Consider the following 72,089-nt stretch of genomic DNA (forward strand, 5'->3'; position numbering starts at 1 on the left):
CATGATTGGAGAAGGTTGAGGTGGGAAGTGCGGACTTGGGCGCTGGAGCTCAAGTGCGCAGGAATGGATAAGCAAAGGAGGAAGAAGGCGTAGATGGAAAGGGTGGATCCTTATCCCCTTATATGGGCGGCCGAAACTATGAGCCCCCACCAGCCTAATAAAACTCGCTTATCTCCCAAGCGCCGCGTTAATGGTGCGGTTGGGTTACCCACGCCCGTATTGATGAGAATCCCGAAATAAGGGGACACGATCTCTGCTTTGACAAGACGTGCCAAGGAAACCTCCTCTCTAAACATGCTGAGGTGGGACAGTAAAATGATTCGAATAGAGGTTTGGCTGTGGCATGACGTCACACTATGGAGTACGTCAGCAGATTAGATTTGTGCAGATATTATTCTCTCTACGGTGGTATGTGGAACTAATTTTGCAGAGCCGGACACTATCCTTGTGTTCAACATCTTCTATGAGTTATTCGGAGGAGGAACCCGCCTTGCAATGCCGAAGACAAATTTGCGCGCCGGACTCGTCTTCGTTGAAGCCTGGTTCAGGGGCTACTGAGGGAGTCCTGGATTAGGGGGTGTCCGGATGGACGGACTATGACCTTTGGCCGGACTCCCGGACTATGAAGATACAAGATTGAAGACTTCGTCCCGTGTCCGGATAGGAATTTCCTTGGCGTGGAAGGCAAGCTTGGCGATGCGATATGTAGATCTCCTCCCATTGTAACCGACTCTGTGTAACCCTAGCCCTCTCCGGTGTCTATATAAACCGGAGAGTTTTAGTCCGTAGGACGAACAACAATCATACCATAGGCTAGCTTCTAGGGTTTAGCCTCTCTGATCTCATGGTAGATCAACTCTTGTACTACCCATATCATCAATATTAATCAAGCAGGAGTAGGGTTTTACCTCCATCGAGAGGGCCCGAACCTGGGTAAAAACATCGTGTCCCTTGTCTCTTGTTACCATCCGCCTAGACGCACAGTTCGGGACCCCCTACCCGAGATCCGCCGGTTTTGACACCAACAGTGGGTAGTGGGGCCCATGGGAAGCTTCTCCACCGACCTTCAGCTCTATAAATACTCTAAAATCCCCCAAACCCTAGGGGAGTCAACGAAACACAATTCCAGCCGCCACAGGTTCTAGAACCACGAGATCCAATCTAGAGGCCTTTTCCAGCACTCTGTCGGAGGGGGCAATGGTCACGGAGGGGTTCTTCTTCATCACCCTTACCCCTCCGATGATGCGTGAGTAGTTTACTACAGACCTACGGGTCCATAAGCATGTAGTAGCTAGATGGCTTCTTCACTCTTTTTGATCTTTTCAATACAATGTTCTCCTCGATCTTCTTGGAGATCTATTCGATGTAATGACTTTTTGTGGTGTGTTTGTTGGGATCCAATGCATTGTGAGTTTATGATCAGATCTATCCATGAATATTATTTGAGTCTTTGCTGAATTCTTTTATGCATGATCTTTATAGCGTCACATTTCATCTCTGAAACTTTGGTTTGGTTTGGCCAACTAGATTTTTCTTGCAATGGGAAGAGGTGCTTTGTGATGGGTTCTATCTTGCGGTGCTCAATCTCAGTGACAGAAAGAGACATGACACGCATGTATTGTTGCTATTAAGGATAAAAAGATGGGGTCTATTACTACATGAATATATCTTGTCTACATCATGTCATCCTTCTTATTGCATTACTATGTTTCTTCGTGAACTTAATACACTAGATGCATGCTGGATAGCAGTCGATTTGTGGAGTAATACTAGTAGATGCAGGCAGGAGTCAGTCTACTAATCTTAGACGTGATGCCTATGTACATGATCATTGCCTTGGATATCGTCATAATTATTTGCTTTTCTGCCAATTGCCCAATGATAATCCCCAAGTGCAAGGAATCATCATAGCAATTTCCAAAGGTGGAAGTGATAAGTATGGAGTGTCTAACCCACTAGGAGCTAAAGGTAAGATCAATATTCTCTCAAGTCCTATCTACCACTGATACTACTGTACGTACACCGAACGTTTGCTTCCAACTAGATACGAGAAATAAAACTACGTTGTGGGTACAAAGATGATAACTTTGCATGATATCAGAGAGCTAAAATATAAAAGTAGTTGTTGTTATCATAAAGTTAGAGTATATTACTAAATAATATAAATAGCGAGTGTGGAATAATGATGGATTGGTGTGCGGAATTATCCTAGGCAATTGTTAACAAGACCGGTAGTCGTCATTGCAATTTCATATGAGGGAGAGGCATAAGCTAACATACTTTCTCTTCTTGGATCATATGCACTTACGATTGGAACTCTAGCAAGCATCCGCAACTACTAAAGATCATTAAGGTAAAACCCAACCATAGCATTAAAGCATCAAGTCCCCTTTATCCCATACGCCACAACCCCCTTACTCGGGTTTATGCTTCTGTCACTCAAGCAACCCACTATAAGTGAATCATGAACGTATTGCAACACCCTACAACGGGAATCCCTCACGCTTGCGCAACACAGAGGGCACAATAGGACAACACCAAAATAAAACATACAACTCGTACCAATCTAGATCATCAATCAACCCAAACACAAAAGATATCTACTCAAAACATCATAGGATGGCAACACATCATTGGATCATAATATGTAGCATAAAGCACCATGTTCAAGTAGGGATTACAGTGGGTGCGGGAGAGTGGACCGTGTAAAAGAGATGAGGATGGTGATGATGATGGTGATGTTGATGAAGACGATCACCGCGGCGATGATTCCCCTCCCGATGGCACTCCGGCGCCACCGAGAGAGAGGAGGAGAGGTTCTCCCCCTTATGCTTCCTCCTCCATGGCCTCCCCCTAGATGGGGAGAGGTTCTCCCTCTGGTCCTTGGCCTTCATGGCGATGATGGCCCCTCCGGGATCCTCCTCCATGGCCTCCGGTGATGATGGCCCCCTCCGGTAGGGTGCCAGAGAGGGCCTAGATTGATTTCTCGTGGCTACAGAGGCTTGCGGCGGCGGAACTCCCGATCTAGGTTTATTTCTGGAAGTTTATGTATTTATAGGAATTTTTGGCATAGGTTTCACGTCAGGGGGGTCTTCGGGTTGTCCACGAGGCAGGGGGGTGCACCCACCCCCCTGGGGCGTGCCCCCCAACCTCGTGGGCAGCCTGGGACCCTTCTGGCCCAACTCTTGCACTCCTGAGGCTTCTTTTGGTCCATAAAAAATCATCCAAAATTGGCACGTCAATTGGACTCCGTTTGGTATTCCTTTTCTGTAAAACTCAAAAACAAGGAGAAAACAGAAACTGGCACTGGGCTCTAGGTTGTTAGGTTAGTCCCAAAAAACATATAAAATAGCATATAAATGCATATAAAACATCCTAGATGGATAATATAATAGCATGAATACTTCATAAATTATAGATACGTTGGAGACGTATCAGCATCCCCAAGCTTAATTCCTGCTTGTCCTCGAGTAGGTAAATGATAAAAGAAATAATTTATGAAGTGTGAATGCTAGCAGGTGCACAAGTTTGATCAATGATAATTTCAATCACCTTTGCTAGCAATCATTATATGTCATAATAGCAGCTCATCTCATAAAACTTCTCACAATCAAGTAACAAGCTATTCAAATGTTAAAGCATAGACCATAAACTTTCTCGAGAACTAGCAAACTATGTCCTCAGTCATCAAACAATTGCAATTCATCTTATTTTCAGGAAGGGTCTATGTCAGAGCTTTGATGTAGAAAATCCCACATACTCAACTATCATATAGTCTTCCATGATTGCTACCACTCAAAGCATATTTTTAGAACAAATAGCAATCTAGTAGATGCATCCATCAAACCCAGAGAAAGATAGGGGCTTAATGTTTCGCCTCCCAGCTTACTTATCATATAGATAATTGTCAACAATAATAATTCATGATCAAATATATTTGAATGGACAGATATGCTTAGCTCTTTCCCCAACACACGATGCTTGCCAACTAAAGAGTAGGTAGGAATGAGAAGGAATACTACTGACTCTTGCATAAAAGTAAAAAATAATCCCTTCGCAGAGGGAAGCAGGGATTTGCAGAGGTGCCAGAGCTCGATTTTGAAATAGAGATGAAAATAATTTTGAGAGGTATGCTTGCATTATCAACATAACAACCAAGAGTTCCCAATATCTTCCATACTACATACATTATAGGCGGTTCCCAAACAGAATGGTAAACTTTTTTTCTCCCCCTCCACCAACAATCATCAATCCATGGCTTGCCCGAAACAACGGGTGCCTCCAACTAACATCAATCCTGGGGGAGTTTTGTTTGTAATTATTTTTGATTTGATTTTGATCTTTTGATCATGGGACTGGGCATCCTAGTTACCAGTCATTTTTCTCGTGAATGATGAGTGGAGTCCACTCATCGTGAGAATAACCCACCTAGCATGGAAGATACTAACAACCCCTAGTCACTACATGAGCGATTCGGGCATACAAAACAGATTACTATTTGAAGGTTTAGAGTTTGGCACATGCAAATTTACTTGGAACGGCAGGTAAATGCCGCATATAGGTAGGTATGGTGGACACTCATGGAAGAAACTTGGTTCAAGGGATTTGGATGCACAGGCAGTATTCCTGCTTAGTACATATATTTTGGCTAGCAAAGGATTCTAAAAAGCAAGCACCACATGTTGGAGGATCTATAACAATATAACTTCTATACAAATACACCCAAGCATAACTCATTACGTTGTCTTCCTTGTCCAACTTCAACTAATTTGCTTAGGTTTGAAAATAATTAATGGGGTTCACAATCATAGAAGATGTCTAAGATGGTATATTTATATGTGAAATTTTTCTTCCTTCAATATTCTTTCATGAATTGTTCAAGTGACCAATACAATGCTTGCTAACCTTCAATAAATTTACTACCTATACTTATTATGTGTGAAGTCATTACTCACCATGTGATAAGCATGTGGAACAAATATAAATTCAGATTTATGGCATTAAATTCATTCAACCATTTACTCATAGGATACACGTGAAACACGTGAGTAAATGACAAACTACTCTGAAAGATATAAGTGAAGAATACTGAGTAGTCAAATAATTAAATAGCCATGGGAGGATTCCCTTTTTTTATTCAAGATTTCAGATCCAATGATTTTATTCAAACAGCGAGTGAAATTGAAAATACGCTCCAAGCAAAACACATATCATGTGACGAATAAAAATATAGCTCCGAGTAAGGTATACCGATAGTTTTGAAGAAGAAAGAGGGGATGCCTTCCGGGGCATCCCCAAGCTTAGGCGCCTGAGTATTACTTGAATATTACCTTGGGGTGCCTCAAGCATCCCCAAGCTTAGGGTTTTTCCACTCCTTATTCTCCTCATATCGATATCTCACCCAAAGCTTGAAAACTTCAATCACACAAAGCTTAACGGAACTTCGTGAGATAGGTTAGTATGATAAATAGTAAACCATTCACTTTGGTACTGTCAAAGACAAGGTTAATAATTGTTCTCACACAATGCCTACTGTACCATACCATTTCTACAATTTATATTGAGAAATATAAACCATAAAAACTAGAAAACAAGCAAACTATGCAATGAAAACAGAATCTGTCAGAAACAGAACAGTCTGTAATGATCTGAACAGGAACCATACTTCTTCTACTCCAAAAATTATGAGATAAATTGGTGGACGTGAGTAATTTGTCTATTAATCTTCTTCAAAAATAATCAACTCAAAATCACTCTTTTGTAAAAAAAATGGCAGCTAATCTCGTGAGCGCAAAGTTTCTGTTTTTTTACAGCAAGATCACATTAACTTTCACCCAAGTCTTCCCAAAGGTCTTACTTGGAACTTTATTGAAACAAAAGCTATAAAACATGATTACTACAGTAGCTTAATCACGTAAACACACAAAAACAGTAAGGGTAAATATTGGGTTGCTCCCAACAAGCGCTTTTCTTTAATGCCTTTTAGCTAGGCATGATGATTTCAATGATGCTCACATAAAAGATAAGAATTGAGACATAAAGAGAGCATCATGAAGAATATGACTAGCACATTTGAATCTAACCAACTTCCTATGCCTAGGGATTTTGTGAGCACACAATTTAAGGGAACAAGAATCAACTAGCATAGGAAGGCAAGACAAGTATAACTTCGAAACTTTAAGCACATAGAGAGGAAACTTGATATTATTGCAACTCCTACAAGCATATATTCCTCCCTCATAATATTTTTCAGTAGCTTCATGAATGAGTTTAAAAATACAACCATTACATAAAAGCATTCTTTTCATGATCTACAAGCATAGAAATTTTTCTACTCTCCACATAAGCAAAATTCTTCTCATTCGGGATAGTGGGATCACTAATTCCTAAAGTTGACACTCTTCCAAACCCACTTTAGATGATAGTATTATTCATACTCCAAAATATATAAGTGAGGATCATGGATCATTCTACAATTAATATAGACTAATCAATATCCAAGCTCAAAATATATAAGTGAAGCACATGAAGCGTTCTATAAAACCATACTCAAATGATTTAAGTGAAGCACAAAGAGCAATTCCATAAGATCATACTTAAAAGATTTAAGTGAAGCACATGAAGTATTCTATAAATCAATGAAGGGTTATCTCGTACTAGCATGGTTCTTAAAGAAAAAATAAAAACACAAAGGACACAAATCATGTGAACAAAACAAAAACCGAGGTATACCGATATTTGTTGAAGAAAGAGGGGATGCCTTCCGGGGCATCCCCAAGCTTAGATGCTTGAGTATCCTTTGAAATATTTACTTGGGGTGCCTTGGGCATCCCCAAGCTTGAACTCTTTCCTCTCTTTATTCTTCTCACATCGGTAACTCCTTGTTCTTTGAACACTTCATCCACAAAAACTTAACAAAAACTTTGTGAGATCCGTTAGTGTAATAAAGCAAACTACCACTTTAAGGTACTGTAATGAACTCATTCTTTATTTATATTGGTGTTAAACCTACTGTATTCCAACTTATATATGGTTCATACCCCCCATACTAGCCATAGATTCATCAAAATAAGCAAACAACACGCGATAAACAGAATCTGTCAAAAACAGGACAGTCTGTAGTAATCTGGAAGTTTAGAAAACTTCTGTAACTCAAACAATTATGAAATAAATATGAAAATTTGAAAATTTTGTACAGAAGTAATGTTAAAAAATATTCAGACCCATTTTACTTTCCAGTAAAAAAATGTAAAATCACGCGCTACAACCAAAGTTTCTGTTTTTGTTCTGCACATAGTAAACAAGCAATCTAATCATCCTAAAACCAAAGCTTGGCACATTATTTTTATAATACAATGGATATATACAAGGGGATAATTATTTACAGAGAAACTTCCATGAAAAATTCTACATTGTTTCCGTGAGCATGAACACAAGTGCTCAAGGTTGACCCTCACTTCTTCAATGCATAACTTTCCAATCACTTCTCTTTTTGAAAAACTTTTTTAGGCAAATGAGGCAAGTGCATCTTTTTGTATTTTCATTTTAATTTTTTTGTATGTTTCACCCACAACTAAACAGAAACAAAAAGGAAAACAAAATCTACTTAGTGAAGAAAGCAAACAAGCACACACGAGAATATCAACCCCACGCTATTGCTCCCCGGCAATGGCGCCAGAAAAGAGCTTGATAATCCCCAAGTGCAAGGAATCATCATAGCAATTTACAAAGGTGGAAGTGATAAGTATGGAGTGTCGAACCCACTAGGAGCTAAAGGTAAGATCAATATTCTCTCAAGTCCTATCTGCCACTGATACGACTCTACATACACCGAATGTTTGCTTCCAACTAGATACGAGAAATAAAACTACGTTGTGGGTATGAAGAGGATAACTTTGCATGATATCGGAGAGCTAAAATATAAAAGTAGTTGCTGTTATCATAAAGTTAGAATATATTACTAAATAATATAAATAGCGAGTGTGGAATAATGATGGCTCGGTGTGCAGAATTATCCTAGTCAATTGTTAACAAGACCGGTAGTCGTCATTGCAATTTCATATGAGGGAGAGGCATAAGCTAACATACTTTCTCTTCTTGGATCATATGCACTTATGATTGGAACTCTAGCAAGCATCCGCAACTACTAAAGATCATTAAGGTAAAACCCAACCATAGCATTAAAGCATCAAGTCCCCTTTATCCCATACGCCACAACCCCCTTGCTCGGGTTTATGCTTCTGTCACTCAAGCAACCCACTATAAGCGAATCATGAACGTATTGCAACACCCTACACCGGGAATCCCTCACACTTGCGCAACACGGAGGGCACAATAGGACAGCACCAAAATAAAGCATACAACTCGTACCAATCTAGATCATGAATCAACCCAAAGACAAAAGATATCTACTCAAAACGTCATAGGATGGCAACACATCATTGGATCATAATATGTAGCATAAAGCACCATGTTCAAGTAGGGATTACAATGGGGTGCGGGAGAGTGGACCGTGTAAAAGAGATGAGGATGGTGATGATGATGGTGATGTTGACGAAGACGATCACCGCGGCGATTATTCCCCTCCCGATGGCACTCCGGCGCCATCGAGAGAGAGGAGGAGAGGTTCTCCCCCTTATGCTTCCTCCTCCATGGCCTCCCCCCTAGATGGGGAGAGGTTCTCCCTCTGGTCCTTGGCCTTCATGGCAATGATGGCCCCTCCGGGATCCTCCTCCATGGCCTACGGTGATGATGGGCCCCTCCGGCAGGGTGCCAGAGAGGGCCTAGATTGATTTCTCGTGGCTACAGAGGCTTGCGGCGGTGGAACTCCCAATCTAGGTTTATTTTTGGAAGTTTCTATATTTATAGGAATTTTTGGCGTAGGTTTCATGTCAGGGGGGTCTCCGAGATGTCCACGAGGCAGGGGGGCGTGCCCCCCACCCTCGTGGGCAGCCCGGGACCCTTTTGGCCCAACTCTTGCACTCCCGAGGCTTCTTGGTCCATAAAAATTCATCAAAAATTGGCACATCAATTGGACTCCGTTTGGTATTCCTTTTATGTAAAACTCAAAAACAAGGAGAAAACAAAAACTGGCACTGGGCTCTAAGTTAATAGGTTAGTCCCAAAAATCATATAAAATAGCATCTAAATGCATATAAAACGTCGTAGATGGATAATATAATAGCATGAATACTTCATAAATTATAGATACGTTGGAGACGTATCACCCAACAGTAATTTGTTTACCCACCATATGTTGTTTTTTCAAGAGAAGCCTCTAGTGAAATCTACGGGCCCTGGGTCTATTTCCTATCATATTATTTCCAGATCTATTTATCCAAAAAAACAAAAATACCTTGCTGCACCTTTTCTTTCTTTATTTTATTTTGTGTTTTCACTAGATCTATTTATCCAATCTCATACAATTTAATCTATCTTAATACCGGGGAGGGATTGACAACCCCTCTTATGCGTTAGGTTGCAAGTTTTTATTGTTTGTGTACAGGCGTTGTTTACATAGTGTTGGTTGGTTCTCCTACTGGATTGATAACCTTGGTTTTATAACTGAGGGAAATACTTGCCGTTGTTGTGCTACATCATCCCCTCCTCTTCGGGGAATTACCAACGCAGATACAAGTAATCATGAGCCTACTTGAAATCTGCCCTTTTTTCTTTGTTACGTTCCGATGGTTTTCAATAGAAAGATTTTTATGCTATTTTTCAAAAATATTATCATTCAACACTGCGATATGATTTATTGTAGCATAAATTTGTTTTTACATGAACATAACCCATGTAAGCTTGTCATGGTCGTCTATAGTTTTAGCGAGTCCAGTGGTTTTTCAAGATAAACAATGAAATTTTTGTATTGATGTAAAACTATGTTGTGCCTAGCCCTGTCGGTTCGGCATAGCACAGATGATAGATCTCTCAGGTCAACCAACTGGTAACACACACAGACCACACTTTGACATGTAGCTAAAGTGGTCTTGGTTTTTGTTTACCTTATCTTCTAAATTTATGTTTGGAGCTAGTCGCCAGAAGCGAAGCAGCGATCTTCCGGGCCGGAAAGGTTCTATTTTTCTGACGCGTAAGCAACAACAACAAAAACTATTCATGGAAACAAGGAACATTGGAAGCAACTATGTATGAGAGAGCATACACATGACTCAATAACTACTTTATGAAGGCGGGACATTGGTTGAAGAAGGCTAGTGGCAAATAGTGCAACTAACCACTGAAGCATGTCTCCTTCATGCACATGTGGTCTCTGTGGTGCTCCTGGGAGGCACTCATTGTTAGAGTGTACCATGTCGAGATGCATCTGGGCACTCGTCGACGAGGAACTTGTGGATCATTTGATTGCAACTATTGAACCAAATGCGAAGCAACGACTCTTCAGTATGCTAAACTCCTTATCTCATGAGCATTCGTCAAGCTAGCCGTAACCCTTTGGGAAGCATGGTGGGCTCGATGCCAGGCGATTCATGAGGGAATATTTCAAAGGCCACAAGCTACACTAGCATTATTCAAGAGGTTCATCTCAGATATGTACATCCTTAAGGAAAAGAGCACTAGAGCAACCACAGTCAGTACAACCGCTGCAAGAGTAACTCAGCCAAAAGCACCCCCTCGGGGTTTTGCAAAAATTCATGTGGACGCGGCTATAGAAAGAAAGCAGAGGGGAGGAACGACGACCGTGGTCTGTCTCGATGAACAAGGTGAGTATATTGGCAGCTCGGCCATTAGTGCAGAACCGGGCTATAGCACCGGTTCGTAAGGCTCTTTAGTGCCAGTTCTGTAACCGGCACTAAAGGGTGGGGACTAAAGGTCCCCCCTTTAGTCCTAGTTCAACACGAATCGCCACTACAGGGCCACCACGTGGCATGAGCCCGTGTCAGGGGCTGGGAGACCTTTAGTACCAGTTGGTAACACCAACCGGTACTAAAAGGTTTAGGGGGTTTTGGGTTTATGATTTCTTTTTCCTTTAGTTTTGTGTTTTCCTTTTAATTTTTTTTCATTTGCTAGTATTTCACAATACTACATATTGTACATGTTATGCATATATATAAATAGAATTTCTCGTAGAACCAATCATATATATATATATATATATAATATTATATATATATATATCATCGAATGTCTCGTACCACCATTCACACATACACATGTATATATATATATATATATATATATATATATACAATTTGGTATATACAATTTCTCCTACATGGAGCCATTACTGCGGTAGCAGGTAATGGAATTCTTCTTTGGGATCTATGACCTGGTCGAGCAAAAATCCTGCTATTTCTTCTTGAATTGCTCATACGCGATCGGTTAGTAGGAGCTGATCCCGTACCTCCTTGAACTTTAAAGAAGGAGATCAATATGTATGTATTAGTTGTGTGTATATATATATTAGATATCGATAATGATGTAAAAATGTGAATAGTGTTCTGGCAAACGTGCCCATAACTTTCTATCAGATCTGCTCCTTTCGGACGCCATCATGCAAATGTTCTCGCAACATAGTATGCACATAAATCATTCCCCGACAACTGCTTCATGGCCTTTACAAGAATAGAATTCAACCAGATAATAATTAATCAAGCATGATAACTAATGGTATTGAAACTAGAATTGAAGATATGGTAGCTAGCTAGTACTACTTAATTAATTATACCTTGGGTCGATACCAATACAACTTTTGTTTCCTTTGGCCTGGAACCGTTTTGATGAACTTCTCCCAAGCCCTGCCCGTCGGCAAAGAAAATGAATAAAGGAGTTATTAATTAGTTGATATCAGAAAATGATAAACTAAAGAGGCTGACATATAGTTCGATAATGATTGAAATTACCTGTTGACTATCCCCTTCACGATTTCGTACCGAGTAACTGGTTTAAGTAGCGAGTCTAGTACTTCAACTGTTCCATCTTCAACTTGAATGATTAACAAGATCCAGTGGAAACTGCATGCGCACACGTTTGCATGTATAAATTAAGAGGGCATGTGCATAACACTCATCAACTACCCTAAAACCTATACACTTATTAATTAACATCTAGCTAGTAAGCAAAAACAGAATTTGTAGTACAAGACAGTGTGACTCCCCCGAAGTTGTAAGGAAGTAATATATCTCGATTGGTATTTAGGCGCTTCAAAACTCTAGCAAGCTTTTCTCTGTTTCTTTCCGATAGAATTCCTTTGAACATGTCTCTTGATTAATGGTATTTGGGTCAATGAACCCAATGCCATAGCGTCCAGCTTTTTTCATTTCATAGATCTTCTTTCTGCATAATACCATAGAAAAGAATATAGTTAGGATAATTACAGGTAATGACCAACAAGCACTACAGCTAGCTTGAGACTTAAATTACACAAAGAAATCACTTATAGACAATAGCAATTGACGATAGATTTGTCGAGTGCGTATTGATTGAATGACTGAAACAGTTCTATAAACTCAACATACAGAGCATTCTCATGGAAGTAATGCTCTGCCTTGACTTTCACCATGAGGGACTCTCGATTGGTAGTCTTGGCAATTTTCATGTACCATTCATGCAATTCATACATTCTCGTTGAGAGCTTCTTGACCTCCTCAGGCTTGACCAAAGTTTTTCCGCGGGCATATTTTCATTTTAGTTCCTTCTCTGTAAAAGTTTCCATGGGCTCATGCTTTAGGAGTCGTTCTACAGTGCATCCGAACTTTGTAGCCTGCCTTCTATGATCGTCGGTTATTACCAGATGATCGGCCGTGCCAGTACTCATGTGTGTTGGTACAATGAGCGGGGGGATCGATTGCACCATCTGTTCTCCTAGCTGGGGAACAATTTTCCTGCTTTTTTTGGCAGCTGCTTGGCTGGAGCTCGAGCTCGACTCCTTCTTTTGTTGTGCTTGATATGCCTTCCTAATATGGCACTCATAGTCTGAGTCAATAGGCTTGGGAGTTGGTGGTTGAGCCATACGAATAAAGTGGTCAATGGCATGCTCAGGCACTTTCTCCTTTGGTGGCGGTGGCGATTTCGGTCCAAAATGGGCATCCAATTAGGCCCTGAATTTGGCGTTGTTTTCCTCTTCAGTCATGTCGTAAGGCCTCTTCAAAAGAGGCGCAAGGCTTGGACCAAATTGGTATCTCTTGCCTCCTATACTTGTACCGCTAGCCGCCATAACTGCGGTGGCTCTCTTCTGTTGTTGCTTAGGCGGCGGAGACGGCTTACACGATGCCTGACTTGGAGGAGGACTGGACTGACGTGATGCTGGACTTGGAGGAGGAGGAGTGGGCTCACGCGGTGCCAGACTTGGAGGAGGAGGAGTGGCCTCATGCGTTGGTGGACTTGGAGGAGCAGGAGTCTGCAGAGGCGGTGGCTGACTTGGAGGAGCTAGAGTCAACTGCTGACGTAGTGGCGGATATGGAGGAGAAGCCGGCTGACGTGGTGTCGGTGGCCTTGGAAAGACGATGTGATCCTTTCTCCATAGAATGATATGATGTAATGCATCTCCTAGTGTGCGCTCGTCGTCACCTCCAGGAATGTCAAGCTGTAGCCCTCAATATTCTGCCACCACTTCATCAACCGTGACACGAGCATAGGCAGCTGGAATCAGATTGCAATGGAAGGTTGCTTCAGGGGGATTTGTATAAGCAATGTCGTCCGCCACCTTGATGGACATGTTCTTCATTTTGAAGTGTAGCTCACAATTAGTGTTATCAATGATGTCATCCATAGGATATCTATCCAGCAGTAGTGCCTCATCACCCAGTACAGAACCCACGCTGCTTCTCGTCATGGATGGGACGGTGCTATCCAATGCTAGATCTGCTAGCTGTTGCCGCCGCAGATATCCCCTTTCCTGGCTAAGTGAGTCAGTCTGCTACTGCTGCCGCTGGAATTGGAGTGCCAACTCTACGTGCGCTGATTCTAGGCCTTTAAGGCGTTCTGCCTCCTGCTTCCTCTGCTCCTCCTCCAGATTCCTCTTCTTCTCCTCCTCCATCTTCTTTCTCGCACGACTTCTGTAGTCAGTGTTCCAGTCCGCAAACCCCTCATACCACGGAACAAAGCCTTTGCCTTTGTGTTCTTCCCGGGTGTTCAGGATTTCCCAGGGTGCTCGTAAGCTCATCGCTCTCTCTGTTGGGCGTGAACACCACTGTTCGAGCCTCTTCTATTGCAACAAGTATTTTGAGGTGGCTCCTTTAAGGCTTGCCTTCTTCAAAACCTGGTCTGTCTTTGGGTCCAACGCCCCCCATGCGCATAGAACCAAGTCCTGCACCTGGGAGGCCAGCTCATTGTAACTGGACTGACCCCTGCATCCACCATATCTTGCTCAACCTTATCCCACTTAGGTCGGGCCACCGCGTAGCCACCTGGCCTCAGCTTATGGTAATGCTCCTTTTTGGCGGCATTGATCGTGTTTATTCTCGACCGTTCCTTAGCTAATTCTGATTCCTTGAATTTCATGAAAGTTGGCCAGTGATCTCTTTGCTTCTCCAGTGTTCCCGTGAATTCTGGAGTCTTCTTTCCTCTTTCGACGTACTTGGCCCATATAGTTTTCTTGTGGTTGTTGAATGCAACCGCCATCTTTCTAAGAGCAGCGTCCTTGACTTTCTGCACATCTGCATCTGTGAAATGATCTGGTAGGGTGAAATGTGACATGAGAGATTCCCAAAGCAGTTTTTTGCTCTTTCGTCAACAAAAGTAAGATCTGGACGTTGCTTTGCTGCCTTTTTCCATTCTTGAATGGAAATCGGGGTTTGGTCCTTTACAAGAACTCTGCACTGACGAACAAACTTGCCCACATTCTTCTTAGGCTCGCTAGGTTCGTCATTAGGTTTGATGGCATCGATGTTGTACTTTACGCCTTCCTTCAACTTTTTGGCCCGGCCTCGCATAGTCCTGCTCCCTGCAGACGATTTGCTCGATCCGGAGGGCTGAAAGAAGAAAGATCGATTCGTTAATATATATATGCAAAATCATTTAAAACACATGATGATCACCAGATGTCTGCTTCTATAAACATACCTCGCCGGTATTTGCTATTTCAAGATCATCATCATAGTTCTGGACTTCATCAATTCAGTCGTCTTGATCGAATATCATATCACCCTCCCCGGTATTGTTCAGATATTGGGAGCCGTCATCTTCTTCATTCTGATCACCTGACCGGCTCAGGGAGCGTATGAGCTCGAACATAGCCTCTTCTCCTTCTCTGCCGGTATTGTCCGCCATAGCTTTTATTTAACTAATCCAGAAGAAATATAAAACAATTTAGTACGCATCTCAAATAATAGTAGATAATTGATATGCATCTCAAATAATAGTAGATACTATGTATGCATCTCGAAAGATAAAACTAAACTAAATCATAGTAGATAATTAATATGCATCATCGAATATAATCTTGAATACATCGTCTTGAATATTATCGAATAACATATATAATCTCTAATACATCATCTCAAATATTATCGAATACATCACTAGCTAGCTAATATAGATCGAATACTATCGAATTATCTAGTTCACTCGCGGTTCCTGAGGCGCGGGCGCTGGACACCCAAAAAGAAGGAACTATCACAGGATCATAGCTCGGGTGAGATACCCGAAGAACCTGCCAGGTATTGGAGAACCTGACGTCCATAACAGCCATGTAGCGATGGACATGCTCGCCCTCCTCCCTGACACAGCGATGTACCACCTCCGGCTGGGCCGGCTCCCTCCGCACTGGAAGTGGCCCACACGAACACCACCAAAGGAGCTCCGAGTCAACGACGGGACCTGGGGCTGGGTTCCTCACCAAGCGGCGCGCCCCTGAAGGTAGCACCTCCCAGTGCCAGCCCGGCGGCGCCCAGTCCTGGACATGGCTCCTCTGAAGCAGGACGTCGTCGCGAACGGGTCGACGACGAGGATGCGGGCCGGGCATCGTTGACATCGAGAACAAATACTATATGCAAATGTAACATTTTTCAAATGATTGAATTGTGATTTCTTATATACAAATTTAAAAATGATATCGTTGCATATGTCAAAATTCATCTATAACTAAAAGTATAAAAAACTAATTCATCTAACATTTGACATTAATCTAACATTTCTATCTAATTCATTTAACATTTGACATTAATATATCTAATTCGATCATCTAACAATTTGACATTAATCTAATTCATCTAGCTAAAACTTTGACATTAATTCAATTCATGTAGCTAAAACTTTGAAATTAATCTAACATTTATATAGCTAAAAGTATAAAAAGCTAAAAAACAGAAAACAAAAAATAATTAAGAAAAATGTGTGTGTGTGTGTGTGTGTGTGTGTACTATGTGTGCGGGCGCGGGCGAGCTCGATCGTATGATCGAGGGCGCGACCATGGCGCAGGGGGCTCACAACGGGCGATCGGGGCGGTGACGGGGGGCGGTGACGGGGCGGCGGCGAGACGGCGACGACGGGCACGGCGACGGCGACGGGTCGGGGCGGCGACGGGGACGGGGGCAGTGACGGGGATGGCGACGACGCGCGATGGGGGCGGTGACGGGGACAACGACGGCGATGGCGCGCGACGAGGGGCGGCGGCAATGTCGAAAGCAGAGAGGAAGAGGGAGAAGAAACTGAAATTTTCGTAAGTGCTATTTATAGGAGGGACCTTTAGTACTGGTTGGAGCTACCAACAGGTACTAAAGGTCAAATCTGGCCAGTCCAAGCGGCGGGAAGCGACCCCCTTTAGTACGGGGTCGTGGCTGCAACCGGTACTAAAGACCCCACCTTTAGTACCGGTTGGAGCCACGACCCGGTACTAAAGGGGGTGCGCTGGCCCAGGTGCGGTGTGCAAGTTTAGTCCCACCTCGCTAGCCGAGGGGCGACCGCACTGGTTTATAAGCCCCAGTGCGGTAGCTCTCTCGAGCTCCTCTCTAAGCAGGCCCTTGTGGTCTAAACAATATGTGATGCCCTGTTGGGCCTACTAGGCTAGCGGGCCTGCATCCTGGCCCAACTACAGGTTGGGTTTCTAGTCGTATGCAGGCCGCTGTGCCCGAGTAGGCGGTTTTTGTCTTTTCTGCTTTATTTATTTCTGAGTTGTTTTTTGCTGTATTTAGAATTCCTTTGTGAATAATTTTTCTTTAGGTACAAAAAATTACAAACTTTCTGTTAGTGCCAGCAGTTTACAAATTTGAATAGTTTAAATTTGAATTATTTGAAATTTGTGTGAATCACTAGTTTGGGAATAACTTTACTTGAAAAATAGATATTTCAGTGATTCTTTTTTCTTATGTTTAATATTAGTGTGTTTTATCATTATATTCAATTTGGTAATACTTAGGTTATTAAAAAAATGAAATGCCTTTGTAACAGATGAGTTTTCGTCCGAAACCCTGATACTTTGAAAGAGATTGTCCATTTTGTACACGAAGTGGATCCAGTTTTTGCCGTAACCCTCTCTACTTGCTTGCACATGCTATGTGGGTGAAATGATGATACCATGCCAACTTTCAACCTTTTTAGAGTTCATTTGTAGCGCTTTTCAATTTCAGAGTCATTTAGCTCAAAAAAATCAGTAAATGCATGAAAAATAGCAAATGATGTCAGAAAGGGTTGAAAGTTGATGACATGGCTTTGAATGGTGCATACTGAATGCACAAAAAGTCTGGAGTTGTAGTAAGTTAAAAAAATGAATTGCCTTTATAACAGATGAGTTTTCGTTTGAAACCCTGATACTTCGAAAGAGATTGTCCATTTTGTACACGAAGTGCATCCAGTTTTTGCCGTAACCCTCTCAAATTTTTTGCACATGCTACATGGGTGAAATGATGTCAGAAATTTCAGGGTCGTTTAGCTCAAAAAAGTCAGTAAATGAGCTGAAAATTAGCAAATGATGTCAGAAAGGTACACATTTGTCCGAAGCACAAAAGTACACGTTTCAAATGCAAAACACATAAGCACCCTAAATATTACAAAGATTCCCTACTGTCTTTGGGTGTGAAACTTTTTCTTTGCATGTGTCCCTTTGCGCCGTAACCATGGACAATCTTCATCATTTAACTAGATGCTCGGGTCAATATTCACTATGAAGGGAGCAATTTCATGAAACTTTTCATAATCTTCTGACATGTCTGTCTTGTCATCCACTCCCACGATGTTTCTTTTCTCTGAAAGAACTATTTGGTGCTTTGGCTCATCGTATGATGTATTCGCTTCCTTATCTTTTCTTTTTCTCGGCTTGGTAGACATGTCCTTCACATAGAAAACCCGCGCCACATCATTGGCTAGGACGAATGGTTCGTCTGCGTATGCAAGATTATTGAGATCCACTGTTGTCATTCCGTACTACGGGTCTTACTTTACGCCGCCTCCTATCAAATTGACCAATTTGCACCGAAACAAAGGGACCTTCAAATCACGTCCATAGTCAAGTTCCCATATCTCCTCTATGTAACAATAATATGTGTCCTTTCCCCTACTGGTTGCTGCATCAAAGCGGACACCACTGTTTTGGTTGGTACTAATTTTATTTTTTATTTTTTTGAGCAAAAACAATGGGGAAGGCCCACACTGTAACTCTCATTTTCATTTATAACATGGAACAATTACATATGGATGTACATGGTGGAGAAAAAGTGGTAAAAAATATCTACAAATAGTCTAGCCAACTTTGCATGCCCTCCTTCAAACCAGGTTTAGCTTTCTTTATGATCATGCTGAAGTGTTCCTTAAAAGTGGCTATACAATGTGCCATATTCTTGACCTTGTGATCAAAGATGATGCCATTTCTGTGCTTCCATGAACTCCAACATCCAGCAATCAGACTCTCTTTAAAACAACCATATGTATTTTGCTTACTCCCCTCCAGTAGCATTTGCATGAGGTTATAATCAGTGTCCCATTGGTAACCAATGCTCATCCAGAAATTTCGGCTGAAATTACAGCTAAAAAAGAGGTGCATTAGATGTTCATTAGGTTCATCATCACATAACACACACTTACTTGTCTCAATGTAGAAATTCTTCTTGTTAAGTAGGTCTCTAGTATTTAATCTGTCTTGTAACAGGAGCCAGAAAAAGAATTTCTGTTTGGGCAGTGAACATGACTTCCATATCCATTGATAAGGTTTAGGAGCATCAGGAGGATTTCCCATGATTTCAAGATATATTCTTTTATTAGAGTACTTAGTACTACCCCAATAAAATTTCCATGAGTCCGGTATTTGCTGGTTATCTCTGCTATTGATCAGATCTCTGAGATTGTTACTCTGTTGCACTGCAATAGAAGACATAGGCAAAGAAATAATTCATAGAAGTCATTGTCCTCCATATTGCTGGCAGATGCAAGAGTGATGTCAACATTTTTTTGCATAGGAATATAGCTGAGGCATTGACTGGGAAAGTGTATGAGAACACCATTTATCTGACCATAGCTTAATTGTATTACCACTACCAGCATAGCAGATGGTCATATCTTTGAAGTCTTGCAAAATAGAGCAACAATCTCTCCACCAAAAAGATCCCACCTTGGTAGCGAAAGTAGGTATCTCATCATTGCCATAGTAATTGTTCCAGATAAGGTTAACCCAGGGAGTATCATGCTTATTAAAAAAATTGAAAAGGAACTTTGTAAGCAGAGTTTTGTTTTGTATTCTCAGATCAAGCACTCCCAGACCCCCTACTTTTTTTGGCAGACAAACATTATCCCATTTGACAAGGCAATTTCCTTTTTTATTAATGTCTTTGCCATACCAAAGAAAATTTCTACCAGAGTTTTCAAAATGATCCAGCATGGTGAAAGGTACTCTGATGCAGCACATAGCAAAAATTGGAAGAGCAGCAACAATGGATTTGAGATGAACCAGTCTCCCAGAATATGACATCATGGAAGCAATGCCAGATAGCCTGTGATCAAGCCTTGATACCATTGGCATCAAATCCGATACTTTAGGCCTTGTTGATCCCATTGGCAGATCAAGATATGTGAAGGGCATGGCTTCCTTTTTACAGTTAAAGGCATTTGCCAGATCCTGTGCTTTATCCTCAGAGATATTGATTGGCACCATAGAGGATTTACTGTAGTTTACTACAATCCCAGTGAATTTGGAGAAATTATCAAGGATCTCAATGAAATTCCTAATTTGATTCTCATCAGCAGGCAGGATAACTAGGGTATCATCAACATACTGTATGATGGGGTAGCATTCAGTATAACTGGTCTCAATAGGTAAAGATAGTGTACTATTTCTCCATGCTTCATTAACCATGATTAGCAATAATTCTCCAACCATAACATACAGCAAGGGGGAAAATGGATCTCCTTGCCTAACACCACATTTGCATTGAATGCACTTACCTGGAACACCATTAAGGATGACATAGGTAGTGGCAGTAGATAAGATAGATGAAACCCATCTAATCCATTTGCTTCTGAAACCCAGATGCTTCATCATGAATAATATGGCCTTGTAGTTGACCTTATCAAATGCCTTAACAAAGCCAATCTTGAATATAATGATTTCTTTCTTGGATTTGTGGCACATATGTATGTATTCAAAACTCCATGCAAGGCAGTCTTGAATATTCCTGGTCTTAATAAAGCCATATTGATTCTTTCTAACTCTAGATATAATAATCTATTGTTCTCTATTAGCAAGAAGTTTAGTAAGTATTTTGATAGGCATACTTACAAGGGATATGGGCCTATAATCATCAGGAGTTTCAGGGCTATCATTCTTAGGTATCAGAGTTATGTAGGCAGTGTTAACAGGTCCTAGGGAAACAATTTCATTGTGGAAATCATTAATGAACTTGTAGAAGTAATGCTTGATGATATGCCAACATTTCTTCATAAATAGTCCATTGAAACCATCAGGCCCAGGAGATTTGTCATTGGGCATTTTATTGATGATATCATCAATTTCTTCATTGGAGAAAGGCATGTCAAGATCATAGAGGTCATCATGCATAGCAAGATGGGATATATCAAAGTTTTGTGTGCAGTTTACTTCAGTACCAATCCTATCCTTGAAAGATGCCCAAAGAATAGCAGCTTTATGGTCATGATCAAATACTTGTTGTCCATCAATTGTCATAAGATATGTGATGTAGTTGTGCCTAAATGCATAAGTAGCAATGGCATGAAAAAACTTGGTATTTTCATCCCCAAGGTTTGCCCATCTGATGTTTGCCCTAATTCTCCAATATATTATCTTTGCCTCCAGTAACTTATTTGTATGATTGATGAGTAGAATCCTAAAATTCCTTTCCATCCTAGATAATGGCCTTTGTTCCTCAAGACCATCAATTAACTTCACATAGAAACAACAATTATCAATGATTTTGTTCAGTTGGGAGTATTGCTTTCTCCATGTTTTCAGACCTCTTCTAATGGCTTTGAATTTGGAGTTTAAATTTTTAGCAGAATCAGAAAAATGAGTGGAATTATACCAGTGTTTATCCACAGTTTCACTGAATCCACTAAACTCAGTCCAATATTCTTCAAATCTGAATATATGACTTTTTGGGATGTTGCTGTCAATTTGAATTTTGATAAGAACATGGTCAGATGAAATTTTTGCCAATGGAATAGCCATGGTAGATGGATGAGCAGAAGTCTAGTGAGAGCTAGTAAATATCCAATCTAGTTTTTCCAATAGTGGAGGGTCTTGTTTATTGCTCCATGTGAATGATCTTCCTTTGAGTGGGATTTCAACCAGATCCAAATTGACAATGATATTGTTAAAAGTCATCATACTGGCAGGATCACCACCTGGTTTGTTCCTATTATCAGGGCTTCTTATAAAATTAAAGTCACCAAGTATCATCCATAATTTAGACTGGTTCATATTCAGACTCATAAGCCAGTCAGTGAATTCCAATTTGCCTTCAGAGCTGTTAGGCCCATAAACATTAGTGAGATACCAGCAACTATTATCCAAATTAGAAGTAAACTCAATGGTGATCTGAAAGTAGTTTTGAGATATTACTCTACCTTTCATTATGTTACCATTCCAAATAGTAATCAAACCTCCAGAGCTACCATTGGATGGTGAATAACAAAATTGGTTGAACCTCTTGGGACAAAAGTTCTTGATGTATGCATTGTCAAATATTTCTCTGTTGGTTTCTTGGAAAGTCATAATGCAGCATGCACTTTCATCTATTTTCCTTCTAATATCATTTCATCTAGTTGTTGAATTAATACCTCTCACATTCCAGTTTAAGATATTCCAACTTTTATTCATAGCAAATATATAGATGGATGCATTGAGGCATATTATGAAAAGCATAATATGTACTGCCGGTGGGTCTGATATTGCTATTGCTGCAACAAGTGTCATAATCATAACAACAACCACTAAATATCAAGAGATGGTAAATTTCCAGAAAGAATATAACCCAACTGACCAAGCTCACATAACAGCATAAGATTATGCAGGTTGTCCAACATAATAGAGGTACCACATAGTATAATTATTACATACCAAACTGAAAGCTGATGCACACGGGCATCCAAATGACATAGTAGAGCAAGCAAAATGCAAGGAAATCATAACTAGATGGCAGTTAGGGGAGCCACCTAGGCCCTCAAGATAGCAGCAGAAACTAATCATCAGGGCTGTCATGGTGTAGTGCGTGGTAACTGGGACAGTAAGTACATGTCATCTTCAATAGAGGCGTCATGCATGGCACGTGTCTGCAACCAACCGACGAAAGTCCTTGTTTGTTCATGTGTAATCTAGTCTTCAGACTGCTCCGGGTATTTGGAGCTTAGAATATTCTTGTGTTCCATATAAGGAGCCACCAAGGCGGAATTTTGTAGAACTGTGTAGTGTGCTTCAGTGAGAGAATGCCCGTCCATACATATTATTTGATCCGGTCCTAGTGTGCCATTTACACCTAGTCTGCCCTTATGCCGTGATTCACGAACACCAATCGGCTTAAGGTTAGGAATAAAGTCAACACAAAACTCAATGACCTCCTCATTTTCATGGCCCTTGGAGATGCTTCCTTCTGGCCTAGCACGGTTATGAACATATTTCTTTAAGACTCCCATGAACCTCTCAAAGGGGAACATATTATGTAGAAATGCAAGACCTAGAACGACAATCTCTTCGCATAGGTGAACTAGTATGTGCGTCATGATATTGAAGAAGGATGGTGGGAACACCAACTCGAAACTGACAAGACATTGCACCAAATCATTCTCCAACCTTGGTATGACTTTTGGATTGATTACCTTCTAAGAGATTGCATTGAGGAGTGCACACAGCTTCACAATGGCTAATCGAACGTTTTTGGTAGAAGCCCCCTCAATGCAACCGGAAGCAGCTGCGTCATAATCACATGGCGGTCATGAGACTTTAGGTTCTGAAACTTTTTCTCTACCATATTTATTATTCCATTTATATTCGACGAGAAGCTAGACGGTACCTTCATACTGAGCAGGCATTCAAAGAAGATTTCCTTCTCTTCTTTGGTAAGAGTGTAGCTGGCATGACCCTGATGTATGTCATCCTTTCCGTGCATACATTGCTGGTCCTGACGTGCCTCTGGTGTATCTTTTGTCTTCCCATACACGCCCAAGAAGCCAAGCAGGGTCACACAAAGATTCTTCATCACGTGCATCATGTCGATTGCAGAGCGGACCTCTAGGCCTTTCCAATAGAGAAGGTCCCATAAATAGATTTCTTCTCCCACATGGGTCTGCGTCCATCAGTGTCTTTCGGAACAGATTGTCCGCCAGGACCCTTTCCGAAGATTACCTTCAAATTCTTGAACATATCATGTACATCATCACCGGTACAGTGGCGAGGCTTCGTCCGGTGATCTGCCTCACCTTTGAAATGCTTGCCTTTCTTTCTTACGGGATGCCTGCTCGGAAGAAATCAACGATGTCCCAGGTACACATTCTTGTTACAATTATCCAAATATATACCGGCGGTATCATCCAAACAATGCGTGCATGCTTGGTATCCCTTGTTTGTTTGTCCTGAAAGGTTATCGAGAGTAGGCCAATCATTGATGGTAACAAACAGCAACACATGTAGGTCAAATTCTTCCTATTTGTGCTCATCCCATGCACATACACCTTTTCCATTCCACAGTTGTAAGAGTTCTTCAACTAATGGCCTTAGGTACACATCAATGTCATTGCTGGGTTGCTTAGGGTTTTGGATAAGCACTGGCATCATAATGAACTTTCGCTTCATGCACAATCAAGGATTAATGCCATCTGCTCTTAGATCAAACCATACGTTCCTTGCGTCACCTGCAAAGTCCTCCCAGTACTTTCTCTCGATTTTTCTGCGACCCGTCAGTGGGTACTCGCAACTTCCCGTCTTTCTTACGGTTTTCTCTGTGCATCACATCGACTTGCATGCTCTTTGTTTTGGAACAAATGTTTCAACCGTGGTATTATAGGAGCATACCACATCACCTTGGCAGGAATCTTCTTCCTAGGGCGCTCGCCCTCGACATCACCAGGGTCATCGCGGCTGATCTTATAGCGCATTGCACCGCATACCGGGCACGTGTTAAAATCCTCGTACTCACCGCGGTAGAGGATGCAGTCAGTAGGGCATGCATGTATCTTCTGCACCTCTAATCCTAGAGGGAAGAAAACCTTCTTTGCTTCGTACATACTCTCAGGCAATTCGTTGTCCTTTGGAAGCATCTTCTTTAACATTATCAGCAACTTTCCAAATTCCTTGTCGGATACACCATTCTTTGCCTTCCATTGCAGCAATTCCAGTGTGGTTCACAGCTTTTTCCTGTCAGCTTTGCAATTCGGGTACAACAATTTCTTGTGATCCTCTAACATGCGCTGCAACTTCTTCTTCTCCTTTTCACTTGCGCAGTTTCTCTTTGCATCGGCAATGGCCCAACCTAGATCATCAGAGGGCTCATCTGATGCCTCTTCTTCAGCTTCTTCCCGCATTGCCGGCTCAGCTTCTTCCCCCATTGTTGTACCATCATATTCAAGGAACCCATGGCCAGGATAGTTGTCGTCGTCCTCTTCTTCTTCATTGTCTTCCATCATAACCCCTCTTTCTCTGTGCTTGGTCCAAACATTATAGTGGGGCATGAAACCAGACTCAAACAGGTGGATGTGAATGGTTCTTGACTTAGAGTAATTCTGATCATTCTTACAGCCAGCACATGGACAAGTCATAAAACCATCCGCCCGCTTGTTTTCCTCAGCCGCAAGCAGAAAAGTATGCACACCACTAATGAACTGGGGAGAGCATCGGTCATCGTACATCCATTACCGGCTCATCTTCATTACACAACACTGAAAAGACCAAATTAATACAAGTTCATACATAAAGTTCATACACCACTTATTCTCATAAAACAACATACAAATAACTCTCTAGATAAAGCATTTAAATGCAACAACAAATGCAATCAAGATCACAACTAAGGTAATATTTGATCCAACAACATAATGATACAAAGCCTCACCATCGATGGCATATTTTCTAATCTTTCTAATCTTCAAGCGCATTTTCTCCATCTTGATCTTGTGATCATCGACGACATCAGCAACATGCAACTCCAATTCCATCTTCTCCCCCTTAATTCTTTTCAATTTTTCTTTCAAATACTCATTTTCTTTTTCAACTAAATTTAACCTCTCGACAATAGGGTCGGTTGGAATTTCCGGTTCACATACCTCCTAGATAAAAATATCTATGTCAACTTGATGGGCATAATTTGTCATAAACACGAAATGCAACAAATAGTTATAAAATAGAATATACCACATCCGAATCATAACCCGGACGAGGGCCGACGGGGACGGATATCAAAACCATGGCACTATGTATAACAAACAACATACGGGTAAGATAATTATACAAGTAGCTATATATCTAAATCACACAAACATGATTTTTTTTATATAATGAAGATAAGAACAAGAGGCTCACCACAACGTGGAGCCGGTGATGGGACGGTGCGGGCGATCGACGGTGGTTAGGACGGAGACGGGAAGGCACTAAGTAAACCACACCTACATATGCAAACTAAGAGTTATTTTGACCTCAAATTGCATATAAATCAAATACTACCACATATAATTCCTCCCAAAATAAAACCCACAAATCATTATACTTATAGAGCATTACAAGAGCTAATCTAGCAATGAGAGATGAAAGGACAAAGTTGCTAACCTTTGTGATCACTTGAATGGATGGGGCGCCTTCAAATCTTCACAATTTTTGGCAAAAATGGAGTGTGAGCTCGAGAGGAAGAGGAAGAAAACAGAGGATAGGAAAGGGGAAGAACAAAGCACTCAGGCTGGACGAAGGGGTTTATATAGGAAGACCTTTAGTACTGGTTTGTTAGACGAACCGGGACTAAAGGTGCACTTCTAGTTCCGGTTCATGGCATGAACTGGTACTAGAGGTGCTGGTGGGGCCGCAGCCTGACACCAGCCTGCCACTACCTCTTTAGTACCGGTTCATGGCACGAACCGGTACTAATGCGAGCCTCCCGCCTAGCCGTTGGAACCGGGACTAATGAGCTTCACATTAGGCCCTTTTTCTACTAGTGGGCGCTGGTCATCTCAGGCGTGCATGACGTTGCAACTCTCGAGGCAATCGCTTGTCGTGAGGCTCTCTCACTAGCTGAAGATCTCCTACTTCAAAACTTCGTTATTGCATGTGACTCAAAACATGCGGTTCAAGATATCAACAAAGGAATCAATGAAAGGTATGGATCGGTGATTAAAGAGATCAATCTTCGGGCGGAGAACTTCATTTGTAAGTTTCATTTTGAAGGCCGTGTGGCAAACAGTGATGCTCATAATCTAGCTAGATTTTCGCTTTCTCTAGGCCAGGGGCGTCATATGTGGCTAGGTCATCCTCACGACCCAAATTATATCCCACAATATATGGTTTTTGATCAAGAAAGTCGGCCTTTACACCTAAAAAACAAAGTCTCAAAAAATTAAGAGAGGGTCCAAATGGAAACCAGAGTGGAAAGGTTCGAACAGTGAACAAATGAGAGAGTTAGGACTTGGAAGTATGACGATTCAAGGGCTTTTGGAGCTTCATATTAGTATGTGGAAAGAAAATGCTTCACCTCACAAAGGTGGACTCAAAGGGATCTCACTAAAAGCTATAAAAGTGTCCTTAATTTTGCAAAACTTGTTCCTTGGAAATTGAGGTGTCAATGACCATCTTTCAAGCAGAGCACATTTTGGGACATACAATTGATTATCACTCCGAGAAAAAACTGGTCCCTTAAATCCATATGTCATGGATAATAAAAACCCATAGTGGAGGCTAGATGTACTTACATGCGTCAGTGCCTCAATGACATGAAATTTGTGGCGCCGGGCAACGGTACGGTGGAGGTGAGGATTGGTTGGGATGAGGTGTCGAGGAATAAAAGCACTAGATGTCATGTGAAAGCAAGGTGCGTTCAAAATGATGCAAATAAATAACAATACAATTAAACAACTCTTTTGCTTTCATGAAAACCAATTTTTACTAATCTTTATATGTGTTACGCTAAGTAAACATAGTTTTAGGGGGCTAGATCATTGATGTGTTTAAGGGAAATCAGAATATTTAGTTGTATCCAAACACCCTCGTGAGTCTCACATAGCATTGCACTTCAAAATCTCTACAGTGGTTTAAAGGGTTTTATAGAGTTTACCTCTAGAAGCTTTTAGAACATCTCTGGCCCATTCTTAAATATTTCTCAACTCCAAATAAACTCAAATTATTGGGAGCTAGAACTATCTAGCCCATCCCCTAACTCCAATAACCCCTTTTAAGAAAATTAGGAGCTCCTAAATCTTTAAACCCCTATGATTCTTTTTGGCATGCAAGAGGGAGTTTTCTTTCAAAACCCCACCTCCCCGCCGCCAAAGTTATCGCCGACCCCGAAGAGCTATGTTAATGATACATCATCTATTGAAGCATCATTTTTGCGCATAAAAGGCCTAGACGACAGTCTCTACATCGTGGCCATGTTTTTTCATCACCCGTTGAAGATGTCTAGTGCGGTAGAGCTGATTTGAGAGCTTCTCTAGCAGATCCTATAAATCACGGTACCGCAAATTTCGTTTCAAGAGATACTGTAAAATGATTCCACGGTACCGTGGAAGGCACGACAGAGCAGGCCCTTCTTACAATACTGCATAATTTAAGGGGGGTGCTACGCGTCTGCAGGCTGATCTTTTTAAAAGATCGGTCAACTTGCAGGCCGTTAGATCTGGCGCATCAGCGTTCTCCATCATTGCAACATAGGTCTTGTTGTAGAATTTTTTGTAAAAGAGGTTATGTTTTAGATTTTTTTACAACAAAGTCTTTGTTGTACATTTTTTTTGCAACAAAGTCCTTGTTGTGGATTTTTTTCGTCTTCACTTTTTTGTAACATAGTTGATATTGCGGGAGAAACTTCTGCAACATTGGTGATGTTGCAGAAGTTGCAAAATAAATCATCAGCAGGCATATCACGTGGGACACATGTTGTGCGAGCAAGGCGGTGGACGGAGCCAAGAAATCAACCGGTTGAGGGGAATCGTTTCCTATAATTTAAACATAGAGTTGGCGCTACTATAGTTCGTCGGAAGTTCATCACACATTTGAACACACAAACTTAAGCATACTAGATAAACCTAATCTAAACTACTCTAGTCCTTTTCTTGACATGAAGATAATACTCAGCTGCGGAGTTGGAGAGGGTGAATGCGAGCTGGTAGTCCTACTTGGCTGCCTCGAGCCGCACGGCGCCGCCTTCTTCTCTGGCCGTGACCGCCTCATTCGCCTCGACGATCTCGAGCTCCGCCTGGCGGAACCACTTGGTGGTCGGCCAAAGGAGATCCCCGATGCGGTCGAACTCCCTCTGACTGCCGTTACGGGAGAGGGCGCTGCACTCCCTCGCCTGCACGCGGCGGCATTCCTCGGCCCGGTGCGGATGGAGCTCCCGGCCATGTCGTCGTGCGGGCTCGCTTTGTGTGGAAGTGAGCCGCGGCGCCCTCCTTGGCCACTATGCCCGCGACGTTCTTTCGACATTCCGGTGGCCGAAAAGGGGTTGCGCGCACGAAAAACGGCCGCCGGAGTGGGTGGATTTGGCTCTGGAGAGAGAGGGGAATTGCAGCGGAGGAAGCTGGAGGATTTGGCGGATATAGGAAACCCTAAAACGCGCCGGATCCGATAAATATAGTGAGGGAGCCGAGTTTTTTTTTGGGCCGGGTCTTTTTTACATGATTTGTTCATGCCAAAATTTTAATATTTCATGTAAATCGATCGGAATTATAAGGACGGGCGAGGTCTGCGAGAGATGCTCTGATGATACGGCTTGTTTCACTATTTTGACCTTTCAGAAAACTTTAGTACAAAATGAACTTCACATAAAATTATTTCACAATTTGACCCTTTTAATAACGCCACAAGCCGTAGCGTTTCTTCTCTATTTGGAAACGCCAAACTAGCTAGCGTTGCTTCACTTCATAAATAAATGAAAAATATGAAAAGTTAGGTGAAACGCCAACCATCCTTGGCGTTGCATGCTTGGGCAGCAACACCCACCCCCTTGGCGTTTCCAACAACGCAACAAACTTTGGCGTTTTAGCCCTGTCACGTAGCATCTCGATCAGGCCAGCAACGCTAGCTAGTTTGGCGTTTTCATATAGCGAGCAACGCCATGGCCTTTGGCGTTTCTGAAAAAGATCAGATTGTGAAATTGTTTTGTGTGGAGTTCATTTTGTGCTAAAGTTTCCTCGTAAGGTCAGAAGAGTGAAAAAGGCCTGATGATACTGGCACATGTGCATTCATGAGCTCGTGATCGTCACCGCGCCGGCCGTCGTCTCCAAACATTTTACCAATCTCTCCCGCCAGGGTGCCGGTCGTCGTCTCCAACTGCGAGTTCAAAACTGCCGCAGATGCAGAACCCCAACGGCACCATCCTCCAGCTCTACCACTCCGGCCGTCTCTCTGCCGCCCTCCACGCCTTCCAAGCGCTCCCCTCCTCGCCCGCCCCCGCTCCTCTCTCCGCCGCCACATACGCCGCCCTCGTCACCGCATGCTCCCGCCTCCGCTCCCTCTGCCAGGGCCGCCTCGTCCACCACCACTTGATTGCATCCCCTGATGCCGGACTTGCCGGAAATACTGTCCTCAACAACCACCTTATCACCATGTACGGCAGGTGCGCTGCCCCAGACTCTGCCCGCCTGGTGTTCGACGAAATGCCTGCCAAGAACCCTGTCTCTTGGGCATCTGTTATCGCGGCACACACGCAGAACAGACGCTCCACTGATGCTCTCGTTCTGTTCTCTTCAATGCTACGGGCGGGGACTGCGCCTGACCAGTTTGCGCTCGGCAGTGCTGTGCGTGCGTGCGCAGAGCTTGGGGACATCGTTGTCGGGAGGCAGGTGCATGCACAGGCTATGAAGTCTGAGACTGGAAGTGGCTTGATCGTGCAGAACGCGCTTGTCACCATGTACTCCAAGAGCGGCTTCGTTGGGGATGGGTTCTCGCTCTTCACGAGGATGAGGGAGAAAGACCTGATTTCCTGGGGGTCCATTATTGCAGGGTTTGCACAGCAAGGGTGCGAAATGGAGGCGCTGCATATTTTCAGGGAGATGATTGCTGAGGGGCTGCATCATCCCAATCAGTTCCATTTTGGAAGCGTGTTTAGCGCTTGTGGGGTTCTGGGTAGTTTGGAGTATGGGAAGCAGATTCATAGCTTGTCTGTGAAGTATAATCTGGACTCTAACTCGTATGCAGGTTGTTCATTGAGCGACATGTATGCCCGGTGCAAGAAGTTGGAGTCTGCGAGGAAAGTGTTTTATGGGATTGATGCTCCAGATTTGGTTTCTTGGAATTCAATAATCAATGCTTGCTCTGTTGAGGGTCTTCTTAGTGAGGCTATGTTACTGTTCTCTGATATGAGAGACTCTGGCCTCAGGCCTGATGGCATTACCGTTAGGGGCTTGTTATGTGCGTGTGTGGGCTGTGATGCTTTACAGCCTGGCAGATTGATCCACTCCTACTTGGTCAAACTGGGTTTGGATGGGGATGTTTCAGTATGCAATTCTTTACTCAGCATGTATGCGCGGTGTATGGATTTCTCCTCTGCGATGGATGTTTTTCACGAGACAAGAGATCGTGATGTTGTCACCTGGAACAGCATTCTTACTGCATGTGTACAGCACCAGCATCTGGAAGTAGTCTTTGAGTTGTTCAACCTTTTGCAGAGGTTGGTGCCGAGTCTGGACGGGATCAGTTTAAACAATGTTCTGAGTGCTTCTGCCGAGTTGGGTTACCTTGAAATGGTGAAACAGGTCCATGCATACACCTTCAAAGTAGGTCTGGTGAACGATACAATGCTGAGCAATGGTCTAATTGATACCTATGCTAAATGTGGAAGTTTAGATGATGCTGCGAAGCACTTTGAAATGATGGGCACCAACTGTGACGTGTTCTCTTGGAGCAGTTTGATTGTTGGCTATGCCCAATCTGGTTATGCAAGGAAAGCACTTGATTTATTTGCAAGGATGAGAAACTTGGGGATCAAGCCAAATCATGTAACATTTGTTGGGGTTCTCACAGCATGCAGCCGCGTCGGCTTTGTCGATGAAGGCTGCTATTACTACAGTATTATGGAGCCTGAACATGGCATTCTTCCAACAAGAGAGCATTGTTCATGTGTCATTGACTTGCTATCACGTGCTGGGAGACTAACTGAGGCAGCAAAATTTGTTGATCAAATGCCATTTGAGCCCGATATTGTGATGTGGAAGACCCTGCTTGCTGCTAGCAAAACACATAATGACGTGGAGATGGGAAAGAGGGCAGCAGAAGGCGTTTTGAATATTGATCCTTCCCATTCTGCTGCCTATGTCTTGTTGTGCAACATATATGCTGCTTCTGGTGATTGGAATGAGTTTGCAAGATTGAAGAAGGCAATGAGAAGCAGTGGTGTTAAGAAATCACCAGGGAAGAGCTGGGTTAAGCTAAAGGGGGAGCTAAAAGTCTTTATAGTAGAGGACAGATCGCATCCAGAGTCTGAGGAAATTTACACAATGCTTGATATAGTTGGAATGGAAATGATAAAAGCTGGTTATGTTCCAAAGCTACCATGTCAATATACTAGTTTTGATCATACAAATAGTGATTTGTCAGATGAAGAAATGACTATGGAATATGGTTGAGTCAGGTCTTCTTGGGGGTTTGTTAGAATTGGCCAACCTACCAAAGCTATATGACACTTGGTCTTTGTGACCGTGTGCTGTATTTGATTAATTAATCCGCAGTCCAGCAGGCCATTGGTTTCTTCCATAAATAGATGGAAAGAAGAGGTAAGTTTGTGACCAGAAGCTGTTGCTTTTCCTTTGGCTTCCATATATGAAGAGAAATATGTCTTACCGGGTTGTTTGAACAGTCTACCTAGTAAGCCTGCTGAGGCCTGAAAGAGGTACTAAAGTGATCTTGTTATTTGATAGATAAAGGGCAAGTTAAATGTGTTTGAATGACCACATAGTTCTACTAACTAGGATTTTAGTAGTGGAGCAAGATACTGGATTATGGTCAAGAGTCTGAGCTGTACAGAATGGTCAAAGACCAGTCTCTTTTAATCTACCATTGCAGTGAGAAGCTCTTCCTTTTTAAGGGTATCAGCTTGTCAGCACGAGTTCTACCTGAAGGAAGTTCAGAGTAACATATCTGCAAGCTAGTTCTGCGGATATATGTATTTGGTGAAGACAACAATTACAGAATGAATTCACAAGGGAGTAACAGAGACACATGTAGTAGCAACATGGGGATGGTGGACTGTTCAAAAATTCAATAGACTCTCACCTCATTATTTTCCTCAGAAGGTTTGATAGTCACCAGCAGTCTATCAGGTATTACTACAGATTTACAGTTGCAACATAAAGCTGATCTATGGAATGCGTGTTTACATCATAGGGTTAAGGATTCGGTTAGGCCAAAGCTATTGGCTTGGATCAACGGTCTACCCTGATCATGTATTCAGTAGGTAAGTAGCCCTAGTTAGATTCTTCCTTTCTTTTGGGTTGTAAATATTTTGTACAGTTTTTTCCTTTTTGGATTTGAATAAAGGACTGTGGGGCTTTGCCCTGCAGTAAATAGTAAAAAAAAGCATCTTTACTGATTCATTCTATTATCAGGTTTGATGTGAAAATAAGTATGCTAATGTGTACTTTCTGATGTTAGTAGCTGTGCTACAATGCATGCTAATCCACAGGACGTGTAACAGTCTAACAAACATTTCTGACAGGTCATCGTTGTAGATATTGATTGTATGATTAATATCATGTTGGAGATAGCGATTGGATTAATCATTTTATAGCTCCAAGTAAATTTTAATAACGCAGTTAAACAGCTGGGGCTATATTGCTTTCCATCTCGTCCCTAGTCTAATTCTCACCATGCAATCCTGTTGACATAACAAATATGTGTTCAAAATGCTTATTGTAGCATATAAGAACTGGGTTTTGACAAACGGGGGTATGTCACAGGAAGGCGATCGTCACCAGCAAACCTTCAAATGGAACTGTTAAGTGCGAAAAAGGATAAGCAAATAATAATTGTTGTGTCAAAATATACACTCTACGATATGGAAATCTTTTCCTTCTCTACAAAAGAAATTTAAGAACGGAAAGAAATGGCTTTCCAGATCATTGAAACTCGAAGGGCAGACGTGAATACTATATCTACACTAAGCAAATGAAGTCTTAGCAGCCGTGAGATACACCATTTGCCTTCTTGATATCACTGCCGTCTTTGGTTGCCAAAAGTGGTTCAGTCTCCTTATCTGGCATCTACAAAGGCATAAAAAACATGAAATGAGTGAAACTGAAACTTGGGAGCAAATTGAACTGTATTTCATGGAAGAGTCGCCAATTTTCTCAACACATTCATCATACGAACTATGCTTAAGAGAGGACATATTGTTCATAAATAGAATTAAGCTAAACTGATGAGCTCTAGTTTGCTTCCAGTATTCGGTAATGGATTGGCAGAAGCATGGTATTATCAATTGTCCCAGTTTACTTTTGTCAGCTAATGTGCATAAAAGTTTCTGTCCTGCACGCATAATAATCCATCACTTGCTTTTGCTGCCAGAAAATACTAATTTTGTACATCAATATGCAAATTTTAATTGATATATAGTCTCAACTTTTGAAATATGGATGTTTATTTCAGAAAATTCAACTGCTACTACATTTAGTTTGACGTGGAAATTTGACTCTTTACTGTTGCTGCTGAGATTAGGAGCATAGGAATTGTTAGTATAACTGCCATTCGTCGATTTATCTTCTATTTTGTGCCACAGGATTATAATCGTGATTTAGATATGATACCAGGTTGGAGGCAAAATCAAACCTGTGAAACTGGCAGAGCATCATTTGTTGACTTCTTCTTGCTCTCCCTGACCGAGAAGAAGGAATACAATGCCATACCAAATATGGCGACCAGAATGCCTAATATGTTCTTCATGGTGAAAGGATCGTGTAGTAGAGTGTAGCCAAAAGAGAGAACCAGGCATGTCTTAAGGTGGCCAAGCACCTGGTATGTGACTGGAGACGTCGTTCCAATCACAAGAAATGTACTGAAGTTCACAGACACCGCAATCAAGCAAGATAGGATGATGAAACCCTGCATATAATTCATGATAAAGAGCATCATGTTGCATGTATTGTCCATCGAAATTTGAGGTATATCTCTGAGAGCGTTAACTTGCAATATATATGTTTACTGTCTCACCCAGGAGCATGACAATCAACTGCTACTGCGCTTAAAATGCTGATTCATTCTAGCAGTAACAGCTGGAGCAATTTCATATTTAATTTGTTGTTTACTTCTTTAGGACTGTAGGTATCAATATACCATTGAAATAAACTTGAACGTAAGGCACTTCACATTTTACATTTATAAAATCTAGCAGTAGTTACATATCTTATTTTTTCCCCTTCAAATCACTGATTTGGTCTTCATTTAACACATTTCTTTCGTGGAAAAGCACTAAAAGTGATACGTATTTTCAGGCTATAACAATTTTTCGTCGGGAGTCCCAACTTGATAGGTAGATCAGGAAATTATTTTATTGATGTCAGGTTTCAGAACTTTGGCTAGCTACTTAGAAAGAACAAATTGTGAGTGTCACTTCCTCACCGAAGATGCCATGCATTATGAATTTCCACAAAGTCGTTGGCTTGACGGGCATTTTAAAAAGAATGTTAAGATCTGACAGTGACATTATAAAATTGTTCTTTTCAGATATTTGTAACTGCATGAAATATTCAGAACATACCACAACTGGAGTGGTGTATTTGTGGGCAAAGACACTGCGGTTTGTAAGGAGTCGATCCACAAATGGGCCGGTTGCAAACAAAATTGCTGCTTGGTATGGCGCAGATTGGTACAGAAGCTGCGTTGAGGAGACCTTCAGTTTCTTCTGTATTGTGTTTGTGAGCTTCATTCAAAGTTGTCGGGTTAAGGATACCATGTGGCTACGGTAACAAGATAAAGATTCACCTATTTTTATATGAAAGTTCATGCAACCTAATTCAGAAAGAATCTAGCACTAAGAAATAAGAAATAAGAATTTTGATGCTTCACAAATAACAAATATGGTTCTCCAGCCTTTTAAGAAAACCTGCTAAGACTACTGCAAGTTGCATTTAGAATATAAGGTTTCGAATAATAAGATTTCCTTATTCTTTTCTTTTAACCTGCAGTTTTTGGAATGTCAACGACGAGTAAAGTATTAAATGTAGGATACAATTTGGCCAACACAAGTGGTGCCGATGGCGAGGCCAGAAAGGACGGACCCAAGTAGATTTAGCTCGAGATCTGTAACTGATGCGATGCCTACTCCAAGAAGCAAGACCATAAGAGAGAGCTTGATAGTCTCGCTGCACGTTGTTGGACTGGTATTAGCTCACTGATGATAAAAATAAGTACCATAGGCCCAGGAAAACTAAACAAGTAAATGACTCATTTATGTGTGATTAGCTTTTCATCGTTTGATCCAAAAGTTGATGCTTCTAAAAGAACTCATTTAAAGTTATTTCCCCCTTTGAATATAATATATAATACTATGGATTAGCAATAATTTCTTGTTCCAGTTTCAAATTATCAATATATACTTTAGTATAGTGCATGTACCATCATCTATCTTGTATCTTTTCGCTCTGATCATAAATGGGGTGCAATTTACAGTGGTTGACTCCTTAATTAAGGTAAAGTACTGAGTTTATATTGAAAAACCTGAATCTTTTGTTCAGGAAGATTGTCTCCAACAGCACAGTGAAAGGTATTATGGCCAGTTTCGTCATCTGCAGAACATACTGAATTCAAAATACTTGTGGCATGGTTTATGGAAAATGGTACCAAGATAGAGCAGCCCTTACCTGGTAGAATCCAATGGAGTTGAATCCTAAACTTAGGTTTAAAAGTCCAATTGAGGTACCGTTCAGAAACCCAAAGAGGATCACTGTATGTCCATCAATTGCCTTGGGCTCAAAAAAATGTAAGCGTTGTGCCACATGGAGGGTGCAGTAGGTCACCATGAGATGCCAGCTTGTTAATGTTGTAGCTGCATGCGAAAACAACAGAGTTAAGCATAAATTGCAAGTATTTTGAATTTATTCATGCATGGCCTTTGGTTTGTTGTTAAGTTCTGTTGAATCTTGCAAACATGAAGGCTTCTGTACTGACCAAATGGGAAACCAAGTGTGCTGATGAGAGCTTTGTTGCAGATGACAATGGCAACTGAAGATGCAACGGAGAGCGCGAGAGACCCGATCACGCCGAGCTGTAAACCAGCTGTCATCTTGACCAGCTGATGTTTCCTTGCTTATCTGAAGTTACATTATCATGAAGAGTTAGGTGCAAGGTACACATGCTACACACTGAACATAGGCTACTGCTAGCCTGAATTAATTGCTTTTGTGAGACCATACAATTTCTGTAGCAGTGGTGTGATAGTGTCCTTTAGTTTATGATATATGTGACTACACCTTTCTATTTTCATATGAAATGGAAGACCAACTTAATTTGTCTTGATGTACAAGATAATAGGAGAAGAGAGGGTCCAAGTTTGGTCGAGTTATTTGGGAGGTAGTTAGTGTTTGAATATTTGTTAGTGTCCTTATCAATGTTTACGGAGAGGAATAATTATGACCATCTATGTTCGTCCTAGATGGAATGGGTCAAATTCTTAGCTGCCCCAAGTCACAGACAAGAATTATAGCAGTCAGATGACATCATTCATTAAGTTTGTTGTATTATAGTACTGCTTTAATATTAGTATGTTACGTTGATGTCACATAGATCCAAGCTTCGCAGCAACATCTCAATAAACTAGCACCTACTTGCACACCAAATCAGGATAATCATTTACACATTACTGATTACAAATGGAGCATACAAAACTGCTATGACTAGCAAGTGAGACATTATATTAATTAATTATCAGATCCAGAACGTGGAGCGCAAACATTAGAAGAGATTGTTATGTTTTGGCATGACTGTAGACTGTAGTCTATACGTCATACCCAACCTAACTACTGGCTTCTTTGTACCTATAAATATAATCTGGAGAGTTGGTACCTGCCACCTACTAGGTTGTTTCTTGGTGGGTACAATAATCTAAAGGTGGTTCAAGTGGCTCTCAAATGATTGATACTTCAGAAAGATGTCAACTGAATGACCAAATAGAATAGGAAAAACACATGGGAGCCCATGTGTTTGGTGATTTGGTCACTTCCTAAGCAACATGTTAGATGAATTAATTTTGAATAAAATAGTCACAATACATGCCATAAATTCACACTTTTAATATGGAAAGGGATTTTATTATATTTTTCTAATTCATGTTTCTTATGGACACTGGCTCTTGTATTCTGTTCTAGGAGGGATGAAGTTTACAAATCATTTATAATCGCTTCAGTCCTGGCTGGATGCTACGTTTACCCTAATATCAATTAGTTTGTATATTTCTTGGGGAGCTGATTTTTCAAACATAAAAAGATCATGAAAACGTGAAGATCACAGTTAGATAACTAGCATAGCTAAGCAATGCTCATGTGGATGCACTGTCGTCTGACAAGGCAGTGATAAGCATAGCTAAACAATGCTGTAACAGCAAAGGTGGATAACTGAACTTCTATACACATGATCATGACATTCGCAATGTACTCTACGGAGAATAATCACTATGCGATCGATGACAAATCACGAACTGTTCATAGGTTGGTGTCTTTGAGACTCTGCTTAGTTATCTTATACTATGATCATATACTGGCTTGATAGGGTAACCTTCAAATCCTGCCAATGCTAAGAAAGAAACCATAAATCTCTACATTATCGATATGCATGATGCTCTTATTCATGGATTTGGCCAGGGATTGGGGTAGAAACATGGAATTCAGGAGTAAGCAGTCATGCACAACATACAGAGTCAGAAATGCAAAACTTGATTAACCTGAGAAGCAGCAACATTAGGATCAACCAACAGTAGGAATGTTCGCTTGGGAGTCCGTACCTTTCTGGCAGCTGCTTCTTCGTCTCCTCGAAGAACGGCACGCCTCCCTCCGTATCGCGAGAATAGAGAGGGGGAGAGAGACAGAGAGAGATGAGAGAGCGTAAGGTGGCTCTCCTCTCCTTGGAAGAGGAATGGAGGCAGGGACAGGCACTTTTATGTTCAGAGTTTACAGGGGGGAAGGTGAGGTCGTGAGTGTGTATGGTGGGCAGTTAGGTGCTGGCTTTGATGCTGTTGAGTGGATGCTTCCTTGGTGAGCCTATAAGGCATCGTGCAACATGCTCCTTCTACAGGAGCGTGCACGACAATTTCCTTCTCAACCAACGAAAGATTCTAGCCTGGGGCCACCGCAGCCATAGAAAATGACGCTGTGAACAGCAAGATTGTCCACTGAAAATGATGAACCTCGACAACAATCAATATCATAGGTGTGCAAATATATGGACCCTGCGATATTTCTCGTTGCCTAAAAAGCTGAAAAATTTAGCATATAAATGTGTAGGAATTTCTTGGGAAATGAAGTTTCCACTAAATTTATTTATTTTTGGCAAAAATGCACTCAGTCGACATGGGGTTTTCTGTGAACAAACTGTGTGCCAGCCTCCCAGGGCCTTGAGGGAGAATGCCTTTTGAGATAAAGCATAAATGGAGTTTTCTTTTTCCAGAGCAATATACACTTCCCCTCTATTTTAGTAACATATTGCAACAAGTGTAGCAACCATTCACATTCACACATGCCATCTTTCATATCTGGCTATCACTCTTGTTCCTTTTGCCCAGATAAACTATTGGGGCACATTGTTTCCTTATTACTTTACCCAGGACCATGTGAAAGGGATGTTTGATCTCAATCAATGCGTGAAATATAGCATTGAATCCTTGATCAGAGTATAGCCGATAGAATATCCAGCGCTTCTCGTCTCACACCCACCATTATCATTTACTATTACTTCATTTTTCGGTTTTATGATTGCTTTCAAACATAATCTATCTTCTTCTTTCTCCATCTGTAGATCAAGTATATATTTGAATTTTGTGGTATGATTTATTTCCTGTCGATGATAATACGTTACCAAATGTTTCCACATTTCATATGGTCATATTCAATCGTACGTTAGGAGGTAGTGTCGGTGAGCACCCGCGAAGAATGGGCATCACAGAATATGCTCTTGAGATTAATCATGTATGCACTTTTTCATTGAAGAAAGCACTCCTTTTCTCCAATCATAGGGCGACACTAGGATAGTACAAACCACAATCCTAGAGAATGTGCTACCCTGTAATTCTTTTTCCCGCTGCGAGCAGTGTAAGTAAGATGCTACTACCTCTGTGTGAAAGTGGTGAACAAAAAGGGTGAGAGAAAAACAAGAGCAAACGGGTGAGGTGCATCATTTCGATCGAGCATCGACCTAACAAAGGCGCATCCACTGCATATATACAGTTAAACAAATGCAAGCTAAAAAGAGGATCAAAACCTGTTGTAATCTCCAATAATTGACGCAACAGAAAGAAAGAAAGAAAAAAAGAAAAAAAAAGAAAAGAATCCTTTTCCTTTTGTCACTTGGGGCACAAGGTTGGGAGGAGGCAGCAGGTGGTTGTAAAGCGCCCGGCTTTCTGTGAATGCAAGCAAAGGTAACGGCCCAACAGCAGCCGCACACAACAACACACGTCCGTCCGTGGAGAGCGGCTCCATTTTATTGCCTCCGTTTGGTGAGCCTTCGGCCTCACTCTTTTTCTCGTACTTGTACCAGCTCTCCCCCCGTCCCCCGCATCACCTGAAATCCATTTCGCCGATTAAAAAAGCTCGCAAATCGGCGGGCCTCTTCGTTTTATCTTCAAGTGTCGGTTCTGATCTTTTACCATTGCATGATTGCAACGCAATGCAGTTTCAGTGGAGAGAACATGTACTAGGTGATTCTACTCCATGGGAACTCATTGCTAATTTGCTATCCTGTCCAAATCCACGTGAAAATGTTTTCACCACAACAGCATTTTGGTTGTTCAGGCGTAGATGTTTTGGAATCATTGCGACCCTGAAGAAAGGCACCGTGGTCGAACCGTCGAGCTACCGTGAGTAGACCGTAGTTTATAGTTTACGAAAAATGCTAGTACCGCGTCACGAATTTCTGTTGGTAGTTCCTCGCTTCGCTTTGGCCCAAAGCAAGGCTGGATCACGTTGCCACTCGGTGAACTAAAATACTGTTCCATTCCGTGAAGTGGTCCCCCAGAGCCATGCTTTCACGGGCTTACTAGTTGAGTGGTCTAATCGTACCATTAGTAAAAGCTACAAAGGCAAAGCAGACTGACTGAGACATTGGTAGCAGGAGAAGAATTCGGCAATTTAACAGGGGTTGACGACGATCTCAGTTGGCCTGGCCGCCTTCCGGTTCCGGCATCGGCGCACGCAACAGTCCCCCACGTCGCACCAGCTAGGCGTACTGGCCTAGCCTTGACTGCCTCGCACCCGTCCCTTCCGGTGTCTGGTGGGCACGGCCGGGCGGCACATCGCACTGACGCAACGCCCGACACGGCCACGGATGGAAGCCTAGCCTTGACTTGTTGCCCCCCCTGCCCATCGATCACGTCCTTCCAGATTGCGCACCACGCCGGACCGGTCAGACGCTTGGCGTGGTAGTAGAACGGAGCAGTAGAGATGGCGTCCGTCCATCCAGTCCAGCTCCTCACCGGCCCTTGGCCCGACCCGAACCGGCCGGTCGACCAGGCGGCCCCTAACTCTGCTTTCAGTGTGCCCGGTGCACGGAGTTGAGTAAAGCGATGGCGCTGCTGCTGCCTACAGCCGGATGCCTCAAAGCCGCCTCAAACGTTCAGGGCGGGGCGTCCGGTCACAAATTTTGATCCGTACATGTTTAAATTGGCCTTAAATGTTCGGCTAACCGGCACCCATCATATCCAATCCAAATATGAGGTGTAATATGAGGGAGTCCGAGTGTGTTGGACGCGTCCGCCACGTCAGACCTGACAAGTACTACCCCACCGTAAATTACACCAAATCCATCACCCTTTCTCCTCCTCTATTTGCCCTCCAATCTTCCCCGCGCCCGATCCCTCGTTGCCCGCCATCCTTGCTCCCCATCATCACCACCGGTCCCGATCCGCCGTCGTACGTGTCGTCTAGCCCGTCCCCGACTGCCGCGACGGAGACGCAATCTGCCTCGTCTGTCGGCGTCCCTTCCTCGGCATCGTCGTGCAAAGTGGAGAACGTTGCCCGAAAGATGCGGCGATGCTGGCAGCGCAGGGAGGTGCGGACATGGGCGAGCAGCTGTCTCCCCCGCCGCGCCCGGAACTGCGCACCCATTCCATCCAAGCGTCGATGCGGATTACGCCGTCCGACCACGTTGGGACAGAGGAGGATCCGACGACCGGTTGCCATTCCGGAGAGCTTTCCGCCCATGCAGATGCCGACGGTGGACGTGTGTGACTTGCCGCAGATCCTTCTGGCGTGGATGAGCACGGGCACCGGCGGCGCCCAGGCTACCCTCGACATGTTCGATGGAATGACAGAACAAGAGTCGTCACGTTTTGTTTACTCCTGTCCGATTAAAGTTGCATACGACATGTTCAATGTTTTGCATAGACCACTGTCGGATTTCAGGATCCGGCAACCCGTGAAAGGTTCGAACTCTGGGGTGCGTGCGGAGATCTCAATCTGACCAGCCTGCTTACTCGCGATCCTCCCTAGCCTAACGCGTCGAGCTCACAGAGACACAAAGAGACAGAGATTTATACTGGTTCGGGCCACCGTTGTGGTGTAATACCCTAATCCAGTGCGGTCTGGTGGATTGCCTCGAGGGGCTATGGATGAACTAGTACAAGGATGAACAAGCCTCAGGAGGTGAGGTGTTCTTGAGCTGGTGCGGTGCTCTACTTGCTCTGGTTTTCTCTCTCTCGAATCCCCTCCTATGATGGTGGCTAAGTCCTATATATAGTGGCATTGGTCCTCTTCCTAGATATGAGCGGGAAGGGATTCCACAATAGCGGGATTTGAAAAGGGACAAGTAGTACAGTCTATCGTGGTAAAAGTAGTCTTCGCCTGCGAAAAGCCTCTGGTCGTGACGCTGCGGTGGGCTCGGTGATGACCTTTGTCCTCCCGTCCAAGCGGTCTTGGTATTGTTGCACCAGAATGGAAACCTTTGGCTAATTCCTCGGGACCCTGCGTCTGCGGCTTGCCTCCCTTGCACCAAAGAGAAAACCTGCGCTCTGCGCCCGCCTGGCGCCCGTCTGGCCTTGGTCGTCATGGCTCACGTCAACTGAACCTCATGAGGTAGCTGCATAGAACTCTCCGCCCCTCAGGGGCCCTCCTGAGAAGGCCAACTCCTTCGGGGGTCTTGGCGTCGTCCGCCTCGCGAGGCTTGGCCCCTCACGAAGGTCTTGTGTTGTTGGTGCTGAAGCCCGGCCATACCAGACCGTTGATGGAGCCACATGGTGGGCCACAGGCAGGTAAGACTGGATTCCCCAAGTCCAGGACGCCGACAGTAGCCCCCGGGCCCAAGGCGCGCTCGAGCTTGGCTTCTAGGCGAAGCCAAAGGGCAAGTGCGGAGCGTCGCGGGCCCTAATCACCTGCGGCCTTGATGACGCGTGGCGATCGATGGGACGTGGGCGACTCCGCTTCCTGCGCTGCCTCGACAACTGCTCCTGTCTGACAAAAAGGGGCGTCGCCTGCCGCCAGGCTTTCATTGCTCCTTCTTCGTCTTGCTCCAGATCCCCTTCTCCCCGCAGCGGAAGAGCTCGCCAGATCTGCCGATTCTCCACCAAATCTCTCACCCGATGGCTGTCGAGAAAACCATGACTTCTTCCTCGGCTGCCGGCTCCGCCTGGTACGAGCCAGGGCTGCTGGCCCTGTGTGCCCGGGAAGAAGCTTCAGACAACGTTCCTCCTGATGGCGAGCGACGATAATGAGTGGAAGAAGACCGAGCTCCGGGTCGCCACCGCCGTCCCGGAGCCCGCGGGCAGCAACTTCTTCCCCTTCTTCATGCATAGCGTCTTCTCTGGACTGGTACCTCCGTTCTCCCCTTCTTCTTTGCCATTCTTCACCACTATGGTCTCAGAGCGCTCCATATCCATGCCAACTCCATCCTCCTTCTGTCCCTCTTCGCCTTCTACCGTGAGGCGTTCATGGGGGTGCTGCCCTCTGTCACTCTGTTCCGCCATTTCTTCTATCTTCGCAAGTCCGGCGACAATCCGATCGGGTGCATCTGTTTCGTCGCGGCGGGGGGTGGTAACACAATCTCCCGCGCCGGGAAGAAGGTGGAGGATGCCGTGAAGAAGTGGGTGTTGATGGATGCCAAGAGCTCCCAGAGCTCACTGATGCTGCCAACCGCATTCCCTGTCTCCGATAAGTGGTGGAAATCTGAGAAGATCACTGACCCTTCCCTGACGCCATTCGTGAGGAAGATGGACAAGGAGCTGAAGAACGCGAAGCTGACGGGGGCCATGCTCATCAGGGAGTTCCTGAAGCAGCGCGTCGCGCCGCTTCAAGACCGCCCCCGTCCCCTGTGGAGGCTTGGTGGCGATGACGACAAGATCTGCTTGCGTCGAGATCCCCTTCCCGAGGAGGAGCTGAACAAGGTCTTGCTCTACCTGACGGGGAAGGACCCGAGCGACCCTCTGGAGGGCTGGCTTCTGCTGTACTGCCGTGAGGATGCCGAGGAGGTCATTGCGGCCATGCCCGTCTTCGATGAGCTCGGGTTTGTGCGGCTGGGGTCTTCCCTGCCACCTACTTCCTTGGTGCTTCTCTCCTCTGACGGCCAATCCTCCGAGGCCACCGAGGATGAGGTTGTGGACGAATCCTCTGCCCCGGAGCAAAGGGAGCTCCTGCGCGACCTTCCGGACAACAAAGACGATGATGAGCCCACGGTGGTGGAGGTGCCGCGCCCCCCAGGAGTCACCACGAGGTCTGGGGTGGCCTCCTTGAAGCAGCATAAGCGAGCGATTGTGAAGAAAAGCAGGACCGCGGTGATTTCTCCGGGCAGAAGCCCGCCTTCGCTGACACCACCAACCGCAAGCTCTCCTGCTCCCAAGGGCTCGGTGCCTGCCGCTCCGCCTCAGCGCCCACTGCTGAGCATGAAGAGACGCTACGCCTACGTCGACCAGTAAGCTTCTCCCTTATTCTTGCTTGTCAGTTCCTGAAATGGCACTGAGCGCATTCTCCTGTCGCTAGGCAGCAGCCGCTGAAGAAGCAGAAGGAGGGTACAGAGGTCGCCGTGGCTGCAAGTGACCGAGCGCCCCCCGCAGCCCTGGTGAAGAATACTACCGCAGCCCCTGCGGCCCCAGGGGCAACACTAGCTCCGGAGGACGTGGATGCCAGTCCTCAGGAGGTGTCGGTGCCCTCGGTAGGCCTGACTCTCTCTCTCTCTCTCTCTCTCTCTCTCTCTCTCTGGATAAAATCCCCTCCTATGGTGGTGGCTAAGTCCTATATATAGCGGCCTTGGTCCTCTTCCCAAATATGAGCGGGATGGGATTCCACAACGGCAGGATTTGAAAGGGGACAAGTAGTACAGTCTATCCTGGCGAAAGTAGTCTTCGCCTGCGAAAAGCCTCTGGTCGTGACGCTGCGGTGGGCTTGGTGATGACCTCCGTCCTGCCGTCCTGGAGGTCTTGGTCTTGTTGCACCAGAATGAAAACCTTTGGATGATTCTTTGGACCCTGTGCCTGCGGTTTGCCTCCCTTGCACCGAAGAGGAAACCTGCGCTCTGCGCCCGCCTGGCGCCCGTCCGGCCTTGGTTGTCATGTCTCACGTCAGCTGAACCTCATGAGGTAGCTGCATAGAACTCTCCGCCTTTCAGGGGCCCTCCTGGGAAGGCCAACTCCTTCGGGGGTCTTGCGTCGTCCGCCTCGCGAGGCTTGGCCCCTCGCGAGGGTCTTGTGGTGTTGGTGCTGAAGCCGGGCCGTACCAGGCCGTCGATGGAGCCACATGATGGGCCGCAGGTAGGTAGGACTGGATACCCCCAAATTCAGGACGCCAACAACCACTAGTTCATTTTGGACATTATAATGCTTGCAAACCATGATCATCTATGAGGTGTTTATGTCGAACATGATCAATGACATTGAAGGTCCGATCCAAATGGACTACCAAGTGAGAGGCACCACATTTAAATTTGGACCCTCTTGAATGAGCATGCAAAGAAGTGGCTTACGAATAAAAAGAGGGAGATCAAGGACCGTAGAAAAGCACGAGGCGGCAAAGTCGGCTGTGGCAGACGAGCATGACGCGGACCCGATGCACAATTTTGTCCAGCTGTAGATGCTCTTAGGCTTTCTGCCGGGAGACGAGCACGACGTGGACCTGGCGCACAATTTTGTCCATATTTTCTCTGAACCGCGGGAGGCGACCTTCAGACGCGAGTACGTGCCATGTGTTCCGCTTCGGTTCATCGGGAACTGTGTTCGGGCGATCAATCGCCAGGCCGTGAGAGCATGGTTAATAGTATAGCCAGTTGTTGGCTATATGGTCTTGCCACATCATCTATAGCCAAGATTATAGCCGGCAAGTATAATAGTTGTATATAAATACGTACTACCTTTTTGACACATGACCCACATCACTCTCTCATAACATGTCTAGGAGCGCGTGCTGCAGCCGACTGCTAATCAGTAGCCCGCTTCCCTTCTCTCTCCTCCTCTCTCTCCTCCAACTCATCCAAAATATAATATTTAAAAGCTTACAACCCGCCTACGTCATCCTATTATACTTGCTCTGAGTGCTCCTCGAACTGGATTGGGTCGAATTTAATTCTCGGGTGCTTGTTGCAGTGGAATTATACCATGCAGTGAAGCGTATTTCTTGTTTGCGGGAAATTTCATCCAGTGCACTTTGACAGGAGTAGATATGGTTAATGCTGCAGAGGATTCAGTCATAGTAGATGCGCCTTTTTTTAACTAAGAGGTGGCGCATATAGTGCCTATCATTAAAATGTTCTAGTACAAGATACATTTGTGACTTTACAATGTTTAATATTCAGATTGCCTGCATACGGAGTGATCGGCTAAATGACAATTGCCACTACAAGTCATGTTAGAGCATCTGAGTATATATTTGTGTTGTATGTATTTCGTATTGTGGTTCATCTCTTAGTTGTGTATAGTTAAGGTCGAGGCCTACCTGTACTTATATGTACATGCACTGGCACCCCATCAATAAATAATTATTGTATTGGCAAATCATCTCTCTACATGGTATCATCTTGAAGGTTCTAACCTCGGGCAAGCCGCCGCCGCCGCCCCGTGCCGCTGCGCCTCCTCGCGCGTGCCGCTGCCGTCGCCGCACCCCGCCACCGTGTCCTCCTCTGACGCCGCCGCCCCGTGCCGCCACACCGCTTCCGCTCCCACCCGCCGCGCTAACCTGCCGCCGCCGCCGCGCGCCTCCTGCCGCGCCGCTGCCGCCCCGTCGCGCCTCCTGCCGTGCCGCTGCCGCCCCGTCGCGCCGAAACCCTAACCTGTCGAGCCGCTGCTGCACCCTCCCGCGTGCTGCCGCCGCCCCTTCCTCTTCCCGCCGCCACTGCAGCCTTCCCTGCTGCAGCCGCCCCCACATCGTATCCGCCGCAACCTCCTACCGTCACTGCCTTCCACCTCGCCGCCTTCCATGGATTCTCCGGGCTCCTTCACCACCCACGGTGGCCCCGCTCCACCAGCCGCGTCCTCCTGCACCCGCCGGGTGTTACCTGTTGCCGCTAACCGCGCCTCCCCAGCAGCAACAACAAGGAGGAGGGGGCCGGCACAACCGGCGTGGCGGCAACGGCCACCGCCTACAGCAGCAGCCAGCCCAGGGCGCCGGGGGGGGGGCGCTACCAACAGGCTCTCCCCACGGGACACCAGGCGTTCATCAGCGTGCCTTACCAGCCGACTGGCGCCGGCTATGGAGCCCTCCTTGCGCCGCCGCCCGTCGGTGGTTATGGCCCGCCCGTCCTGGCGCCGCCCTACGGGGGCCTCCCACCGCTGCCTTCCCTCGGTGGTTATGGCCCGTCCGTCCCGGCGCCACCCTACGAGGGCCTCCCACCGCCGCCGGTACCTGTGCCATGGGATCCCACCCTCCTCGCCGCTCTGCACTCCCACCGTCGCCGAGTAGCTCTGGCGGTGGAGGCGACTGGTACATGGACTCAGGTGCTACTGCACACATGATAGCTCATCCCGGTAACCTAACCTCCTCCACTCCCGTTCGCACACTCACTCGTATCACCGTTGGCAACGGCTCCTCCTTACCTATTACTCATATATGTAGCACTAGTTTTCCCTCCACTTCCACACCCAACACTATGTCTAATGTTCTTGTTTCACCTGAATTAGTCACGAACCTAGTTTCCGTTCATTGTCTTACTCGTGAGAACCCACTTACTGTTGAATTTGACGGTGTTGGCTTTTCTGTGAAAGACGCCTGTACCCAGATGGTCCTTCACCGATGTGATAAGTCCCGATGAGCTCTACCCCGTGCATGCCGGTGCCTCCACCTCCACACCCGTCGCCCTTGCCGCCGGTGTTGACCTTTTGCATGCTCGCTTGGGCCACCCTAACCCCAACGTTTTACGTCAAATTCTTAGGAGTTTTTCTTTCTCATGTAATAAGCTCGACGAGCATTCTTGTGAGGCTTGTCGCTTAGGCAAGCATGCTCGTCTTCCCTTTAGTGCGTCCATAACTGTTTCTACTTTTCCGTTTCAATTACTTCATAGTGATGTTTGGACGTCTCCCGTTGCAAGCAACACGGGCTACCTATACTATTTGGTGACCTTAGATGATTATTCTCATTATGTGTGGACTTTTCCTCTTCGTCGCAAAACCGATGCCTTAGCCACACTCACGTCCTTTTACTCCTATGTCACCACACAGTTTGGTCGCCCCATTCTTGCACTCCAAATTGACAATGGTAAAGTGTTTGATAACGTTGCTCTTCCCACCCTTTTCGCCTCTCACGACACCATCTTCCGTTTAACTTGTCCATACACCTCACAACAGAACGGCCGTGCCGAGCGCATTCTCCGCACTCTTAATGACTGTGTCTGCACATTACTCTTTCACTCTAACATGCCTGCCCGGTTTTGGCCGGATGCTCTTGCCACTGCTACCCTTCTCATCAACATCCGTCCATGTCGTCCTCGTTCGAACTACTCTCCTCACCACCTTCTCTTCGGTACACTGCCGTCCTATGACAGTCTTCGCATCTTTGGGTGTCTTTGCTATCCTAGCACCACGTCCACCATCCCACATAAACTCGCACCATGATCCGTCCCATGCGTCTTCCTTGGCTATCCCCCTAATACCAAAGGATACCGATGCTATGATCCTATCACTCATCGTGTGTACACCTTGAGGCACGTGTATTTTGTCGAGATGGCGTTTCCTTTTTTTCATGTTTCTCTGGCTTCGGTCCCTCTGAAGCTGACCTCCGCACCCCCTATTTGAGGCGATGCGCGACTGTGACCCCTGGAGGCCCCTCCAGCACGGCACCTTCTGCCGCCGCCCTGTTTTTTTGACTCCCTCCCCCGAGGTCGTGTCTGACCGACCCCCCGGTCCCCGACTCCCTCCCACGAGGTTGAGCCGGATCAGGCACCCCACCCCAGCATCGCGGCGGCCACACCGCCCACCAGCCAGGTCAGCGCCCCCACCCCCGCGACAGGCTTGACCACCACCTCGCCCGTCGCCACCTTTATCGCCGGTTTGGCCTCCGCCGCCGGCTCACTCATCGCCGCTGCCTCCGCCGTCGGTGCTGCCTCAGCCACCACCATGGGCTCTGCCGCGACTCATGGCCCGGCCGCCGCTCCTGGACCGGCCCATGCCCGACTGCATATGCCCCATTACTGCATATGCCCCGCTTCTGGGCGTGACGACCCATGCCCGGGCCGGTGCTTCGACCAAGCACGCGCTACTCCTCCGACGAGTATGTGTGCGTCGCCTCGACATCGACGCCGTCACTGATCCCCGACTCTGCTCTTTCTTCCCTTCGGGATCCCCACTGGCTCGCCGCGATGCAGGAGGAGTTCGGCGCCCTACAGCGCAACCACACATGCACTACAAAAAAATACACTTCCGTGATGATACGTGTTTATCACAGTAGGTCGCGTTTTCTGTCATGCGTGTACATCCATGATGATTTTATGACAGAATCAAGATAGTCATACCTGTGCTGTCGTAGAAGTGTTCCATGACATTACCAAAATTATCATCACGGAAGTGTCCACTTCCATGACGATAAATTGCGCGTCACAGAAGTGCTTTCGTCAAGGGTGACTGACACGTGGCATCCACCGTAACGGGATGCTGTTAAGCTATTGGGTCCGGTTTTGGATCCGATAACCCGTTAACAGCCAGGACCAATGGGGATTTTCCACGTGTAAAATTCTCATTGGCCAGAGGAAACACGTGTCGCCTCACCGTTGGGACAAATGGCATCCACTCATTGGACAGGAGGCACCTATGATACGTCGACACGTGGCACGGCCCAACAGAGGCCCATTCCGGTGAAAAGGTCGGCCCATTTGACTTGGTCAAAAGGTAACGGGCCGGCCCACGGAAAGCCTTCTAACAGCCTGATCGTATATAGCCCATTTACGCCCCGCTAACTCCCGGCCCGTTACGGCCTATTAGAATTAAGCCTAATACCTTCATATGGGCCGTCCAATATGATTCTAGCCCATTGTAACTTCTGGCCCATGTATGGCCCATGATGTATTTCGGCCCATATGAGGCCCTCTGTAACTCTTGGCCCACTAAAGGCATGAGATGAAACTGGCCCATAATGAACAGTGTATCGCTTTATACCCATTAACGACCCATTATTCCGTCGGTCGTTTCCAGCCCGTGTTAACTTTCGGCCTTCTAAGGGCCCATTTATTCTTGGGCTCATTTCTAGAATTCGGTTAGTTACAGTACGTTACTGGTCTGTTCTGTTTGTGGGCCAAATTCAGCCCGTGGTTACATTCGGCCCGTTTGTGGCTCGTTAACCCGTTGGACTATTTTCATAGCGTTATCAAATGCGGCCTATTAACGGCCCGTTATGGTCCACGGATAGTATGACCCATGTTTTGCGAAATGATCATACACCCCGTAGAAGGCCCATGGATCCTACGGCCCGTAGAAGTCCAATGGATCCTACGACCCATAGAAGGCCCATGGATCATACGGCCCGTAGAAAGTCCATGGATCCTATGGCCCGTAGAAGGCCCATGGATCCTACGGCCCGTAGAAGGACCACGAATCCTACGGCCCACAAGAGGCCCATGGTTACAACAGCCCGTGTGTTGCCATGATTATTGTGGCCTAGTTATCAAAAATAGGTTATTGTGGCCACTAGAAAAACGCGGAAATAGAACTGAAGTGACTACAAGCAAACAACTAAACAAGACAATAAGGAAATAAATAAGTAAGCAACTAACGCTAGCCTATTACAGCTATTACACATATTACATCCACTAGGCATCAAAGTTCGCCACCAGTGCAAATATAGGGAACAAAGCAGCATATTACATACACTGGCCGTCAAAATCGGCCACCAGTGCAAATAAACGAGGCAGCAAAACAAGTCCATAACTGAAACAACTTGAGAAGAGCTCAAGAAACGTTATCCTGGGTATCCACCATGCTGGCAATAAGCTTAACAAGCTTATTAGCTTTGTCCTATTTGGCGCTAAAATCCTCCAACGCTTGCTGTTGCACTAGAAAGTATGCATCTGAATGCTCTAGGGACTTCCGCAGTCCTTCCGCTTCTTATCGTAGCATAGCTGATCGATGTCTTTCAGCTTGTAGTTGAGACTCAAGAAACCGAACTGATTCATATAGTGAGTTTGAATAGCTTGTGCAAGCGGTAGTGGCCAGTAACTCGAACACTAAACCAAGACAGGACTTTGGGGTTGTGTGACTGTCTTCAAGATCTTCCTTAGCTGTTTTATCAGCTTTGTTGGAGACTAGCCAGGATGTATCACTATCCTGAACCTTATCTACATTACTTCCTTTACCATTGCTTAATAAGGCACTCTTCCACAATATTCTGTCAGCATTCTAAAAGAAGAAACAAGCAGACACATAACAGGTTTAGCATGTACTAGTATATGAAACTCATTTTGGTGAACCAGTTCATTAGGAAGGTGGACAGGATTAAACTACCAAGTCTTCTATTGCCAAGTACTAGTACATAATAAAAGCATCAAACAAACATATATCTATGTCCTATGGTTACTACATTGTCTTGCCAAATCAAAATAGAGACACAGTTCAAATCATATCAGTTCAAGACAAAGCAACAGTGAAAGAATACGAAGTGTGGGAAACTACACGGCACAACAAGATTTCAGACGGGTACCACGGGTCTACATGTACAACAACACTATTGGATCTGTTGTGATGCTAGTAATGTGCATGATATGAGAAGTTAACTGCATACACAATTGTAATTGAAATCAACAGAGCTATTGATAAGAACAAACCTGTTAAAGAAACATGTGTGAATATACCTGCTGTGCCATTGGAGTTTCGATTGGATCCTTCAATTTAAAAATAACTTTGTATGAGTAAATACAATGATACAAGAGCAAAGCAGTATGCATGATAGCAATGGAATCTTAAATTAGAACAGTTGTTCTTCAAGTTTAGGCACTTGTTCTACATGAACAGAGTACAGTAAGACGCAAGAATATAGTACTTAAAATATAAAATGAGCTCATAGACCTTACCACATTCTTGGTTCGGGACCAGTACAGAACAAGGCGTTCCCAATCATTGTCCAGTAAATGTGTCTTAGGAGAACGTAAGGGGATTTGATGAGTTTCTTTGCCAGTGAAGTACGTTTTCTTCAGGTAATTCTGATACTGCCACCAAGCATTCTTGAAGATAGCAAAGGTATTAGCACAGGTTACCTCATCCTGAGTTTCCAAATCGGTCCTTCTCTATAGAGAAAAAATGGGAAAATTTGCTGTATTATAACCATCATGGAGGTATGATGTATGGGACAAAGCAAAGTAATTGCCAAGAATAACATTACTTACACATAACTCCTGGACAAACACTTGCAACTGGCATTTTCCTTCATCTTCAGTATAATATTTCCAAGATGGGAAGATACGCACATAGGATTTAGCAACATCAAATGCGATAGATGCTAAACTATGACTGGCTGGTTGTGCTTCCTCCATAGGAATAGGTGTACTAACTGGTGGAGTTGGGGTTCGCCATGGTAGTATTGGCCCTTTGGGCACTAGAGCTGCATTACTAACTGCTCTTGTTTGGAAGCTCTGTGGTGGAGATGGTGCTGTGTCAACAAGAACTGGGTTACTATCTATTGGGGTTGGGGTTAGATTGAGTGAAGCTGGTTCTCTGTCCATCATAGTAGGGGTACAATCTGCGAGAGTCTGGGTTATGTGTGGTAAGGCTGGTTCTCGTGCATGTACAACCGAGGTGCTATCTTCACCAAGAGGTAGCACTGTTTTATTTGAAGACCGTGTTTTTACTCCGCTAGATACTGGCATCACCCGCTCCAATTCAAACGGCTGATAAATAGGAAACATAGTTGAATGTATCAACATTGTATGAGAGACAGATGCAATAGATAGTGTGGGAAAAAGAGGGCATGAAATAGTTGACTTGTATATTGTTTAAGTAAAATGGATAGCATGACATAATTTCATATATATGATGTCTATCTAAACTGGATAGCATAGCATAACATAATTCAAAGATATGATGAATAACTAAATATGATCGCATGACATAATTCACCTACATGTTATCTAAGTAATCAGGATCGCATGATTTAATTCACATATGTGACTTATATGCTAAACAGAGAGCATTCGATATGATGTCTGAACTAAGAACATGGTGTTGAATATTGTGTATATGATGTCTAAACTATGCAATGCAAGACACCATATGCATATGAGCAGTATAACCGTGCCAAGTTAGAGCATACACCTTGGTGGGGGAATAGGACTGGTCATCTGTCTCTGAATCCATCTCTAAGGAGCTATCAGGACCCAACAAGAGATCTGCTTCGACAGGTAGCACTGTCTGCTCTGAAGGCCTTGTTTTCTCTCCAGATTTTTCCATCTCCCACCCAAATGGCTGATTCACAGGAAGAGTAGTTTAATATACAAACATTGTCGACAAATGGAAATGTAATGAAGAAAAGGATGGGCAAGATATCATTCAAATATATGATGCCTGGTTAAATAGGATGGCATTGCACATTTCACATATATTATGGCTGGCTAAAAGATATGAGACTGCATAATTCCCATATATGATATAGAAACTAAACAGGTGGCATTACCGAACATGTCTAAACTAAGAAGATGACATATATGATGTCAAAAGTAGGCACTGCCAGGGACGAAGCCAGGATTTAGACATAGGGGGGGGGGGCGAAAGACAACAAGTAAAAAAATGAACATAAGGTATGACTATCCTAAGCGTTAGCTTTGCATCTCCAACTATTTACTGTCACTAGATCAAGTGTGGTCATTTGTTGGACTGGAATCGGTACTGTTTTTTCACTAGCTTCTCGTTGATTATGATAGAAACTTTCAATCATACAGCCAGATTCAGGTTGTAAAACCAGTTCCGCAGTAGAATGGATAAATTATTTTCCTATTCAGGATTATACATACATAATTTACAATTCATTCAGTTAAAGGTATATAATCAGGTTTAATGATGATAAAAAAAATCTATGCAGGTAAGCGAATTCCATCTAAGCGTACAAATAAACATTGTACTCCTATAAGATATATCAGCAAAGTAGACTAACCGCACAATATCATGGCATCGTTCCATCGTCGCGGAGTGCAGCGTCACATCCCCGGGGGCGATCGATTTTGGTTCCAATGTTGCTGATTCAGTACCAGTTTTCTCCTCCCGAAACTGCCATAGGCTTGTAGCTCATCACTGCGTCCGGTCTTCCGGGAAGGCGGCACCGTCTTGGTGGATCGATCAGCGCCTGCCTGTCCCGCATCCCCTTCCCTTCGACCCTTCTTCTCGATGGAGGCGCGATGGAGAGATCCGATCAGCAGCCATCATAGAAGCGGGTTGGAAACCGAAGAGGTTAGCCTCTAGGCTCTAGCGATATGTGCGTGTGCATGGTCCAACTCCAGGTCGTGGCCTCGTGGGTGCATAGTATGGCCTTGCAACTAAAAGCCTCTCTTGTCCTCCACGATGGGTTGTTATTTTCCTTATCCTCATTTTGTGCTTCTAGCAAAGAGATTGGTTTTCCCTAAAAAAAGGCAAAGAGATTGGGCTGTACATATGGGCTGAGAAGCTGATGCTTCACATTAATTGGGAAGTCTAAAGCGATAGGGGGGGCAAAGCACATTACGTACACCCACCAAATCAAAAAAATAGCGATTAACTGAAGGCCATCGAGGGACGACACGATCGTTTGGGGGGGGGGGGGTCTCGCCCCCTCGTCCCCCCCTGAATTTGTCCCTGGGCACTGCAAGGCAACATATGCATGATATGACTAACATCATCATGCCAAGGTAGAGCAAACACCTTGGGGGGATAAATAGGAGTGGTCAGCTATGTCTGAATCCGCCTCAGAACAGATATCTTCCTCTGGATTACAATCTGGAGAGGGGGGGGGGTTGTCATTGAACCCACCATGGAGTGATGTCTGCATGACATTGTATTGCCGCACAAACTCTTCTCTTTTTCTCTACATGTTCAGCATGACTGTGTATAATATCTGACATGCATATGAAAAAAATATGGTGAGATTATGTAAGGAGAGCATGCAGAAATTTAGAGTGATGGTAACAATCAGTGGATGGATCCAAAAATAATGATAGCAAGATGATGATTGCTTTAATTTAATAAAAAGACAGATGATGATTGCTTTACTATTTGTTTCCCACCCAAGATGAACAACATAGGCATACCCTAGGTGAACAAGATATTAGACAGAGATACTATTGATTGTTGCCTCGATATGTGCCGCACAACTAATTTAGAACTCAAGTTTGAACATTAATTTGGACTTGACTTGGAGTCTAAGAGGTGAACATGACGATAAAGTAGCAGGTAATTTTAAGCAATGCATACCATAAGCAGAAACAAAAGAGTGCGACCTATCTTGTGGACTCGTGTACTCCTCAGGTTCATCTGCTGAGTCGATGATGGTGATGCCATTGCGGTGGGTGCCAGTGGCAGGGAAGGAGATCTGAGGCGGCGAAAGACGGTCAGGAGTCGTGATGTATGGTTTGGTGGATGCTTCTGTCGATGGAGGAGCTCATGTGAGGTGGACGACGTCGTGGCAGGAGCAGGACAAACCACACAAAGTTCCCTTTGACACCTACCTGTAACTGAAGTAATTCTACAAGGGCTCAGTTGGCTTACATGATTCTAAAAACACAGGGATAGGAAAAACACCAGAATAGGATAGGAATGCACATGGTAAACAGAGCATTTGTAAACACAGGATTTCTGTCAACTTGGGTGTTTGGTTCACAGGAATTGGAAGAGCAGAGGAATGCAAAGAAACATGGCCAAAATAAAGTGAAACCATATGAAAGCGTGTACAGTTAGAATGTTATTCTGCCACTAATGCACTTGGTCTTGTTTTCATGCATATGATTTTGAAAACTAGGTCCAGGTGGATGTTTTGCTCCATTACTTTCAACAAAATGCATGAATAATTGAATAGTAGAGTGCCATAGGAAAATTTCCCTATTGCTATGTTTTTCTGTTGAACCAAAATAGCCATAATGGATCGACATGAATGTAGAGTAATAAGTGATGCAACAAGTGTACAACCTCTTTGCCGTAGCCGTGTCGACCTCAGCATCATTGGGTTGGTCGCTGAAGAAGTTAAGGCAGAGGTGTCTGTCAGAGGTGTGGAGGAAGATCTGAGGAATCTGTAGACGGCGTCCAAGGCACTACTCTATTGTGATGGATTGTTCTGTCGTTGGAGCAGCTCCGGTGAGCCTTAAGACGTCAAGGCTGAAGTAGCACAAGACATACATCGTCAATCTCAAGTGGGATTCTAATAGCATCTCCAATAGATGATGTAAAATAGATATAAAATTTACATCATCAAAAACCACCTGACTACAACAGATGAGGTAAAAACTGTTGACTCTGAACTTAACTATCGAAACTAAAATTTACTGTGGAATCTGAATGTTACTATCGAAACTGAACGCAATGGTAGCAGAGAGGCACTTGACATGTAGTTTAGGGAGGGCCTCCAGTTCATCTTCAACCTGCACCCCCCTGAGCCGCCAGCCACCACCGGCCAATCGCCGGCCCTAGCGCCGCCTCGCCGCCTCGAAACAACTCCCCACCGCCGGTCCACCGCCACCCCGGCGCCCCGGCCAGCCTTCTAGGCCCCCCGCCCCCACCCTGAACCCTAAGATAGATAGTAGGGCACCTCTCCGGTGAGCCCCCCTCCCCGCTGTGGGTGGTTCTTCCTTAACTTCGGCAAGCCCCCCACCCCCTTAAAATCGTCTGACCCAAAAGTCGATTCAGTTGACTGAAGTGTAGCTAAATCGGAGCAGAGCAGCAACACGAGCGAGGGGGAGAGTAGCAGTAGCAGCGCGAGCGAGAGCCGAAATAGCAGCAGTAGCGCGAGCGGGCGAGAGCTGGAGCAACAGCAACATATCCGGCTGATATGGCCGCCGCCGCCGAAGGGGCCTCGCACTGGAGGAGAGCCGCAGTGGAGATGTCGCCCGCGGCGCCGACTTCAAGGTAGCCGCTCCATGGGGGTGTGGGATGGAGCACCGTCGGCGCCGGGAGGTCGAGTTATGGAGAAGGTGCGATGCAATGAGTGTACAAGGTCTTTGGTGGTGCCGAGTAGGCCTCGGCTTCGTCCAACGAGTCGGTGAGGATGTTGTGGTTCTGGTGGAGTAGGTTAAGGCGGCGCTGTAGGGATGGATCAACCGCGATAGACGAGGCGATCGTCGGAGCAGCTCCTTGGAGGTGGAGGATGAGGCGGCTGAACCGGTGGGACGACAAGATGGAAGACGGATCCTCATCCGGGGAGGTGGACGAGGGACATCGAGCTATTGCGGTGGATGACATCATCGGGGAAGAGGCTCCTGCTGGGCAGTGGTGAGGTGGCGGACAGAGGAGGGTGGGGTTTCACGGCTGGAGCGGAGAGGTTATGGTGGCCTGGAATTTTGAATGGCGAAAAGGAGGCGATGGGAGGGGTGAACCATGACTTAGGGACACGCTTGTCCAAAATGTAGGGTGTGTTACAAAAGTACCCCCACCGATTTAAACTAGTAGCCCTTTCGGCTCAGGGTTAGAAGGGGGATTTCGCGTGTCAGGATTTGGCAGCTGGATGGAGTTTTCACGCGCATTGTAATTTCGGGATAGCGAGGCGCGGGTTGTGAAAGCGCCAGTTTTGGGAGCACGATATCTGAATTTTCGGGATATAACAAGGCGCGGGTTGAATTTTAGGGACAAGCGTAACGTGTAATATTGTACTTGTACGTACCAAATCAATTCACACTACCCTCAACCAAAAAAATTGAAAAAAATAAAACTATTCACACCGCACAAAGAGAGAGTTTTGCCCCATTGTACTATACAAATGCTATTCAAAGCTACTCCCTCCTTCCATCTATATAGGGCCTAATGCGTTTTTCAATGCTAACTTTGACCAAATATTAGAGCAATAATATATGACATGCAACTTACACAAAGCACACCATTAAATTCATGTGTGAAAGGAGCTTTCAATGATATAATTTTCACATTGTGCATGTCATGTACTATTAATCTTGTCAATAGTCAAAGGCAGTCTTAAAAAATGCATTACGCCCTATATAGATGGAAGGAGGGAGTATGAATCCATGTTATGTCCAATTAATTTTTTTCGCTGGCTGTATAATGCATGTAACCTACTCATACCAACATTTTAGTGCATTCCAAATGTCTATACTACCTCTGCAATTCAAACTGAATTTGGATTCGTTTATCTATGTCAATAAGAATCTACAATCATGACTCTTTCCAACTTCAACCATCATTCGTGTATTACCTTAATAACACACCATATGATTACTATAGAGATAGATATGAACTATGTGTACTATATGAACTCGAATTCTATTTTTTGAATACAATTGATGTTGATTCCAAATAATAGTACATTTGATGTACTAACTATATATTCATAATCTAAACCATGTTCCATACGTACATCGTGTTTATCACACAAAGTATAGTGCCCCGCCCCCTACATTCTGACAAGTATTTAGCCCTGAGCTGCAAAAGTCACACATTAGCGCAAATTATAACCAATGTTCTATATATTATATGTAGTACTAGCAAGATGCCCATGCATTCCACAGAACATCAACATGATCAAGGGGAGGCCTGATAACCCACAAGTGTAGGGGATCGCAACAGCTCTCGATGGTAGAGTATTCAACCCAAATTTATTGATTCGGCACAAGGGGAGCCAAAGAATATTCTTAAGTATTAGCAGTTGAGTTGTCAATTCAACCACACCTGGATAACTTAGTATCTGCAACAAAGTATTTAGTAGCAAAGTAGTATGATAGTAATGGTAACAGTGGTAAAAGTAAAGATAGCAGTTTTGTAGTAGTTGTAACAGTAGTAACGGAAAAGTAAATAAGTGAAGCACAATATATGAAAAGCTCGTAGGCATTGGATCAGTGATGGGTAATTATGTTGGATGCGATTCTTCATGTAATAGCTATAACATAGTGTGACACAGAACTAGCTCCAATTCATCAATGTAATGTAGGCATGTATTCTGAATATAGTCACACGTGCTTATGGAAAAGAACTTTCATGACATCTTTTGTCCTACCCTCCCATGGCAGCGGGGTCCTAGTGGAAACTAAGGGATATTAAGGCCTCCTTTTAATAGAGAACCGGACCAAAGCATTAGCACATAGTGAATACATGAACTCCTCAAAGTACGGTCATCACCGAGAAGTATCCCGATTATTGTCACTTCGGGCCGGGGTTGCCGGATCATAACACATAATAGGTGACTATAGACTTGCAAGATAGGATCAAGAACTCACATATATTCATGAAAACATAATAGGTTCAGATCTGAAATCATGGCACTCGGGCCCTAGTGACAAGCATTAAGCATAGCAAAGTCATAGCAACATCAAGCTCAGAACATAGTGGATACTCACTACGACAGGAACCCCCCTTTAGCAACACAACGATGCGTTGTCGTTTGTCCATATAAGCGTTGCTAAGGTCTACACCAACGGATTAGTATGTGTTGTCGTAGGTGGCGTTGGAAGGATCTACAACAACATATATAGATCCGTTGGTAATCTGAAGAATAATGTGTTGCAAGGCTACAACAAATCCATGCAACGCTTCTATGTGTTGTTGCTTGCACAATAGAATAACCTCCTTATATAATCAATTATAACAACATGTAGTTTGAATGGCAGTATAAGGCACAACTTCAGGAAATTTGAGAGAGTAGAAATGAACTAATATATTGATTCAATTGCACAATCTGTTACATTGCAATGCAAGTATCATCAGTTAGGAGTACATCACTTTCATAGAAAATACATTTTACATAATATAAAATTTCTAAAATTGAAAGATTGTTTTTGACTCTCCTCCAAGTACCAAGCATCAACATATAGGGGGCTTTTGGCTTGCGCCCATGCTAGCCCTACCAAAGCTAGGCTCGCCAAATATTTGGCGGACAAATTCGCCGTCGTCATCTCACCAAGACTTGGAGCAGCAAACTGAAGCAGGACCAAAGTTGGCGTCCATCCAAATGCTGGCCAACGCATTTTGCCAATAATTTGGCATGGTGGCTCTCGGCTCTGAACCAAACAGACCCATATTCTCCAAGTATCCAAGTAACCATGTACCGTATTATTGAACTTCTCAACCTACAATGAAAAAACATAATACTATTCTGGCATATATTTGAAATTTGAAGTTAAAAAATGTACATGCTATGCGTTGTACCTAAAGGATCCATATAAAAGTAACTAGTGTGCAAGAAAAGATCGTTGGGAGAAACATACAAGCTTATGTATTTCTGACAAATAACTTGGTACTCCCTTCGTTCCAAAATAGATGACCCAACTTTGTACTAACTTTAGTACAAAATTGGGTCATCTATTTTGGAACGGAGGGAGTACATAATAAAACACCAAGCATCGGTGAGTAATCTGATGTACATGTACACTGTGAACAACCATCAACATGCATGTGCTACTAACAATTATCCAAAGATCATATTGTATCAACAATGAGATAAATTCAGCAACCAACTATCAGATAAATAGGTTACCAGTAATATCAACTACACAGGGTTCAATAATTCTATTTTCCAAAGGTCTATGCATTAATTAGTTTTGCATCACCAATACTTCCGTACTAATCATGCTTAGTATGGTGCATTAGGATTTAGGAGAAACAAACTCAATGCCAACAGCTCAAAAATCATTCAATAATCCACCTCACGCAAAACTTCGTACTTACTTGATAACTACAATGTTACACTTTAGGATTTCCGATCCATGAATCAAGATTCTCAGAACCTGTAGAAGCAAACGCATCATTAGATTGGGCCTTCTCTTGGAAAAAGTAGGAGAGTCCTATTCTAGAGAAGGTTGGATCCTAGATGTTTACAAAAAATAAAAAGAAATTAATATGCCCCTCTTTTATTCTTCAAGACAAACCTAGTACAAAAGATGATTACATATTTTAGAAATGCATCAGAGGTGACCAATGTAATGGCTGAACAATCTGAATAAAAGCATAACTAAGTAATGGCTAAACAATGTTTTGTCAGTGCGTACCCAGTCCAATGTGGCATATCCTATAATCAAGAAATTTGATCCTTGTCACCACTTAGCCCTCTAATCATGTATCATTTGTCCTTTCATTGAATAACTGATCATCAATACCTATATGAATGTACAAAATATGGGACTGGACAAAATTTAAGACTTTATAATTATATATATATATATATATATTCACACACTTAACTAGCAAAGATTCGCTGGACCAGTTAGTGTAAAAATTAAGGTTATAGAATAAATAATAATGCTACGCCATGAGAAGAAGAAAATGAAACTGAAACCAGGGGAGAGTGTATCAAGAAATGAATGGTTTCCCCACTTTCTCTGACATTGTAAGGTGTACATATCCATCTGCCCCTGAAGATGCACACTGTTAAAGCAAGTACTCCCTTACATAATCAGGCAAGGCAAGCTAAATATTTCACCACAATCTTATCTATTTGCGCATCTAGTTTGAAACCTGAGCTGTAGGAGTATTTAGAGACTAATGGCTGTTAGCTGACATTTCGTAGGCACAGAAAATGCAAGGGGAAAATTCACATGATGATATACAGGTGGAAAATATATTTAGATACAGTCGACACAAATCTTATTGGTGGCCTGGTAAGTTTTCCTACTAACCTCCTTGTCATGGAGTAGTACAACTCCAGCACGTAAGTGACTTGCAGAGCTCGGAGATTTCATGGTATGACAACCTGAAGCCAATGTCGAGGCAGCCTGGAGCTCCTCCATATCCTCCAGAACAAGGATGATGATGTCAATAGAGTTCATCATAGGTTCAATGCATGTTTTATCTTGATAACATAAGTGGAAAAGCATTAGAGCTGAATCATACTTGCATTACGGACTTATAAGGTAATTTGTTTCAGATCCAACCTACAGTCCAGATTAACCATCGACGCAATATAGCAGGGCTGGGGTGGCACAACACTGTCATGCCCGAGCGGGCAACAGCACACGCGCACACGTGATTTAGTGGGCCTACAGACCATAGGCCAGGGAACCGCGCCAGCCACCGTTGCGACCAGGGTTAAGAATAAATCATTTGTATATATAACATGAAGGTATGGTTAGAAGCCTTAGTGTGCAGAACGATTCATCTATGCGTGCAAATCAACCAATAGGGTACCTGTACATTGTCGTTTTTGCTGGTTTGCATTGAAGGTGAACATGTGTTACAGCCAAAACCTGTGATCCTAGTAGTTTGAAGTTGCAAATAATTTTTTCCACAACGGGATCTTAAACAATAAATAGTTAAAGGTGCATGACAGTAGTAGCTACGTTGGAACATCTATCATAGATTACGGCAGAATACAAGGATTCAGAGGAATCGAGCAAGTCCCTCAAGATGTGTGTTCTTACCGACGGTGCGATGTTGCTGGCTCCACCTCCTCCTCCCTCTCTCCGTCACCGGCGGCTATAGGATCCGTTTCTCCCAGAGTCAAGTGGTGCGCTCGCGATTTGGGGGAGCTTGTGGCGACCGGTGGTAATCCATGCGGCGGGGTTCACGGCAGCATCTATGGCGTCAAGGTATTTTCTCCGGGGCACCGGCGGTGGTGCCGGTTTGCATCGGAGAGGAGGCAGTGGCCGGTGGTGTAGGGATCTGCTGCTCTCGTGTGGGCTTGGGCCCAGATCTGACTGCGGGAGTTCGGCGGCGGCGGCGGCGGCTGCTCGGCGCAGGCATGGCGGCCTGCTACAGGCTTGCAGCCATCATGGAGGCTGGGGGTTGCGGTGGGCTGGCTGGTGGTGGCGCTAGCAGGTGGTCATCAAAAAGAATTTGGAGGTGGCGGCGGCAGAGTCATGGTGATGGAAGTTTGGGCGAGAGAGAAATCAGGCGAGAGGGAGATGGTGGATAGGAAAGTTTCGCTCCATCTTTTCACTTGGCGTGTGTATTTTGATGGACAAGGTACATGGGGGAGGTGGGTACCGGGAGGTTACTCAAGTGCGGGACGGGTGGGAGGTTGAACAAACAACACATGGTATCATATCGTTGGTACATATGTGTTGGTATAGGTGGGTGTTTGTTGTAGTGACTAGGGATCAAACCCTAACAAAACTAACTTGATTACATGATAAATCTCATCCAACACATCATCGTCCAGCAAGCCTACGATGGAATTACTCACGCACGGCGGTGAGCATCATGAAATTGGTGATGGAGGATGGTTGATGATGACCATGGCGACTAATCCCCCTCTCCGGAGCCCCGAATGGACTCTAGGTCAGCCCTCCCGAGAGGTTTTAGGGCTTGGCGGCGGCTCCGTATCGTAAAACGCGATGAAATTTCCTCTCTGATTTTTCCTCCACAAAACGGAATATATGGAGTTGGAGTTGAGGTCGGTGGAGCAGTAGGGGGCCCACGAGATAGGGGGCGCGCCCTATAGGGGGGGCACCCTCGTGGACAGGGTGTGCGCCCCCTGTCCTTCATCTTTTGCCAGTATTTTTTTTATTTTTTGAAACTTATCTCCGAGGATTTTCAAGTCATTCCGAGAACTTTTGTTTCTGCACAAAAATAACACCATGGCAGTTCTGCTGAAAACAGCGTCAGTCCGGGTTAGTTTCATTCAAATCATGCAAGTTAGAATCCAAAACAAGGGCAAAAGTGTTTGGAAAAGTAGATGAGTTGGAGACATATCAACTCCCCCAAGCTTAAACCTTTGCTTGTCCTCAAGCAATTCAGTTGATAAACTGAAAGTGATAAAGAAAAACTTTTACGAACTCTGTCTGCTCTTGTTGTTGTAAATATGTAAAACCAGCATTCAAGGTTTCAACAAAGATTATGAATTAACCATATTCGCAATAACACTCAGGTCTCATGTTTACTCATATCAATGGCATAATCAGCTAGCAAGCGATAATAATAAAACTCGGATGACAACACTTTCTCAAAACAATCATAATATGATATAACAAAATGGTATCTCGCTAGCCCTTTCTGAGACCGCAAAACATAAATGCAGAGCACCTTTAAAGATCAAGGACTGACTAAACATTGTAATTCATGGTAAAAGAGATCCAGTCAAGTCATACCCAATATAAACTAATAGTAATGCATACAAATGACAGTGTGCTCTCTAGCGGGCGCTTTTTAATAAGAGGGTGATGACTTCAACATAAAAGTAAATAGATGGGCCCTTCATAGAGGGAAGCAGGGATTCGTAGAAGTGCCATAGCTCGATTTTAAAATAGAGAGATAAATAACATTTGAGCGACATACTTTCACTGTCAACGCAACAACTATGCGATGGCGATATCTTCCATACTACATGCATTATAGGCGGTTCCCAAACAGAATGGTAAAGTTTATACTCCCCCACCACCAACAAGCATCAATCCATGGCTTGCTCGAAACAACGAGTGCCTCCAACTAACAACAATCATGGGGGAGTTTTGTTTAATTATTTTGATTTGCTTTGATCTTTTTGATCATGGGACTAGGCATCCTGGTTACCAGCCATTTTCTCATGAATGAGGAGCGGGGTTCACTCCTCTTGAGAATAACCCACCTAGGATGGAAGATACAGATAGCCCTAGTTGAAACATGAGCTGCTCGAGCATACAAAACAGAATTTCATTTGAAGGTTTGGAGTTTGGCACATACAAATTTACTTGGAACGGCAGGTAGATACCATATATAGGAAGGTATGGTGGACTCATATGGAATAACTTTGGGGTTTATGGAGTTTGGATGCACAAGAAGTATTCCCGCTTAGTACTGGTGAAGGCTAGCAAAAGACTGGGAAGCGACCAACTAAGAGAGCGACAACAGTCATAAACATGCATTAAAATTAATTTACACTAAGTGCAAGCATGAGTAGGATATAGTCCACCATGAACATAAATATCGTGAAGGCTATGTTGATTTTGTTTCAACTACATGCGTGAACATGTGCCAAGTCGAGTCACTCAATTCATTCAAAGGAGGATACCATCTCATCATACCATATCACAACCATTTTAATAGCATGTTGGCACGCAAGGTAAACCATTATAACTCATAGCTAATTAAGCATGTCATAAGCAACTGTAATCTCTAAATGTCATTGCAAACATGTCTACTTCATAATATGTTGAATCAGGAGCGATGAACTCATCATATTTAAAAAAACAAAAGGGGTCGAGTTCATACCAGCTTCTCTCATCTCAATCAGTCCATCATATATCATCATTATTGCCTTTCACTTGCACGACCGAACGATGTGTATAATAATAAGAGTGCACGTGCATTGGACTAAGCTGGAATCTGCAAGCATTCAATTCAAGAGAGAAGACAAAGTAATATGGGCTCTAAATTAAATCATCATCATGCATATGAGAGCCACTAAACATTTTCAATATGGTCTTCTACTCTCAGTCCCCAAAAGAAAAGAAAAGAAAATAAAACTATTTACACAGGAAAGCTCCCAACAAGTAAAAGAAGAACGAGAAATCTTTTTGGGTTTTCTTTTTAATTATTTCTACTACAAGCATGAAAATTAAGCTAACTAATTTTTTGTTTTTTATAAGGTTTATCAAACACACAAGAAGAAAACTAGAAAAAGAATTTAAACTAGCATGGATAGTACAATGAAAGAGTATGAGCACCGACGACTAGAATAGTGTGTGGACATGAATGTAAAGTCGGTGGGAAATACATACTCCCCCAAGCTTAGGCTTTTGGCCTAAGTTGGATTATGGCCATGGATAGCGGCTACTCTCCCCACTATACTGAGAAGTGTCCTCATACTGCCACCGGTTAGCGATCTCCGCCGGATCCCACTGATAAGATGATGGACGATAAGGGTCCAGTGGTGGTTCCGGCTCAGGTTCTGGAGCTGATGTTTGGCCTCGGTACGCATACACCACTTCCGGCGAGACAAGGTAGTGCCCTGTAGTTAAATCAAACAAGGAAGGTGCAGGCAGGGTAATAACCTCATTGTGTTTCTTATTAAATCTCAGGTTATACAGGAGAATTTTATCATCATTGTAAACAATAAACTCATGCGCTACCATGCTCCTGTAATCTAAATAGGTAAGAGGCAAAGATGTCTCCTCTTCCTCATCATGTCTAATAGGCATCTCAAAGTATCTAGCAAGGCGTGCAGCATAGATGCCTCCAAAGATGGGGCCCTTTGTACGATTTAGACTTAACCGTTTAGCAATAACGACACCCACACTAAAAGTGTTATCACCAAATAAGGCATGGAGCAGAATAATAATATCAGGAACATTGAAGTTTCCACTATTTCTATGACCAATTAAGCATCGACTAGCAAATAAGGCAAAGTAGCGCAAACCAGGGAAGTGTATGCTAGTGATTCTTGCCTCGGAACCTTTCTTCGATTCCCCTACTGCAATAGTATCAACGAAACCATCCACATCTTTACGATGTGGTTCATCTAAGCTACCCTCAAAGGGTATTCTACAAACCGCGAAAAAATCATGTAATGACATTTCCTTAGCCTCATCATATAAATGAAAGGATACTGAAGGAGGTGAATTTCTAGGATGATAATAAAACTTTTGCACGAAAGTATTGGTAAGTAAGAGATACTGTTTGATCCGGTCGTGGAGGAAGTCAGTGAGGCCAACATTTTTAGCCAAAGAATAAAAGTCTTCATAAATCCCGTCCGCTCTCAAAAAATTATCACATGGCCATTCACAAGGCCTTACTTCCGCTATGCGAGGAAGATCACACTTGGCCTTTTCTTTCTCCTTATCTTGCTTATCCTTGGAGGTTTGGCTAGAAGATCCCCTCAATAACCACCTCTTCATCTTTTCTGAAAATTCTGAAATTTTTAGTAACTTCAAAATAAAAGTAAATAAAACTGAACAAGATTGATAGCAACTACTTCTACAAGTGCCTAGAGCCTATATCATGCATTAAAAATCACTTGGGACCTCATAAATTTGACATGCAAGCTCAAGAACAGGGTCACCTATGCAACAAAAATTTGCAATGAATAAAGCACTAGAACAAAAACTAATTGGATCAATGGAGGAGTCACATACCAAGCAACAATCTCCCAAATCAGTTTTGTGAATGGGGCTTTGAGCAAGGAGATCGAAAATCATAGCAAAATGGGCTGGAACTCATGCTTGAGCTAGATGATGATTTTTTTGGGAGGAAGAAGAAGTGTGTGGGTGCAGGAATAAGTGGCGGGGGTCCACCGTGGGCCCACGAGACAGGGGGGCGCACCCTATCGGGGGGACGCCCTCCACCCTCGTGGCCAGGTGGCAGACCCCCCTGTAGTGTTTTCAGTGCCTAAAATCCTTAAATAATCCATAAAAAATCATACTAAATTTGCAGGGCATTTGGAGCACTTTTATTTTCGGGATATTTTTTTATTGCATGGATAATTCGGAAAACAGACAAAATATTTTATTTCTACTTTATTTATTCTAAGTAACAGAAAGTAAAGAGAGGGTACAGAAGGTTGTGCCTTCTAGTTTCATCCATCTCATGATCCTCAAAATGAATCCACTAACAAGGTTGATTAAGTCTTGTTAACAACTCATTCCGAATCACATAGAACCGGAGAAATTTCAAAGTGACACTAGGTTACCTCAATGGGGATATGAAAATCCCCAATAATAAGAATATCATACTTTTTCTTTGCAGTAGGAAGAGGAAATTCAAAACCTCCAATAATAATTGATGGAATTTTCCCAATAGAATTTATGCTGTGAACTTGAGGTTGTTTCCTCGGAAAATGTACCATATGCTCATTTCCATTAACATGAAAGGTGACATTGCCTTTATTGCAATCAATAATAGCACCTGAAGTATTTAAAAAGGGTCTACCAAGGATAATCGACATACTGTCGTCCTCAGGAATATCAAGAATGACGAAGTCTGTTAAGATAGTAACATTTGCAACAACAACAGGCACGTCCTCACAAATACCGACAGGTATAGCAGTTGATTTATCAGCCATTTGCAAGGATATCTCGGTGGGTGTCAACTTACTTAATTCAAATCTACGGTACAAGGAAAGAGGCATAACACTAACACCGGCTCCTAAATCACATAAAGCAGTTTTAACATAATTTCTTTTTATGGAGCATGGTATAGTGGGTACTCCGGGATCACCAAGTTTCTTAGGTAGTCCACCCTTAAAGGTATAGTTGGCAAGCATGGTGGAGATCTCAGCTTCAGGTATTTTCCTTTTATTAGTGATGATATCTTTCATATATTTAGCATAAGGGTTTAATTTAAGCATATCATTTAAGCGTATGCGTAAGAAAATAGGTCTAATCATTTCAGCAAAGCGCTCAAAGTCCTCATCATCCTTTGTCTTGGATGGTTTAGGAGGAAAGGGCATGGGTTTATGAACCCATGGTTCTCTTTCCCTACCATGTTTCCTAGCAACAAAATCTCTCTTATCATAATGTTGGTTTCTTGATTATGGGTTATCAAGACCAACAGCAGGTTCAGTTTCTATATCATTGTTATTACTAGGTTGAGCATCTACATGAACATCATTATTAGCATTATCATTAGGTTCATGTTCATCTCCGGATTGTGTTTCAACATTAGAGATAGAAGTATCATTAGGATTCTCGGGTGTTTCTACATTAGGTTCACTAGAAGCATGCAAAGTCCTATCACTTTTCTTTTTCTTCTTCTTATAAGAACTAGGAGCATCTAGATTATTATTCTGAGAATCTTGTTCAATCCTCTTAGGGTGGCCTTCATGATACAAAGGTTCCTGAGTCATTTTACCAGTTCTAGTAGCCACTCTAACAGCAAAGTCATGTTTATTATTTAGTTCATCTAGCAATTCATTGTGAGCCTTAAGTACTTGTTCAGCTTGAGTGGTAACCAGAGAAGCATGTTTACTAGTGAGTTTAAGTTCACCCTTAACTCTAGACATATAATCACTCAAGCATCCAATCATATACGCATTATTTTTCAACTGTCTACTAACATAATCATTGAAATTTGCTTGTTTATCCATAAAGTCATCAAACTCATCTAAGCATTGGCTATGCAACTTAGTAGACGGAATTTCAACTTTATCATATCTATAGAGAGAATTTACCTTCACTACCTGTGTCGGGTTAAGACGATGTGTTTCCTCAACAGGCGGTATATTAAGACCATGTATCTCTTCAATAGGAGGTAAATTCTTAACTCTTCAGATTTAATACCTTTTTCTTTCATTGATTTCTTTGCCTCTTGCATATCTTCAGGACTGAGAAATAGAACACCTCTCTTCTTCGGGGTAGGTTTAAGAATAGGCTCAGGAGTTGGCTCAATTGGCTCAGGAATTGGCTCGGGAATTGGCTCAGGAAGAGTCCAATTATTTTCATTTGTCAACATATTATTCAATAACAATTCAGCTTGGTCGACTGTTCTTTCCCTGAATACACAACCAGCGCAACTATCCAAGTGGTCCTTGGAAGCATCGGTTAGTCCATTATAGAAGATATCAAGTATTTCATTTTTCTTAAGAGGATGATCAGGCAAAGCATTAAGTAATCGGAGAAGCCACTACAACAAACACCCACCTATACCAACACATATGTACCAACGATATGATACCATGTGTTGTTTGTTCAACCTCCCACCCATCCCGCACTTGAGTAACCTCCCGGTACCCACCTCCCCCCTGTACCTTGTCCATCAAAATACACGCGCCAAGTGAAAAGATGGAGCGAAACTTTCCTATCCACCATCTCCCTCTTGCCTGATTTCTCTCTCGCCCAAACTTCCATCACCATGACTCCGCTGCCGCCACCTCCAAATTCTTTTTGACGACCACCTGCTAGCGCCACCACCATCCAGCCCACCGCAACCCCCAGCCTCCATGATGGCTGCCGGCCTGTAGCAGGCCGCCATGCCTGCGCCGAGCAGCCGCCGCCGCCGCCGCCGAACTCCCGCAGTAAGATCTGGGCCCAAGCCCACACGAGAGCAGCAGATCCCTACACCACCGGCCACTGCCTCCTCTCCGATGCAAGCCAGCACCACCGCCGGCGCCCCGGAGAAAACACCTTGACGCCACAGATGCTGCCGTGAACCCCGCCGCATGGATTACCACCGGTCGCCACAAGCTCCCCCAAGTCACGAGCGCACCACTTGACTCTGGGAGAAACGGATCCTATAGCCGCCAGTGACGGAGAGAGGGAGGAGGATGTGGAGCCAGCAACATCGCACCGTCGGGAAGAACACACATCTTGAGGGACTTGCTCGATTCCTCTGAATCCTTGTATTCTGCCGTAATCTATGATAGATGTTCCAACGTAGCTACTACTGTCATGCACCTTTAACTGTTTATTGTTTAAGATCCCGTTGTGGAAAAAACCATTTGCAACTTCAAACTACTAGGATCACAGGTTTTGGCTGTAACACATGTTCACCTTCAATGCAAACCAGCAAAAACGACAATGTACAGGTACCCTATTGGTTGATTTGCACACATAGATGAATCGTTCTGCACACTAAGGCTTCTAACCATACCTTCATGTTATATATACAAATGATTTATTCTTAACCCCAGTCGCAACGATGGCCGGCGCGGTTCCCTGGCCTATGGTCTGTAGGCCCACTAAATCACGTGTGCGCGTGTGCTACTGCCCGCTCGGGCATGACAGTGTTGTGCCACCCCGGCCCTGCTATATTGTGTCGATGGTTAATCTGGAGTGTAGGTTGGATCTGAAACAAATTACCTTATAAGTTCGTAATGCAAGTATGATTCAGCTACTAATGCTTTTCCACTTCCGTTATCAAGATAAAACATGCATTGAACCTATGATGAACTCTATTGACATCATCATCCTTGTTCTGGAGGATATGGAGGAGCTCCAGGCTGCCTCGACATTGGCTTCAGGTTGTCATACCATGAAATCTCCGAGCTCTGCAAGTCACTTACGTGCTGGAGTTGTACTATTACATGACAGGGAGGTTAGTAGGAAAACTTACTAGGCCACCAATAAGATTTGTGTCGACTGTATCTAAATATATTTTCCACCTGTATATCATCATGTGAATTTTCCCCTTGCATTTTCTGTGCCTGCGAAATGTCAGCTAACAACCATTAGGCTCTAAATACTCCTACAGCTCAGGCTTCAAACTAGATGCGCAAATATATAAGATTGTGGTGAAATATTTAGCTTGTCTTGCCTGATTATGTAAGGGAGTACTTGCTTTAATAGCGTGCATCTTCAGGGGCAGATGGATATGTACGCCTTACTACAATGTCAGAGAAAGTGGGGAAACCATTCATTTCTTTATACACTCTCCCCTGGTTTCAGTTTCATTTTCTTCTTCTCATGGCGTAGCATTATTATTTATTCTATAACCTTAATTTTTACACTAACTGGTCCAGCGAATCTTTGCTAGTTAAGTATGTGAATATATATATATATATATATATATATATATATATATATATATATATATATATAATTATAAAGTCTTAAATTTTGTCCAGTCCCATATTTTGTACATTCATATAGGTATTGATGATCAGTTATTCAATGACAGGACAAATGATACATGATTAGAGGGCTAAGTGGCGACAAGGATCAAATTTCTTGATTATAGGATATGCCACATTGGACTGGGTACGCACTGACAAAACATTGTTTAGCCATTACTTAGTTATGCTTTTATTCAAATTGTTCAGCCATTACATTGGTCACCTCTGATGCATTTCTAAAATATGTAATCATCTTTTGTACTAGGTTTGTCTTGAAGAATAAAAGAGGGGCATATTAATTTCTTTTTATTTTTTGTAAACATCTAGGATCCAACCTTCTCTAGAATAGGACTCTCCTACTTTTTCCTAGAGAAGGCCCAATCTGATGATGCGTTTGCTTCTACAGGTTC

The 72,089-nt window shown here is 43.8% G+C and overlaps 2 protein-coding genes across 2 annotated transcripts; one reads left to right on the forward strand and one right to left on the reverse strand.

The window, feature by feature from the left end:
- Nucleotides 1-29,758: 29,758 nt before the first annotated feature.
- Nucleotides 29,759-32,342, forward strand: LOC123046098 (pentatricopeptide repeat-containing protein At3g53360, mitochondrial). Its single transcript, XM_044469386.1, has one exon. It carries the CDS (start codon nt 29,878-29,880, stop codon nt 32,146-32,148), a length of 2,271 nt encoding a protein of 756 aa, XP_044325321.1. The 5' UTR covers nt 29,759-29,877; the 3' UTR covers nt 32,149-32,342.
- Nucleotides 32,343-33,520: 1,178 nt separating this feature from the next.
- Nucleotides 33,521-38,763, reverse strand: LOC123046099 (UDP-xylose transporter 1). Its single transcript, XM_044469387.1, has 8 exons — nt 38,511-38,763; nt 36,683-36,825; nt 36,376-36,560; nt 36,233-36,300; nt 35,745-35,877; nt 35,274-35,435; nt 34,346-34,618; nt 33,521-33,780 (listed from the first exon to the last, which is right to left on the reverse strand). Exons 2-8 carry the CDS (start codon nt 36,795-36,797, stop codon nt 33,694-33,696), a joined length of 1,023 nt encoding a protein of 340 aa, XP_044325322.1. The 5' UTR covers nt 36,798-36,825; nt 38,511-38,763; the 3' UTR covers nt 33,521-33,693.
- Nucleotides 38,764-72,089: the final 33,326 nt, after the last annotated feature.

Source organism: Triticum aestivum, chromosome 2B, assembly GCF_018294505.1.
Source record: "Triticum aestivum cultivar Chinese Spring chromosome 2B, IWGSC CS RefSeq v2.1, whole genome shotgun sequence".
In the NCBI taxonomy this organism is placed as follows: domain Eukaryota; kingdom Viridiplantae; phylum Streptophyta; class Magnoliopsida; order Poales; family Poaceae; genus Triticum; species Triticum aestivum.

What these genes read in the sequence shown, in the direction of transcription:
- LOC123046098 (XM_044469386.1), top strand. Translation starts at nt 29,878, where the DNA reads ATGCAGAACCCCAACGGCACCATCCTCCAGCTCTACCACTCCGGCCGT.
- LOC123046099 (XM_044469387.1), bottom strand. Translation starts at nt 36,797, where the DNA reads ATGACAGCTGGTTTACAGCTCGGCGTGATCGGGTCTCTCGCGCTCTCC. An exon ending in ACTCCATTGGATTCTACCAG is followed by an intron (nt 36,301 to 36,375) that starts GTAAGGGCTGCT and finishes TATGTTCTGCAG; the next exon opens with ATGACGAAACTGGCCATAAT. An exon ending in CCACTTGTGTTGGCCAAATT is followed by an intron (nt 35,436 to 35,744) that starts GTATCCTACATT and finishes CTTTGAATGAAG; the next exon opens with CTCACAAACACAATACAGAA.